Consider the following 72,089-nt stretch of genomic DNA (forward strand, 5'->3'; position numbering starts at 1 on the left):
TCAAAGTCATTCCATAGCAGTCTCTTCCACTGCCACATCACATGCAAAAGAAGCTTGCATGTCCCATTCACCATTGTCGTCATCCTCCTTGTCTTTGGATTTGATGACAACATACCCGTCATCGATCTCAATCTTTAACCGACAATTTCTTTGAATAGGACCCGGTTTACCTCATCGATAACAATAAAAACATGTTTTTCTTATGATTTTTCATTGTTATTAGCCCGATCACCTTTCCTATAGGCATCCTTCGGCTTCTTATTTTTCTGCCACTTCCGCTTACTATTCACCGCAAGCACTTCCTCACTTTCTTTCACAGAAAATCCGGCCATCTGCCTTGCCAACATCTCTTGATTAATCAAGAGATTCTCCAACTCTAGGAGAGACGGTTGCTTTGGCCTACCATGTATAACGGTGATAAATCTACTAAACTCGGGCCTCAAGCCACGGATAATCATTCTTCGCATCCGGCTTTCACTTATCTTAGAATCCTCATTTAATTGAGATATCTCAGTGCACAAGTTTTTAGCTTTCATAAAATAATCAGAGACGGATAAGTTACCTCGTGTTAATGAACCGATCTCGTTCTCCAAGAATTGCAACCGTGCATCGTTCGCTCGTGAAAAGAGAGATGAGAGTGCCTCCCACGCTTCTTTCGGAGATTTCGCATCTCTAATATCCTCAACTATCTCCCACGTAATTGGTATTGTTGAGCTTTCCAATCCCCGCCAACATACCAACATTTTCCGCCATCTCTTCTTCCAACCTCGATATCACCTCGAAGCAACCAATCACTTCGATATCCCCTCATAGCAAATCTAAGAACAACCAGCCGATTGAACACCTCGATTTGATACCAATTGTGAACCTCTTTGGTAATCTTTTGAAGAAAATACTATTGGATTTAATAAGAGAGTATGAAGAGAAGAATTGCTATATATAAAATAATGTGAAACAGCACTATTGCCTGAAGAAGAAAACGTTAAAACTTCACTCTACTTTTATTCCAAGTCCACTTCCTGTTTATATACACATCAAGCTGGATAACCACAACCACATTATTCTACCAATAAACTCTCTCTAGGTTTCCTAATACAAATATTCAAAGAAACTTTAGATAAAATCAAACTCATGCATCCTAAGCATATAGAAATCAAATCTTCTAGGTATCTTGCTAAAAGCTATCTCTTCTAGCCACAGTAGATGGACTCTAATAATTTTAACTATTCTAGAAAAAGCCAAACTCTTTCAACTAACCTATACACACGGTATTATGAAACCACAAAAGAAAGGACTCTAAAAAGATCTGCACTAGTATGTCGGTGATGACTTCACAAGTACTGCAGTACTCTCCAATACCTAAGTTGTTTATCCATTTGTTATGTAATTAACCATGTTTGTCATTTCATGCATGTTTTGACCAGGCTTCATTTATAGCAATGTAAAACGAATTATTCTTGGAGGTCTCTTGGCTAGCGCCTCACTCTCACGACTAGACCTCTCACTGTTTGCTGCTTATTATGATGATGATTGGGTTGGCTGTCCTAACAGTCGATGCAATTGTCGACTAGTGGGTTTTGTGTCTGTCTTGGATCCAATTTGCTCTCATGGATCTACAAAAAGCAGCCAACAATCTCTTGATCTAGTTCTAAAGCTAAATCTAAGACCCTCACAATCACTATTGTTAAGCGTGGCTTTCATACTTGTTGATCTTGGCATTCATGTTACTTATCGGTTCATCACAGTGCTAAGCAAATGGCTTATTGACTATTATTTTGTTTGTAATCTTAGGTACTACTTCGGCTGCGGCTTGTTGATGTTTTGATCAACTAGCCAATATCTTCACCAAGGACTACTTGGATGACAATATTTTGCTCAATTTTAGTCCAAATTGATGGCTTCAGCCTTGCCTCACTGTATGAATCTTGTTTCCTTGAGTTATTTCTATTCTCTGGTTGCTTTGCATTCCTAAAATCACTCCAACTCTCTTGTATAATGTAAATACAAACTACACACCGCATTGTGGGTGCAAACATTAAAGGAATTTTCTGAAAAAGTTTGAAGAGGACAAATATTTTAAAATTTACTGAACTTTTTTTTAACATAGGAAAAAAGATGGCTTTAACCATCCCTCTTCATAATATCCCTCTAAATTAACTATGATCATATCATTTACCTTCAAATCGTGAAAAGAAAAAAATTCAAAGAATTTTTTTTCCATCAGAAATGTTTTTTCTTGCAATCCAAGTACAGCCATAGACACTTGTGTTATCTAGTTCTTTCTCTAGTATTATGTGAACAATTTTTTCTTCAATTTTTACCGGAAAATATTAACTTTAATCAGAAATTATGGGGAATTCTTAATAACAGATTAGTAAAAACATTTGTTTAATGGGTTTATTCTTTTCTTTTGATTTTATTTTCTAAAAAGATAAAAGGTTCTGTTAGGCCTAAAATCGGTAACAGGTTATGGTAGGGCTGGGTGGTCCGAGCTAACAAGCCACGACTGAGGGGCTGGTTGAGTCCTGCGCTGCACAAGAGTACAGACAAGAAAGAAGAGGGTCAGAGGACCAACCCGGAGTGATACTCCGGACGGGCGCTTCGACACTCAAGTCAGTATGAGCAGGAGTGCAGAGCAATGTCAGAGCAAAAAGCTTAGAGTTTTGGTTCTCAGATTTTCAGGACCCTCACCTTAGCACAAGTGAAGGCTATTTATAGTGATTCTGAGCCACCTGTCTAGGACAGGTGGTAGTTCTGAGCCAGGTGGTGGCCTCTGTATGGACCAGGTTTCATACCTAAGGAGGGCAGGTGGAGGTCCCTGATTGGTCCAGGTGCCACACCTAGTGGAGACAGGTGTTGGCCTTCCAACGGTCCTTGTGAGGGCCACGTGCCAGCAGCTAATTGGATGCTGAATTCGGACCCCTCAGTGCTGAGTCTGGATTCCCTCAGTGCTGAGTCCGGATTCCCTCAGTGCTGAGTCCGGACCCTATCAGTTGCCCCCTGGTTCTTCAAGCCATGAAAGTGGCTAGAAGAAGCAAAGAGAAGATAAAGACAGCGTCGGGCCGGCCTTAAGACCTCCAGGCAGCTTAGGCCGGGCTCAGACTCAGCTAGGAGAAATAGTGGCCGGACAGGAGACTCCGGGCGCCCTGGCCTGGCCTCGGCGTTTGGCCTGAAGGAGTACGGCCGGGCAGAAGGCATTCGGCTATCCAGCACGGCTAAATTTTTGACCAGAGGTCTGGGCGGCCAGGCTTCCTGGACGTCCTTGGTTCAGGAGGTTATGTGGTCCTGTTCGGCTAAGGCTGTGAACGGCCAGCCGGGCAGGTCTTTGCTGGTAAAGCTTTTTGTCGCCTAGCGCTTTTGTCGTCTAGCGAACGCGTCATATCCTGTCCGGATAGCCGGACAGGTCTTTTGTCGCCTAGCGCTTTTGTCGTCTAGCGAACGCGCCATATCCTGTCCGGACAGCCGGACAGGTCTTTTGTCGTCTAGCGCTTTTGTCGTCTAGCGAACGCGCCATATCCTGTCCGGACAGCCGGACAGGTCTTTTGTCGCCTAGCGCTTTTGTCGTCTAGCGAACGCGCCATATCCTGTCCGGACAGCCGGACAGGTCTTTTGTCGTCTAGCGCTTTTGTCGTCTAGCGAACGCGCCATATCCTGTCCGGACAGCCGGACAGGTCTTCGTCTTCTGAATGCGCCATATCCTGTCCGGACAGCCGGACAGGTCTTTTGTCGTCTGAATGCACCATATCCTGTCCGGACAGCCGGACAGGTCTTTTGTCGCCTAGCGCTTTTGTCATCTAGCGAATGCGCCATATCCTGTCCGGACAGCCGGACAGGTCTTTTGTCGTCTGAATGCACCATATCCTGTCCGGACAGCCGGACAGGTCTTTTGTCGTCTAGCGCTTTTGTCGTCTAGCGAACGCGCCATATCCTGTCCGGACAGCCGGACAGGTCTTTTGTCGTCTAGCGCTTTTGTCGTCTAGCGAATGCGCCATATCCTGTCCGGACAGCCGGACAGGTCTTTTGTCGTCTGAATGCACCATATCCTGTCCGGACAGCCGGACAGGTCTTTTGTCGCCTAACGCTTTTGTCGTCTAGCGAACGCGCCATATCCTGTCCGGACAGCCGGACAGGTCTTTTGTCGTCTAGCGCTTTTGTCGTCTAGCGAACGCGCCATATCCTGTCCGGACAGCCGGACAGGTCTTCGTCTTCTGAATGCGCCATATCCTGTCCGGACAGCCGGACAGGTCTTTTGTCGTCTGAATGCACCATATCCTGTCCGGACAGCCGGACAGGTCTTTTGTCGCCTAGCGCTTTGGGACCTGTGCCTTATATTTAATGCAGGCGGCGCATTTAATGCGGTCGGCGCATTTAATGCGAACGGCGCGTTTAATGCGGAAGGCGACGTGGCGCACTCCGGCTGGCGGAAAGGGGCGGGATTTTTCCCGCTCTTCCCAGCCTCTCTATAAATACTGAAGTTTACTCTTCATTTCTTACCTTTCATCTTTTACTCTCCTCCTCCTCTGTTCGGCCATTCAAGTTTTCTGCCCGCTTCGGATCAGCGAGCCTGGAGGTCCTCGTCCAACACTTCAGTTCGGTAATCTTTTCTAGCTTTTCTTTTCTTCCCTTTTTTATGTCTAGCACTAGTTCGGAGACGGACTCCAGCTCAAAGGAGTCCGGTTCGACCAGTACCGCCACGGGGTCCGGGGCGTCGGAGAGGGCGGTGCCGGCCTCACCTATAGTGGAGGCCGGTATTGAGGGCGAAGAGCTAGTAATCGTAATAGACGAGGAGAGCGGTGAGGAAATGAGTGTGGATTTAGACACAATCCCGGCCTGTGGGGACGGACCGGACCGGGTAGAAACCAGCGACGATAATGAGGACGTCGAAGCGGCAGTTCCTCAATCGTCGCGCATGCCAGTCGAGGTGATAGCGGAGGCACAGATGGAAGCCAACCCACAGTATAACATCGGTGCCCTATACGAGGTGAACCATCTGTGGCCGAACAGGCTTCAGATCGTGAGGGACAAATACTGTATTCCTAGCCGGTACATTCTGAGGGCGGCTGTCGAAGGGGATCGGGCCAGCAACGATAGTGCAGACCTCTGCGTATATGAAGAGGCCTTACGGGCCGGGCTTAGGCTCCCCTTCCACCCCTTTTTTGCGGACGTACTGAATTATTACGGGCTGGCAGTTACACAGGTCGTCCCAAACTCTTGGAGAACGCTGATCGGCTTCTTGTACCTTCTTGAAGTCCGGCTCCGTAGGAACCCCACCGTGCCCGTCTTCAGGATGTGTGCGCACCTGAAGAGGCATAAGGACGGTGGCTGGATCTACATTAGCCAGAGGCCTGAAATGAAAATGATCACTGGGATACCTTCTTCCATTCACACATGGAAGAACAGGTTCTTCTATGTAAAGGACACCGTGCCGGGCTCGCACTGGCCGTTCTCATTACAATGGAGAACGCCGGACACACGCCGCCTTAGTAAGAAACCAGCCCTCGAGGACTATGACCATATGACCTTCGCTCTGATCAAAGAAGAGCTCAAGCGAGGTCCAATACACTGCTCAGAGTTTGAAGAAGAGGCCGAGCTGGTCGCACTCGGGGTCAGTCGTGCGACGCCGGCACGTACGTAGATCTTTTAGGATAACATTTTGTTTTTCTGAAGTGTTCTTCAATTTTCATATTTCTGACTGCGCTCCGTTCTCTTTTGCAGAAATGGTGAAGCAGATGTCCCTTTTGGACAGAATCAAGCAGACCTCGGGCGCGTCCCCAGCGCAGGAACAGCCCCAAACAAAGGGCAAGAAGAGGAAGGTGCCGGAGTCGACTCCGCCGATGGTCGCACTGGCTAAGCCTCTGAAAAGCAGCCGGGCGACGCATAAGCTTGCCCTATCGAGCCGGGCAGATACCACGGGTCAGAGCTCCAAGTCCGGAGCGGCGACAGGGCCAAAACACGGCGGGGCAGTACTGGGTATTCCGGCCGCCGCATCAGTTGGAGGCGACAACGTCTTCCGCCCGAACTGGGCCGTGCAGAAAACGGACACCGGTCTGGGGGATACCCGGGTGGCCACAGAGTTGATGTACAAGGGCGTCCTCCCACGCGACCGGTTAGAAGTCGAAAAAGAGGTGCCGGAGACCTGCGAAGCGGCAATCAGCTCCGCCCTCTATCAACTCCAGGTCTACTCAAGGGATATGGCTAAGAAGCGATATCTCTTCTCTGAGACGATCACAAGGATCGAGTCTGAAAAGGCCCAGCTCCAGAAGGAGAACGGCGAGCTCAATGAAGCCGTCCAGATCAAAGAGGCCGAACTCAACAGCTTACAGGACGAACTGCAGAGGGTCAAAAACCAGGCCGTGCAGGATCTCCTAAGTTCGGCAGAGAGGGCCGGAAGGAAGGAGAAGGCCGTGAAGGAAACCGAGGAGAGGAAGGAGGCCCAGCACTTCGACTTAGGCCTCCAGGCTTACAGGGCGGGTTTCCTTCTCTGCTCCGAGCAGGTGAAGAGGCTTCACCCCGGCATCTCCTTGGACGGGCTAACCGTCCCGTATGCACCTCCGGAGGAGGAGGAAGATGAGGAGGAAGACGAACCGGACTCCTCCCGGCCGATTGAGGTAGATGCGGAGGTGACTGTGGCCGCCGTCTCCTCTGCGGAGGGCGGCGAGCTTGCAGCCCTCACTCCCACAGAGGTCGTCACCGAGGTGGTGGCAGACGAGGAGGCCTGAGTAGAAGCCTTCTTTCTTTTTGGTGATATGTTTTTTTTTTGCACAGTTTGTAATGCCCATTCTTTGTAAGCCAGCTCGGCGAAGAGAGCAATTTTGTAATATGAATACTGAATACAAATACATTTTTGTTCAACTGTCTGTACAGCATTCTTATTTTTTGTACGCATTATTTCTGTGCTGCGTCGAGAACCGAGCTGGAAGCTTGGTACTCAAACACTTAGGAAATATTTGAAGGTGGTTTCCACTCGGGCGTCCTGGCTGGAACTGATCTCCAAGCCACTAGGATGAGCCGGAGTGCACCACTGCTGCTCGTCCTAAGTCTGCGAGAACCGAGCTGGAAGCTTGGTACTCAAACACTTAGGAAATATTTGAAGGTGGTTTCCACTGCGGGCGTCCTGGCTGGAACTGATCTCCAAGCCACTAGGATGAGCCGGAGTGCACCACTGCTCCTCGTCCTAAGTCTGCGAGAACCGAGCTGGAAGCTTGGTACTCAAACACTTAGGAAATATTTGAAGGTGGTTTCCACTGCGGGCGTCCTGGCTGGAACTGATCTCCAAGCCACCAGGATGAGCCGGAGTGCACCACTGCTGCTCGTCCTAAGTCTGCGAGAACCGAGCTGGAAGCTTGGTACTCAAACACTTAGGAAATATTTGAAGGTGGTTTCCACTGCGGGCGTCCTGGCTGGAACTGATCTCCAAGCCACTAGGATGAGCCGGAGTGCACCACTGCTGCTCGTCCTAAGTCTGCGAGAACCGAGCTGGAAGCTTGGTACTCAAACACTTAGGAAATATTTGAAGGTGGTTTCCACTGCGGGCGTCCTGGCTGGAACTGATCTCCAAGCCACTAGGATGAGCCGGAGTGCACCACTGCTGCTCGTCCTAAGTCTGCGAGAACCGAGCTGGAAGCTTGGTACTCAAACACTTAGGAAATATTTGAAGGTGGTTTCCACTGCGGGCGTCCTGGCTGGAACTGATCTCCAAGCCACTAGGATGAGCCGGAGTGCACCACTGCTGCTCGTCCTAAGTCTGCGAGAACCGAGCTGGAAGCTTGGTACTCAAACACTTAGGAAATATTTGAAGGTGGTTTCCACTGCGGGCGTCCTGGCTGGAACTGATCTCCAAGCCACTAGGATGAGCCGGAGTGCACCACTGCTGCTCGTCCTAAGTCTGCGAGAACCGAGCTGGAAGCTTGGTACTCAAACACTTAGGAAATATTTGAAGGTGGTTTCCACTGCGGGCGTCCTGGCTGGAACTGATCTCCAAGCCACTAGGATGAGCCGGAGTGCACCACTACTGTTATATGCTGATGTCTACATAAGTTACTCAAAGAGGGACAATTGTTCGGGAAACTTATTTTATTCACTCCAAAACTTGGATGATTACAGCAGTTCTTTACAAGCCTATGAAGGCAAACAAAATTACTGATAGTAGATCCGAAGATTTCTAGAATTCCAGGCGTGTGGTAGCGTCTGTTCGTCGAGGGACTCTAACCGATAGCTTCCTGGGCGGATGACTTCTTTGATTCGGTATGGTCCTTCCCAAGTCGGAGAGAGCTTGCCCACGCTTCTTGGCTGGGAAACGGAGGCTTTCCTCAGGACTAGGTGGCCGGCACGGAATTCACTTGGTCGGATCTTGACGTCATGATATCTGGATACTTTCTGCTTATAGGCCGCCGACCTGATCTGAGATTCCTCACGGACTTCTTCAAGCAAGTCAAGGTTGGCACGGAGTCCGTCCCCGTTGAGCTGCTCACTGAAATGGATGATCCTTGGGGAGGGGACGCCGATGTCAACCGGGATCACTGCTTCTGTTCCGAAGGAGAGATCGAAGGGCGACTCGCCTGTGGCCGTACGCGGAGTAGTCCGATACGCCCAGAGCACATGATACAGTTCGTCTGCCCAACGCCCGGCCTTGCCATCCAGTCTCTTCTTTATCCCCTGCAAGAGGGTCCTGTTCGTCACCTCTGTTTGCCCATTCGTCTGAGGATGTGCCACAGATGTGAATCTCTGCTCTATGTGTAGGTCAGAACAAAACTTTCGGAAGTTCCTCGAGTCGAACTGCTTGCCATTGTCCGTTATGAGGACCCGGGGGATTCCGAACCTGCACACCACTGATTTCCAGAAGAAGTTCTGTACATTCTGCTCTGTGATCTTGGCCAGAGGCTCTGCTTCTACCCATTTGGTGAAATAATCAATGGTGACAACGACGAACTCACGGCCTCCCGAGGCCGGCGGAAAGGGGCCCAGAATATCCATTCCCCATACTGCGAAGGGAAGAGGACTGATGATCGGGGCCATCGGAACGGGTGGCTGGTGGACGGTCGGAGAGAACTTCTGGCACTTCTCACACTTTTTCACAAGGCTCAGCGCGTCCTTCCTCAATGTAGGCCAGTACAGACCTCTCAGGAGGATTTTAATGGCCAGGGCCTTGCCCCCGAGGTGCTCTCCGCAGATTCCTTCATGGGTTTCCTGCAGGGCTAACAAGGCATCACTGGGGCGAAGACACTTCAGATACGGGAGGGTATACGACCTCTTGTATAGAGTCTCGCCATCCAGTGAAAACCTCGCTGCCCTCTGCGTGACCTTACGGGCCTCCTTTCTCTCTCCCGGGAGCTCTCCGCTGCGCAGATACCTGATTATCTCATCCATCCAGCACGGCTCGTCGTCAATCTGCATCACCATGACGGACTGGGCATCGATACTGGACCTCTTCAGAAACTCCATGCGAATTTCTCTGAGGGCGGTGTAACCTGATGCCGCAAGCTTTGATAACACATCTGCCTTTACATTCTCTGCTCGGGGGATTCTGACGACCTCAAAGCACTTGAAATGAACGGCCAGACTGCGGACCCTTCCCAAGTACTTGATCATTCGCTCTTCACGGGCTTCGTATACTCCCTGGATCTGACAGACGACCAGCTGTGAATCGCAGTACGCCCTTAACCTCTGAGCACGGGTCTGCACAGCGAGATTCATCCCGGCTATGAGCGCTTCATATTCTGCTTCGTTGTTGGACGCACGGAAACCAAACCTCAGGGCATAGTTCAGGACGAAGTCCTCTGGTCCAGTGAGAACTAGTCCTGCACCACACCCTGTCTTGTTCGATGACCCGTCCACATAAACTTCCCAGAGCGGCTCTTCATCAAAAGCTGGGTGCGCGATGGCGGACTCAGTCCCGGGGGGCGGTGATGCTCTGGAAACGACTCGAGGCTCCGATAGAGCCAGCTCTGCTTCTGGAGACGGAACTGCTACCAGCCCGGGGTCTGGGTCCGGAACTGTGCACTCGGCTATGAAGTCAGCGAGAATCTGAGCTTTGATCGCCGGCCTGGGTAGATACTTGATATCAAACTCACTGAGCTCCACGGCCCACTTGACAAGTCGGCCCGAAGTGTCTGGTCGGTGGAGGATCTGTCTGAGAGGCTGCCCTGTCAAGACCTTGATCGTGTGCGCCTGGAAGTACGGCCTTAGCTTCCGGGCCGCCATAATGAGGGCGCACACGAGCTTCTCTACTCGCTGATATCTGGTCTCTGCATCGTGGAGGACCTTGCTGACATAGTAGATCGGCTTTTGCTGGTTAGACTCTTCTTTGATCAGTACTGCTGCAACTGCCAAGGGTCCCGCTGAGAGGTACAGAATCAGCTCTTCTCCTGGCTCCGGCGTGGACAACAAGGGGGGGAGGATAAGTACTGCTTCAGCTCCTCGAACGCTGCTTGACATTCCGGAGTCCAGGGCGCGGTTTTTATACCTTTGATCGCATTGAAGAACGGGAGGCATCTCTCGGCGGATTTAGAAATAAACCGCCCCAGAGCTGCCACCAGTCCGGTCAGCCGCTGTACTTCTCTGATAGTGTTGGGAGGATTCAGCTCCATTACTGCCTTGATCTTCTCCGGATTCGCCTCTATTCCTCTCTGGCTTACCATGAAGCCCAGGAATTTGCCTGCTCCGACGCCAAACGTACATTTGGTCGGATTAAGCTTCATGTTGTGTTCCCTCAAGACTTGGAAGGCCTCTTCGAGGTCGGAGACGTGGTTGGAAGCACTTCTGCTCTTCACTAGCATATCATCAACGTAGACCTCCATGTTCCGACCGATCTGATTTCTGAACAGCTTGTTGACGAGACGCTGGTAAGTGGCTCCTACATTCTTCAGTCCGAAAGGCATCACCCGATAGCAATAAGTCCCCTAGTCGGTAACGAATGATGTCTTCGGGATGTCTGACTCGTACATTCTGATTTGATTGTATCCTGAGAAAGCATCCATGAAACTGAGCAGCTCGTGACCTGCTGTAGCGTCAATGAGCTGGTCTATTTTTGGGAGTGGGTAGCTGTCCTTTGGGCAGGCCTTGTTCAGGTCTGTGAAGTCTATACAGGTCCTCCACTTCCCGTTGGACTTTTTCACCATCACCACGTTCGCGGGCCAGTCCGGATACTGGATCTCACGGATGAAATCGGCCTTCAAAAGCCTCTCCACCTCTTCTCTGATGGCTCTTCGCCTTTCTGGTGCAAAGTGTCTCCACTTCTGCTTCACGGGCTTGCAGGTCTGATCGACACCGAGCTCGTGGGTGCTAATCGACGGGTCAATGCCGGGCATGTCTGAAGGAGTCCAGGCAAAGACATCTGCATTGGCTCTGAGGAACTGAGCGAGATCCTGCTGCGCGGCCTCTGGCAGGGCAGAGCCGATCTGGACAACCCTCTGCTCGTCACCGCTGTTCAATTGAATGGAGATGAGGTCCTCTGCGGGCTCGTTGACCGTGACCTGCGCTTCGTCTCTCAGATCGTACAGCTCGATTGGAAGAGACTCGGACGCATTCTTCCCTCTCAGCGCTGCCGCGTAGCATTGTCTTGATTGAGGCTGATCCCCTCTGACTTCACCTACGCCTCCTGGCGTAATGAACTTCATCTTCTGATGATAGGCGGAGGGAATGGCTCGGAGGAGGTTCTGGCCAGGGCGTCCTAGAATGGCATTATAGGCCGACTTGGCCTTAACCACCAGGAAGGTCACCATGGCAAAGGACTGGCGGGGCGGCTCCCCGATAAGAACTGGAAGCTCAATCTGCCCTTCGACCTTGACAACTTCTCCTGAGAACCCGAACAGATCTGAGTTGGCCGGTTTCAGACGGTCGGCTCCGATCATCATCTGTTCGAAGGCGTGATAGTAGAGGATGTCGGCGGAGCTCCCGTTGTCGACCAGGATCTTCTTCATTTCCCAGTTCGCCACTAGCATTGTGACGACCAGGGCATCATCGTGCGGGAGGATCAGACCGTCAAGATCTGCCTCCGAAAAGGATATCTCATTTTCTGGCTCGGCCCTCTTGCTGCAGGCATGGACGGCGTTGACCTGCCGGGCATAGGTTCTGCGGGCCGATGAAGAGGTCCCTCCCGCGGTCGGCCCTCCTGAAATGGTACCAATAACACCATGAGGTTGAAGTTGAGGTTGAGGTACCTGAGGAGGGAGAACGGCCGGGGCAGGAGCCTGGATGCGGTCGCCCAGGGGTTGGGCGTCTCGAGGGCTTCGGTCTCTGGGCCTCGGGTTGTCCTGGCGCTCCCTTCTGTTGTCATTATTTTTTAAGTACCTCCCAAGGTACCCTCTGCTTATCAGCTGCTCGATCTCCTCCTTGAGATGAATGCAGGCATTGGTGTCGTGGCCGTGGCTCTTATGGAACCGGCAATACCTGGACATATCTTGGGTGCCCGCCTCTGGCGTCTGCTTCTTCGGCCATCGGATGAAGTCTTCTTTCCGAATGGCTGCCAAAATTTGAGCCCTAGATGCGGTGAGCGGCGTGTAGCGCTCCCTCGTCGGGGGGCTCCTCTCCTTTCGAGGCCGGGGGGAGCTCCTTTCCTTACGGGACGGGCTGCTCTCCTTCCTCTGGGGTCTGTCATCCCTACGCTGCTTGGCGGGGTTCTTCTCCTCTGGTCTTCTCTTGCTGACGGAATCCAGGGCAGCGAGAGTTTCCTCGACGGAAATGTACTCTTCCGCCCCGGTCATCAGATCTGCCAAGGACTGCGGATTGCGTCGAGCGACTGCTCTTCTGAAGTCGGTGGACCGGGCTCCGGCCAAAAGAGCATTCGTTGCCGCGGAGGGGTCCAGGTTGGGTACCTGCAGGGCCTCCCTGTTGAACCGGCCAACGAACGCCTTTAAGGCCTCACCGTCTTCCTGCCTCAGGGCCATCAGTGAAGCCGTCGTCTTTCGAGGTCTTCTGCTGCTCATGAAATGCCGGGCCAGGTCGTCCCCGAAGTCGTCAAAATTGTCCACAGACTTGGGCTTCAGCCGTGAGTACCAGTCTCTCGCGGCTCCAGTTAATGTGGTGGGGAGTGCCCTGCAAAGGAACCCGTCCGACGCCCCGTGGAGAAGCATCGTGGTCCTGAAGGTCTGCAGATGATCCACGGGATCGGTGGTCCCATCGTACTGCGGGATCTGCGGCATCTTGAAGCCCAAGGGGACTGCCGCACCGAGTACCCTGTCTGTGAAAGGGGGATTGCTACTGAAGATCCTTGAAGCGGGGCGGCCATGATCTCTAGCCAGCTCTTCGATTCTATTATCGATCTTCTGGATCCTCAGTAACATCGGATCATCCCTCTGTTCGTCCAGACGGGCAGGTCTACTCCTTACGGCTGATGGGCTCCTTGCGGATCCGGACTGGCTGAGGGGACTCCTTCGCCGGTGCCGCGATCCCTCTCTGTGCATAGGGTCTCTCTTGCTGCCACGTTTCTGCACGGAGGGAGATCGTGACCGGTGATGGTGACGAGGCTCAGGGCGCACGTTCCTGTCCCGCGAGCGGTGGTCTCTTCTTGTGGAGTGACGAGTTTGGTCCCGGGGTGGAGACGCGCGTTCTCTGCGGGAGCTTTCTCCCCTCTGAACGGGTCGAGAAACCTCGACTGGGTGTTGCTGGAGTGCGGGGGCCGCATTCCTGAACTGCGCAACTACAGCAGTCATTTCTTGAAAAAGGGCCCGCATCTCCCTTGGTGTCGGGGTAGGGTCTGAACGGTCCGAGTGGGGCGAAGTCCGCTCCACGGCCGCCCCGACCTCCACCTGTGAGGCCAGCCGCTCACTTCGTCCTTCACGGGGGGCCGTAGCCCGGGTAGCCCGAGAAGTCGGAGGTGCTCGCTTGCCGGTCTGTCCTACCATTTTTATCTGGGTGAGATTTCGAACAGCTTTTTGTTGCGTAGTCCCACGGATGGCGCCAAATCTGTTAGGCCTAAAATCGGTAACAGGTTATGGTAGGGCTGGGTGGTCCGAGCTAACAAGCCACGACTGAGGGGCTGGTTGAGTCCTGCGCTGCACAAGAGTACAGACAAGAAAGAAGAGGGTCAGAGGACCAACCCGGAGTGATACTCCGGACGGGCGCTTCGACACTCAAGTCAGTATGAGCAGGAGTGCAGAGCAATGTCAGAGCAAAAAGCTTAGAGTTTTGGTTCTCAGATTTTCAGGACCCTCACCTTAGCACAAGTGAAGGCTATTTATAGTGATTCTGAGCCACCTGTCTAGGACAGGTGGTAGTTCTGAGCCAGGTGGTGGCCTCTGTATGGACCAGGTTTCATACCTAAGGAGGGCAGGTGGAGGTCCCTGATTGGTCCAGGTGCCACACCTAGTGGAGACAGGTGTTGGCCTTCCAACGGTCCTTGTGAGGGCCACGTGCCAGCAGCTAATTGGATGCTGAATTCGGACCCCTCAATGCTGAGTCCGGATTCCCTCAGTGCTGAGTCCGGATTCCCTCAGTGCTGAGTCCGGACCCTATCAGGTTCATTTGATTTGGTGATGCTGCTTTCAATCTTACAAAAACTTACAATATCTCTCTTTTGAATGACTTTTACATTCCACATCTCCTATTCAATGCTTTTTATGGGAAAGGCAAAAGGCATTAGCAAAAATCAAGTAGTTCATTTGGTTTTTCAAGAACGAATTTATATAACTTTACTAACTCACTTCACTTTGTGATCTTGCTTTTACGGTGCATACTTGAGCGTTTTCTTCTCTCTTTTGACCGCTCTGTACAACTCTACAATAGAGCGGATTGCAAGAGAGATTGTATTAGGATGCAGTTATTGAGAGAAATTATTGTAGGCTACTAATATTGGCACTACAATGTCTTGATAATTGCACTAACTAGCGTTGTCCTTTCTTTTTAAATTGACTTCTGAGAGCTTTTTGGGAATTGCATTTTCCCTTGACAGTAGCCTTATTGTATTATGTAAATTTAAAAATTCAGTACACTTCAAAATCACCTCATCATTAGAAGTTTTGTTATTCAAGATAGAGAAAAGTGTTCTTGTGCTGCAGCGGAGGGAGCTTAACTGCGCTTTAGTGGTTTATGAAGCCTCCCATTGGTTCGTACAGCGGGTCCCCCTTTGAAACGTATAGCCGGTCCACAAGAAAGGAACCAATGAGAGGCTTTATAAACCACTAAAGCGCAGTTAAGCTCCCTGCGCTGCAGCACAGGAACGCTTTTCTCTTCAAGATATTACAACTAATTACTAATTAGATTGATATACCAACCATATCTTCATATTAGTCTATTACTGTGAAAGATGATGTCCAATAAATTTGGACTTAATAAGGAGTTTTTATATTTATATGCTATGTGCGAAGTCAATTTTTTTTTTTAAAGTGGGGCCCACTTTATAAGATGATTGATCCCGTTCATTTATTGGACCATAATATAATTAGAATCTACCCGTAGATCATCTCCATAGGATGATCCTAACCCTTTGACCTCTATGTAGTCCTACAAAAGAACGAAAGAGTTAAAGAAAGAGACATTGTTATCCTCACTCCCCAAGGGAGAATGATATCCGCACTATTATATTTTGATAACGACACTACTCTTCATTTTATACCATTTCAACCGGCTGTCACAAAAAAAACTCTCACCAGCAAAGCTAAGTAGAAAAGTGAAAAACAAAATGAATAGTTTCATTATAAAAATATGGTAGTACGGATATCACTCCCCAAAGAAAAATCATAAAGAGAAAATAATTCATAGGGTTTATATGTTACACCTCCACTTTTGCTATCTTCCAGCCTTGACTTTCACTTTATAATTTCCCAACTAGCTAGCTTTCCCTGCTAACTAAGGAGTTCGATGATCAAACAAAAGTAAAATGTTGCAAAATAAATGAAGTGGTCTAAGGCCCTGTTTGTTTTGTATTTTGAGAATTGATTATGTGTCTAAAGTTGTTTATTGGACTGAAAATTACCTAGTTTTGGGTCCAATAATCAGTCTTTAACTCAAAAACAATTTTCATATCAATCACAAACAGGCCGGGCCTAAATTGGGGAGTTGTGGTGGAAGCTACAAGAACAAGGGCTGGAAAAATCAAAACCTTCACTCAATGTTTCCAAACCCTATACACGTTTTAATGCATGCAAAAGTTGGCACAAATTGTACAAGACTTACATGAGTACAAAGACCCCTTGGCCCATCAACACCCTTTTCTTCCTAATGCTTTCTTCTTTTTTCTTTCTACTTTCTTCATTTTCCAAAGTGTATTAAGACCCAACAAGGAAGTACTTGGGTCCCTTTCAACAAGCAAACTAACATTCAAACACCTAGTCCGTCACGACTAACCGAAAGGGGTTTCCACACGTCACCACTATACTTTTATATAAGCAAAGGGATATACCCTTAGAAATAAATTAACAAGCACATTCATGTAAAATTACTTCAAATAGCTTGAAGTGTCATTACCCTAATGCTAATCCTCATTAAGGAGCATCCTCATTCTATAACTGGGAAGTTATATATTTGCACATTTTTCTTTCCTGGGCCACCCACTTAGTATATTTATAACCATGGTTTTAAATTTCGGTTTCGGCACAAATTTCAGCCTTGGCCGAAACCAAAATTTCAGTAATTTCGGCCAAAATTCTGTAAAATAAAAAAATAAAAATTAATATTACCAAAATTTTCGGTTTCGGTGCATTTCGGTTTCGGTATTAACCAAAATCTGAAATTTCGGTCCAAAATTTCGGATTTCGGACAAAATTTAAAACTTGTTTTATAACTTCCCTTATCATTACCCTTTAATATAATGAGGGGCACTCACTTTTACAGCCTCATATTAATATATTTTTTCGAACATGTAATTAATTAATAACAGAGAACTTACATATACAGAAAGAAATTAGAAAAAGAAACTAAAAAGATTACGGTAATCTTTACACAAGATACTTTAAAATTATATAAAAAAATTCATCCGATTGTTTCCTTCCCACATGAACATTGTTTTAAGGCTATCTAGATCTTCATTGGCCAACAGATAATATCAATTGGACAATCAAAAGCCAGATGGCATTTGAATGTAGACAATCAAAAGCATGCATAGGAGGCGAGGATATTAATTAACGTGATTTTTAGACCATTGAAGATTCAATGTAGAGCCTATCAAACCGAACGTCTAGATCCAAATGTCATGTCCCATCGTTACAATGAGATTACTGCAACAATATTCCTTGTAAAAATAAGATATGTCAATGAATGAGAAATGATCTACTGTAATAAGGTATGTACTGAAACTTTGGTATATGAGAAATTAAGAACACCGGCACCATGTGTTCATCTAATCTGATTACATCGAAAATTAGGCATTTAAAAATAACAAAAAAAAATTATGTGGTAATCTATACCTAAATCATACTTTTGTGGGCCCATTTGTTTGATCTTAAAAGCATATGGTAAGGACTAAGGAACATGTTTCTGGAGTAGATGGTGTGTTATGACTTATGATGTCACTCCAAGGGAAAGAAACAAGTAAATTCAAAGGAACCCTTTAATGGGTACTCTTCAAGAATCTCCCTTCACTTGTCATGAAAATAAAGTGTAAGATCTTACCCTCACTTATATATATTCTTTGTAACTACTAACAAGCAAACCCTTTTGCTAAAACCAAGGTCCAAGTACATATATAAACAAATCAAAAGAAGAAATGATAAACCAACTTTTACAGTCTAATGTTCACACTAAACCTTCTTTTTTTCAACCCATTTGGTAAAAGACAAAGAGACTACCCCATGTAAGTCACCTTTTGAGCCTATAGATCTCTTTTGTTTTCTCATTATCCCTTTTGGGAGGAAGGAATGAGAGAGATTTTACACTCACCTGTTGGACAGATCAAGCTCGATTTGAGCCATGGATGATACAAAATCGAACAGTCGAGGAAGCAGCCGACATTTTATATGTTGAGGGGAATGAAGCCTGGTCCGAAATCCTTCACATGATAGTGCGCTTCCTATGAATGGTTTCGAACCAGACAACATTCCCCTCAACTGTTTATGAAGGGGAGAGAGAGAGAGAGAGAGAGAGAGAGAGAGAGAGAGAGAGAGAGAGAGAGATTTCACTTGTTTCATGCATTATCTTTTGTTGGGTTCTTGTTATATACGTGAGAAAGGGAGATTCTTTCGTGGGCCAATTGACAAATATGTCCACTTTCTATACCCCTCTTCACATGCATCTCACACTTATTTCTATTAAGTTTATATGGATGGACTAGGTTTAGAAAGAGAGTTGTAGAAAAATCCCCCAAAGGGAAATATATTAGGAAATATATCTGGCTAGCTGCCAAGATTTGCTACATCTTGGCAGCTGACAAGATCTTCCAATTTTCTTTCCACATATTGTACCAATAATGTTTCCTTTTATTTTGCATGTTTTCTTTTAATCTTTTCTATTTAAGGATTTTGAGATATCCCCTTCCTTTTATCACTCCATTTTGTATGTTCTAAAGATTGAGAGATCCTTGTAACTTAATTTACACTCCTTTACTATTGTAATGACTATGGAACAATTTTACAGCAATCTCTTTTTTATTGAGAGACAGAGTTACTCTACCAAAAATAGAGTAGATTCCATATGGTGGAGATACTTTTCAAGGATTAGTGGTTTTAATAACATCGATAGAAGGAGAGATTCTAGGGATTTGTCTATTGTTTTAGTCAATCTTCTAATTAGAGTTAAACTTTATGTATAATTAAAGGTAAAATTGGTAAAAAAAATTAAGTTAATTATGTGAAACAACCAATTCTTTGTAATTCTTTGACGAATTACAGAGAGAATCAAATCATGCTTGTATGGAGCACTTGCATGATGAATATAGAAAGAAGATTATGATAAACATGTAAAGAGATAATTGAGAATATAATGCTGTAATCTAACACAATTGCTAATTTAATCTAGCTGCCTAATCTAGCTATGTTACCTCATCTGAATCACTTGCCTAATCTACCACTAAAATATCCAACGGTTTATTTTGACCCGATCCAACAGTGAAGTCTCACATATTCTAACAATGGAAATGATATCAGCGCTCCAATGCTTTGATATTGGGAACTGTAATAACCTTTTGAGAGCCCTTTAAATACTAAAAGACAAGAAACACGTCAATATCAAAACATTGGAGTGATGATATCATTTGCCTTGACAACAGTACGGGTGATTAAGAAAATTTTATGGGGATTCTATTAGATAAGTTTTGATGCAGGGTGTTTTAAGTAGTTTTCCCAACAATAAATGCCATTTTAAGGTCAACCCATGAACTTTTATCATCTTAGCTTCCCTAGTTCTCACTAGCCTATGGTGGAACAATAGTTTAGAACAAGTCATGATACCCAGATGTATTATTCTGGGTTTATATGTAGTACATTGGTAGAGGATCAACAGATTAACAATGGTTTTAAAACTCACTAAAGGAAAGCTTGATCTCTGAGGGTCTGACTTATTTGAGGATCTTGACATTGAATTTATTCTCAAGTAAGGGATTTCTCTTTTGCTTTCCACTTAGAAAAAGAGAAGGTGGGGGGTGGAGAACTTTCATCAATGGAGCACAAGCAAGTAGTGATTCCAAGCTTAAATGGCAAGCGAATCAGGTTGCCATGTTAAAGCTTGTAAAGATAAGAAAAATATAGCCCAACATGGATAAAGAAGAAAGGGTAATGGACAGAGATGAGATTAAAGATCTCAAGCGATGCCTCTTAGAAAAATTAAACCTTTTTTTTTTTTTTTGAAATAGCATTAAACCTTTTGTTTTCAATTAACTTAACAATAAGTACGCAGAGTTTAACCACTTTATAGTCAATCTTGTTACTTGTGAGTGACCAAACTTGAAGCAGATTGGGCGGGGCCCCATACATGCCATCATGTCAAATGGGTCAGACCGGGGTGGGCCGGGCATGTACAGGCCACCATGTTAAGTGGGTCAGAGTCAGACCGGGTATTATGCGTAATGATGCAACAGTAGGCCTTGTCCCATTCATAATCTGGCAAAAAAAAAATCTAGGCCAAATATTGACTTGAATAGGGTCAGGCCCAATAGGTCGGTTGGGTCAGGCCCCATAATTTTGGAATTGATTATTCCACAATAACGTTGGAACATAATATTATCAGACACCTAGAGTCGACACAATGTTCTCTATCTTACCATCCTCTCTCTTCTGAGAAATTATATGGTCACCGCCCTTAACATATAAAGGGCGGATAGAGAAAATATCAACCTGCCCTTGTTGGTTGACGGTCGGCCAGCATATAAAAACTCCTCTCTTATATGCCCTAGCCATGCCATGTTGAACTAGGATGTCCTTCACCCTTATTTAACAAACAGTGAAGGTATCATTTATCATCAAAATTTTAATCTCAAACTTCACAATTGAACTTCCAAAAATCATTTCAGATTAACCCACAAGCTTTAGAAAGCTAAAATGTCAAATTTTAGTCTGAAAAGTCAATTGCCCCAGATCAGTCGCCCCTTCTCTAGGGCTTTTGCCTCTACTGTGATGGAAACCCCAGAAAATAAGAGCTAAAAGTTACTCCCTTCTCAAATCTGTCGATCTAAAGTACTCCAAATTGATTTCAAAACACCTTCCAAAATCATAGTAAAGTATTAAGTGATAGCCTTGTTACAGAAACTCTACCTCCAATGAGAATCCACCACCATCCACACTCTCTAACTCCGCCGTTCTTGCATGAATTAGATTGATCAAATAACTATGGTCCCAAATTTTGAGAAACAAAATTCGAAATACAATCTAAATGGTGCAAAATAATGAAGACAAACAACACAGGCACACAAGATCAAGGTTATGGAAATGATATCAGCACAACCATGTTTTGATATTTGCACCAACTCATATTGTCTTTTATTATTTCAAGAGCTGTTAAAGCTGATTTACATTGCCCAAAAAGCTCTCACAAGCCAATTAAAAAAGAAAAGACAAGCTGGGTTTGTGCGATTATTTAGACATGGATGTGCTTATATCATTTCCCCTCGAATATTCTTAGTATGTCCAGCATATTGGAGGGTGTGGGTATCGTTTGACACATAATAATGTTTAAAAACTATGTCAGTATATTGGAGAGTATTGTGTATCGTTATAACTCACATATTGACTAATATATGTTTAAAAATTACTATGTTCGTCCCAGTTCTGCTTACACTGAGATAACTAAGGCCTCAGAACAATCCCTCGCCGATCGTAATCCTCTCACAATAGAAAAACAAGCTTTTACTCTCTTACCATATAAAATCTCATTATCTTAAACAGTGGCCCAACAAATGAACGGTTTGGATCATCCTATGAAGTGGGCCCGATAGTACTGTTTGAAAAAAAAATTGGACTTCACACCTACACGAAGAATAGGAATTGGAATGAGATATTCTGATAAAGTTGGTATGAGAGAAGCCTATAAAGCATTTCTCAGTTTACTAGCCATCACCAATCTATGATCAAAGGAACACAAACTAATGGAACTTTTGATCCTGGTCATAAAGATCTCAATGTTTATACTAATCAATCATTAGAGTCTTAACAAAAACAAAGTACCTACACATAAAACTTTGCATTCTTGGAAAGATGCTCAGCCTTTATTTATTCATAAATATCTAGCTAAATTGATAGTGTTTACTCCATTTCACTAGACAAAATTCAGAGATGAAAATAGAGACTCATTCCTTCTCTATACTCGTAGCTTCAAACAATAGAGGGGATGCAGTCTCATTCAAGCCTGCGGTGAGGACATAAAGATTGTTGCAGAGTTGAGTTTTTATGTGTTCATTCCAATCTCATCCACCTCACAAAAAAAAAAGAAAAAAAAAACTGAAAGACGGGGATGAAGTTAGAATGTTTACTGGATAGAAATTCGCATACCATGTGAACAAAGCAGGATCCTTAGTTTGATTTACTTGGTTTCCCCTCTTGCTTCACTACCAAGGCAAAAACAATCATGAATCAGAGTCAAAACCATTCAACAGAAGGCCCTGTTCGTTTAAGATTATGACAACCATTGTGAGTCCAAAACCAATTTGAGCCCATTAATTGGTTTTGGACTCCCAATCGTTTGTCATAAACGAACACGGACACTGAGGCCCAGTTTGTTTTGGATTTTGAGAACCGATTGTTGAGTCCAAAACTGATTATTGGACAAATTTATTTAATTTTGAGTCCAATAATCAGCTTTTGACTCGCAATCGATTCTCAAAATCTAAAACAAACAGGGCCTTAGCTGCTTGGAACTCAAAACTGTAAATAGTGTTCAGTTAGTATTCTAACAGGATAAACAGAAGAATATTGGGCAAAATATAAGAACAAATTCAGCATTGCTGACAAACAGAACCAACATAAACATGCAAAACATTAGACAAACAATAGCAATAATGATGAACAAGAGCACACTAAATGAAAGTCTTCATGCCAGATTCAGGAATTTCATCAAATTTGGTGTTCATATCTACCAAATGCTCAGCATAAAGATTTATAAAAAAAAGGGCGGCCCAGTGCACGAGGCTCCCGCCATTGCGGGGTTTGGGGAGGGCTAGATGTATGCAGCCTTACCCCTGCTTTGTAGAGAGGCTGTTTCCATGTCAGCATAAAGATTCATCCTAGAACAAAATGCTGTTCCCTATGAATGTTCTGATTTTTAAAGCAGTTATACGTGATTGCTGAAATGAGAATAAAGTGACACCAAAGTTTGCAAAATGATCTGCCTCACAACTTGTTTGCCGATGAATGAGTTGTTTCAAGTGATGGTCTTCTTGATCCGATTTGTCATGACCATCACCCTACATTTTAGGTTGTGAGGAAATATGGCTTATCGAGTCCTAAAACCACAATGGGAGAACAATATAAACCGGTCTGATCAACGATGATAAGAAAACCCAAAATTGTATGCATCCAGCTTTAGGACTAGGAGAGATGAGCACCATCTCTCGTTATTGAAGTTTTGGTGCCATCCCTCGAAGGTTTTTCAACAGATTCCCACAGCCGGAGTTTCTTGTCTGTGAACTACTGGGCCGGGAGAACAGCTCTTTCTTTTCTTAGGGAACCGGAGGTCCTATGGTAGGTAACAATAGTGAGTTCAAAGCTTAATTATGTCCCTAACATGAGTTTATTATTCCGTGGTACCATTAGGATAGTCTTAAAGGTAAGTACAGCACCAGCTTGGGATGGCTACAAGAAACTTCTTGGTGCCTGTCACTCCCTCTATGGACTCAAGTCACAAGAGTCTCATGGGCGAGTTTTTAACACTGCCATGACAACTGAGTGATGGGAGACCATCCAAGATGACACTAACCCTTCCTAAAGACTTAAAGACTCGCTCCCACTTAAATTTTCATAATACATGTGTGGGGCCTATTTGAAATTTCCACCGAAACCGGGAAAAAATGGAGGGTTTGAAGGGAGATTGGCACTGCTTATCGTGTGCATATTGAAATTTCAAATGGTGGAGGCGTTGTCGCTGGTGTAAGCAGTATCAATTAAAGCATGATCGATATACAAAAAAGGAATTGGGGTCGGAAGAAATTGGGGAGAAGCCAGTCTGAAGATTGGGTGACTGGACTTGCTTATCTTGTGACTACTTAAACTTTAGATGGAGGAAGAAATGTCGATGGTGCCTTTCATTTCGAAAAAAAAAAAGAGAGAAAGGAAGACTCAAATCTTGTTGAGACCCTCAACAATCTAGTATCCTATAAGGAAGATGATCGATGGCCGGATTATGGGTCGATATCGTCAAGGTTTGAGGGAGGTACTCCGCTCTTATCTATCTCGGGCAAGGAAGTGGACATTAGGATGAAAGCTCTAAAATCCTGCCTGATAGGAAGAAGGAAGAACAACTCTGGGTCGCTTAACGACCTGTGGTTATGGGCAAAAAAAGTCTGGGACATCCCCTCCCTCCCTTGTCCATGTAACCTATCTAAAACAGAAGTTTGGTTCACGTTTAACTCAGATAAGGAGGCTGCAGCAGCATTGGCTCTTGGATCAAATCTTTGGGGAAATCAGCTAACCTCGTCGATCCCTTGGAATTGTAATCCCCAAGATATGGTAACCCACTGGGTTAATTTTTATGGTATCCCCCCTCCATGTCTGGGCCACCTCAACGGTGGAAGCCCTGGGAAGCTCAATTGGGCGAGTTCTGGCGGTGAAAATGGAAGGGAGCTATAACCATTGTATGTGCTTTGTCTCGGCCAAAATTGACATCCCTCAGTGGCAATCTGTACCTCCTGTCATCTTAGTTCGGTTCCGGGATCAAGATTTCTCAATTCGTATTGAAATCCAGAACCCCAATGTCTCGGGCCTTGATCCGGGCTGTTGTTTGGATTCTCCCCTCTCTCCGGAGAAGGATTCCTCGTTCCCGGAAGAGCATTTCCCGGTGGTGGGGCCGGTTTCTATGCTCCAGAAGGAACAAGATAGAAGATCCGTTGAATCATCGGGAATTGCCCCTTCGGATTTGAATTTGAATTCAAATTTCAAAATTGGTGGTGACCTAGCGGGTCCATTTTGTTCTGATTTGGGCCCCACTCTAAAGGGTCCCTATCCGTCAGTTAGGCCTTCTGGGAATGCTCCTTTGGCTAATCGTTTGAGCTGGAAGGACAGACTGGTGCTTCTGAGGAAAGCGCTAAAAGCTACTAATGGAACCAGTTCTCGAAACTTGACCTCTAAACCGACACAAAAGCTAAGTACTAAAGTGATCCCTGGCCATCACAAATTCCATTCTAAAGGTCTGATAAGTTCGAAGGAATTCATTGCGGCCTCCTTGGTCAGCCTTGGATGTATTCCCCAACCCTCTAGGCTGAAGACGGCCCTTGGATGAAGATCTCCCCGTTCCCCTTAGAACCGGATAGGGGGTTTGTGTTTAGGGCTAGTTTAGGAAATATTCCTTAGTGGTATTGTTTTGATAATTAATGACATAATGTATAGGGGGATTTGAAAAATTAGTAGATTTCATTAAATTCTCTCTGACTCACGCAGTCGCTCTGAAATTTTTTGGGAAGTCGAAAAGGTCTCCTAGGATGGGATGGAAAGTCAGAAGTAATAAGTAATTACAATTATGAAAGAGTATGGGTTGGGACACATGGGTACTAGTTAGTGGCGCCCTGATGGTGGTGAGATAAGGTATTTGTATGAATTGATGGGATTTCTCTGGGTGTCCAGGTTATCCTTCACTCAATGGAAGACCAATATCCAACACAACAGGAATCACTCTCTTGCCCAGGAAGGCGTAAAAGAAAACTGATCATAGAGATCATGGCGCTGGAAAATATTCTCCGTGAAATAAGAAAGGATGGTTTATGACGAAGAGAGAGCCTCCATCAATGATCCTACTCAGCAGGAGATTTCTGGAAAACTTCTAGAAAATCAGTGGAAATCCTTTAAACGGGAAGCTAAGGATCGTCCTCTTACGTTCTTCAATCTCTGTGAGGCTGTCGATGTGAAAGATACTCATTCACCCCTGCATAAGCATCCCTTTTTAACATAATCTTGATCGAGGAAAGGCGTAGGCGGAACAGACTATGGGAAATGTCGAGGGAGATTAGTATCTCTTATCTGGAGGAAGCAATTGAAGTCCGAAAAAACCCTGGCTTCTTGGAAAGGAATCCGAATGATGCATCCATGGGTTTGCCGATCAACCACCTTCAAAGCCTACTGGACGAGCTTCAAAATGTTCCTTCAAATTGAGCCCCGCGGGGTGGTGAAGGTAATGAGCTTCAGAGAAATCAAGGTTTCATATGATCTAATGAAGGGATGGGATTGTAAGGTTACTGGTTTTTTTTTTCTTGTTTCTTAGTTTGGACCTAGGATCTCCCGGGTCATCAGGAGGGTCTTTTTTGTAAGCAGGACGGGGTCCCTAATGCTAATTTACCATTAATGGAATTTGTCGCTTTTCAAAAAAAATTAACCGTAAAACAAAGAACTTATTTATTTTGATAGAAAAAGACTAATGCTCCCCTAAGACTTAAAAAGACTCAATTAAAAGGACTCGAGTCTTTAAGTGGGAGCAAGTCTTCACGGCTATTTCTTTCTTTGCTGTATTTCCGTTTCTTTTTTCCTCTATCCGATGTACTTGACCATCTGGGTCTTATTTTAATAGATTGGCTACCATTTTCAAATATAAAAAAAAGGAAAGGGGCAGTGTAATCCTTAGGATTTTTTATTTGTTTGATATAAATACTTTATGTTCTGTTTGTGAGCAAAAATACTAAGTTCATTTGCTATTTTGATATTGAGAGCTTCTTGGAGAAAAAGGCTTCATCTTCATCTTCTTTGGTGAGAAACAAGGAATTTTTGGTGAGATGTCAAAGAAACCCATTGTATGAAGCCTTGAGATAAGAAAATTACGTCTTATTACTTGTCATTGATAGTTTCTACTAATCTTCTCTCGTCTTATTTTTGTTTGTTTTTCATAAACTACATTCCTCTTTTTTTTTAAATAGCAGCAGGTTTTATTAAAACAAAGGGGAAGACTAAGAAAGTCCACCCACAGGTACATAGAAAATTATAAGAGAAAAAAAGAAAAAATACATTCAAATTGCCAGCAAGGGGGCAAGAAATCAAATTGTTCCAGCCCCTGACGATGCACACCATCCCTAGCTAGTTTGTCGGTGATCTTGTTTGCCGATCTCCTAACATGATTGAATGTAATTGAGGAACCTTCCATAAACTACATTCTTGAGAACCCCAAACCTCCATTAATCTCACTCAAAACCTCTCTTACATTATTTTTACCTATCTTACTAAACTCAACTAAGACTTTGTCCCAAACTAGTTGGGGTCGGCTAATGAATCCTTTAGAAAATTTTCATGAAGAAGGTGAAAGGATCTATCCCGCTCAAATTGACTAAGTCTAATCCGGACACTAGTTGGGTTCGTCTACATGGATCATTTTCTTTCATTCTATCCTATCCAAGGTCATGTTCTCTGTTATGTTCCTAGCCCTCAAGTCTTTACTCACTGTTTCTACCCAAGTTGTTTTCGGTCTGCCCCTACCTATTTTACTTCATGAACTTGGCACGAGTCACTTCTTCTTACTGGAACATCCAAAGGCCTACGTTGGATATGCCCAAACCATCTTAAGTGGTGCTCCCTCATCTTCTCCTCAATTGGTGCCACCCCCACCTTTTTACGGATGTCTTCATTTTTAAAATACCTATCTTCTACCTAAAATATCTAAAATACCCATTAAAAAAATTTCCAACCTTAAAACCGTCATTCAAACCCATCCATGTCCTAAATCCCTCACGTTTTGTCCCATAACTAATTTTAAACCTTCCCGACATCCTTTTGCAGCTCCCCGGCATATGCATGCGGCCCTCCAAAACCTATCATAAACTTAGTAGAAATCTAATCACCTATATTAGGACTTCAAACCCTTAATTTTCACACAATCTTCTCACCCCTAATGTACCTTCCAAAGATTTGTCCTACATCAGAAATCAGAGTGAAGTATTATTCTAACCTTCCTGCATTACTGAGCCACATCTCATAATCCATCTCCCCATCAAACAAAAGGTGGGTACTATAACTCACATTCGATTGGTAGGAATAGTTGATGAAACATCTCTAGCATCTCCACCGCCCACTGAAATGCCCCTTAAAGTGCCCCTTAAAGTCATTTCAACCACTTTTCACTTTTGCTTTACATTTTACCTACGGAAGTGATGTATCTGCCCCTTTTTTACTTGGGGACAGCCCCCTCTAATGTATTTATGAATTCACTTTTACACTATAGGAGGTTGTCCAAAGTAAAAATTGGGAGGGGCAGATATATCATTTCACTTTTACTTTACATTTTACACTATGGAAGTGATATATTCGCCCCCTTTTTACTCGGGACAACCCCCTCTAGTGTATTTATGAATTCTCTTACACACTATAGGGTGTTGTCCCAAGTAAAAATAGGGGGAGTGAAAATATCATTTCACTTTAGTGTATTTATCTTACACATGTGTAAGATAAAACAAGCCCTTGGTTCTACCATTTTCAGAGACCTTACAAGGATAAGAAAAGCTTATATATCATTTAAGATAGTTTGAAGCACTATAGAGACACTGAAAACTACTATTTAGACTCTATGAAGCACAATTAGACACTATAACCACTAATTAGACACTCCGAACCACTAGTGGTTCGGAGGGCCAATGGGGCCTAATTAGTGGTTCATAGTGGTTCAAAGGGTGTAATTAGTGGTTCATAATGGTTCAAAGGGTGTAATTAGTGGTTCATAATGCTTCAGAGGGTCAAATCAAGGTTACCTAGAACACGGTTCGTTCCGGTACGTGGTACGGGAATGGGTACGGGATACGATGGTAGCCCGGTATGCGGTACGATGAGGGTAGGCTAATTCAGTTCGCTATTTCGGCTCATGGGTCGAATTAGAGCGCAAATCTAGGTCGCTCTGGTACTATATATATTTATATATAATTTCTTATATATATTTTTACAAGAATATCATTCTATGGTCCATACTGCATACATTTAATAAACAAAACCTAAAGCCTCGTGTATGCCATTCATATATTTTCAAAATGAAAATTCCACTTCCAATCCAATCCATAATATATAAAATTTGAAATTTGAAGATCTCCAAATATTACTAAATTAAGTACCAACATATATTGCATTCTCAATCTTAAGTGAAAGCAAATAGAAAATAACTACCTATTTTGAAATAAAAACCTAAAAACATGAAAAAACTCAAACTATTGTGCGGCTCTCTTTCCCTAGTACACCGAGTGTTACCTCTCTCTTTACATCTCTCCCTTTCCTATGGATTGCTCGGGTCGCTAGTTTTGGCGATCCGGATCGCAAATGACCCATGTTTCGGGTCGGTGACCCCGGATAGCGGGTCGAAGGGTGCGGGGCGATCCCGGTAACATTGGGTCAAATAGTACTTCAGGGAGCCTAATTAGTGGTTCATAGTGGTTCAGAGGGTCAAATAGTGGTTCAGATGGTGTAATTAGTGGTTCATAATGGTTTAGAGGGTCCAATTAGAGGTTCATAGTGGTTTAGAGGGTAAAATAGTGGTTCAGAGGGTCTAATTAGTGGTTCATAGTGGTTCAGAGGGTCAAGTAGTGGTTCAGATGGTGTAATTAGTGGTTCAAAGTAGTTCAAAGGGTCAAATAGTGGACTAGAGGGTGTAATTACCAAGTTGCATCCCATTGGCCGAATCTCATGAACCCATACTTTGGATTCCTAAATTCAGTTTGACTCCATCCTTCGAAGTTGATTCCCAATTCAAACATCTCATTCCCAAATTTGAGCTTCCAATGCAAATTTCAAATTTTAACTCTCGATTTTCAATCTCACCCTTTCAACCCCAAACCCAAATCTCCCCGTGGAACTACGTATGGCTTGATCCCCACGACGGGGTACGTAGGCAACTTGGCAAAACTAAGTTCAGCCGCACCTTTCTCCATCCTTCTCGTTCTCCTACACCCTTCTTCATCCCTTCCATTCCCCTATTCACCCTTTTCTTTTCCTTAAACCCTTTTTGCATGTTAGATGTTTTCTTTTGCTTAGTTGCATGATTAGTTGCATGTTTAGATCTCTTTAATTGTTCTTATCGTAAGCTTAGAATCACATGCTAGTTGTTTTGCTTTTTAGTATGCTAGTTGCTTTCTTTGCATGATTAGTTGTGTTTGTTAAATTTGGAACTCAAAAGAATTCAAAAATCTTAAAGAATCTAAGAACTCATAGTCATCTAAGATGAAAAATCCCAATCTCCAAAACATAAAGTTTTAGGCTCTAAACTTAGAGATCACACTCTAGGTTTTCAAAATAGAATTCTTAGAATCCAAAGTTCACAAATATACTAAAAAAGTAACTTAGGTCCATTGCATTAAATCTAGGTTCATATAGCATAGGTCACTCCACCTCAAATCAATCAATCTAATTCAACTCAAACCGAATCGCAGTAATCTCATGAAATGTCTCATGAAATGTCAAAAACACTCACATAGGCACATAGGCATGTAGTTGCATGTAGGATGCACTCCTGGCCCGCATGAGTCTAAACTGTGAACGGCCAAATCATTAGTAATGTTTAGATTTCTAAAATAAAACTCGCATTCACCCCCTTAGTTAAACCTGAATAATTAAAGCTTTTAAAAAGTTAGGCAAGGTCGGTGCTGTACACTTCGTGCGGTACACCTTCTGACTTCGTAACCAGGTAACTTACCCAGAATTCAAAACGCAGACCAAATTAACAGAGTTAATCATGGGTCCTAGATCCCTAATCTAGGTGGCGACTCTGGTCAGTTGCTTCTTTCGTGAAGTTAGGACTTTTATCCTAAATTTATGAAAAAAAAGCAATCATATTCAAATCCAATGGACAAAGGCGCTATCATCATAAAAACACACACCCTCGTGGGACCACCCCCCCCTCGGGACGGGATCCACAACAGCACGCATGAAGGTAATCACACAGATGAGACAAAATTCTTCATGTATGAATATAAGTATATTATTTCCAAAAATGTAACACTATTGATTTCCAGATCCAAGAAATTTTGGTCATTAGATGACAGAATAAACTCAAATTGAACAATAAATATAAATAAAAATCAATAGAATCACCATCTCTTTATAATCTAGTAAAAATAGATTAACACTATCTCCTCCATCGAGGAATAAAACAATCAACATTTCCACACAAAGCTTAACATCATATAAAAAATGAACAGATTCTAAGTAGGAAATATTAGATCTATAATTTAGAACAAAGACCTACTGTAATAAAGACTCTTCGCTTAGATAATTGAAAAATATGATATGATGACGGTACTTACCTCTAGAATTTGAGCTATCTTATGAATTTCTCCACTCCCGCCTTGCAGATGACGAACACTCCTTCAGAATTTTTCCGAAAATTGAACCAAATGACAGAGAGTCATTGGATCGGCAATGACTTCGATCGGAAAAGACTAGATTCAAGGTTTTCACAGCTAGATCTAAAGGTTAGAAACCTAAATTAGAGTTTCAAGGTTAGGGAAAATAGATCTAAGGGTTTAAACATGAAAAAGGGTATAGATCTGAGATTTGAGGACTTAGGATAGCTAGATCTGATAATGAAGGAGACGGCTATGGTAGGAATGAGGTCTGGACACGTGAATTGAGGTAATAGACGAAGAAATAAAAGGAGAAGAAGAAGGTAAGGTCGAGCTCCGATGAGGCTTCCCGGAGAAGATGACCGGAAAAGGAAATCCCCTTTTCCAATCCCTCACTCCCTTTCTCTGGAATGAAAATGAGAATTCTCTCCCTCTCTACTTGGATCTGAGATCTCAGATCTGAGATCTCTTCTTTCACAGATAGATTTGAAGGCGAGAGAGATAGTGGTGAGAATGAAGGAAGGTAGAAGAAGAAGAAGAAGAAGAAAGAAATCGGAGGCTTACCGGAGTTAGATCGGAGAAGGATTTCCGGCCATATTCCGGCAAAAAATCGCTGGAAAAGAAGAATCTGCCGGAGAAGAAAATAAGAAAAAGGGGGTTAGGGTTACAAAAATGCTCTTCTCTCTCTCCCTTTTCTCTCTGCTTTGGATCGGAGAACGGATCTCCGACAAACGATCGGAGGAAGACGATCGGGGAAGGAGGAAAAAGGAAAGAAAATCCAAATTTCCCTCTGCTCTCGTTCTCTTTTTTCTCAGATTTGACGAGAAAATGAACAGTCCTCTTTTTCCTTTTTGATTTTTGATTTTTATATTAAAAATAAGGGTGTTGATATCTGCACCCCTACTTGATGAAGCGCACGGGAATTGATGAGGCGCGCCCGCCAGATTTGTCCTATTAGGTCTGGGCGCGCCCATCACAGGATAAATCGCCCCCCTTTATACATTCAAGCCCCACTTCTTTCCCGGCTCGTCCCATTTGACAAATTGAGTCGGATTTTGATGAAACTTGGCGGGGGTCTTGGTGAGACCCAAACCTAACCTAGGGTAGAAATTGGGGTCCTAACTCATTGATTGGGTAAGGCTTCACACAAATACCGCAAACACGGGTCGGTCAAAATGGGGTGTCTACAGATGCCCCTCTTTGGCAAAGCGTGTGTAACACGCGAATGGCAAAGCTGAACAGACGACACATTTTGACTGACCCGAAAGCAAAAACAAAGCAAATTTTTAGGGTTTTCAGTTTTAAAATGATATTCACAAAGGTAAGACTCTACTAACAATAGGGAGATAGCCTCTCACTGACTCTTAACTCGGTAACTAAGACATCTCAAAGAGATAGTCTCTCCCTAATACCCATGACTCAACTATCTAAACTAGTTAACAACGAGGAACGAGCAATTTTAAAAACACAAATATTTTTTTTATATTATATATCAGGCTAAGCCAAAGTAAACATATCAAATGCTCAAAGAGCACAAACCAAACAAACAAACCAATCACTTCAATTACTCAAAGAGCTTTCATTTTTTTTATATCATGCTGATAAATAGTGGTCCATAGTGTCTCCATAGTGGTTCAAACTATCTTAAATGGTATATAAGGTTTTCTTATCCTTGCAGGGTCTCCTAAAATGGTAGAACCAAGGGCTTGTTTTATCTTATGCACGTGTAAGATAAATACACTAAAGTGAAATGATACATTCACCCTCTATTTTTACTTGGGACAGCACCCTATACTGTATAAGAGAATTCATAAATACACTAGAGGGGGTTGTCCCAAGTAAAAAGGGGGCGAATATATCAATTCCACTATGTAAAACGTAAAGTAAAAGTGAAATGATATATCCGCCCCCTATTTTTACTTGGGAGAACCCCAATAATGTAAAAGTGAATTCATAAATACACTAGAGGGGGCTGTCCCAAGTAAAAAAGGGGGCATATACATCACTTCCCTGTGTAAAATGTAAAGTGAAAAGTGGTTGAAATGACTCAGGGGCATTTCTGTCCTCAGTGGAAAAAAGTAGTTAACTTTACCTTTCTTTGGTCATTTAGAAAACACCACGTCTGACATGATATTCCAGGGAAAAAGTCCTTTTTTTTTGTCATTTTCCCTAATTTATTTGAACACTTTGTTAAGAGATGGATGGTTTGTGGTTCAGTTTATATCTCCTTTTTTTATGTATTTATACTTCGATGGACTTCCATAAACTTCCATGTTTTTTTCAAGATTTTCATAGTCTTCAACAAAGTACTTCCACTTCCATGGGAGCTGAAGTCCATAACGAAACTGACCTTTGAAACCTTGCTTATGAGAGAAAAATATGATCTATTATGGAATGCTTCAGAAATACTTTCTTTTCTTCCTTTGTAACACATACAAGTACCAATTCAAACAACAACATAAGGAACTTAATCACTAACTTTAATGGTGTAAAACTACAGGGTCTCGGGGAGTGGGGGGGGGTGTAAAAACAAATCCCACTCCGCCAATGTGTAATTTTTTTTGAAATGTGTAATGCTACCTACTAGGATGCAAACAAGTCAGAATGGATGCAATTTGATTTTATAATAATCATATCTTCGGAAGGGAGGTATTCGTGTCCTGCTCTAGAACTACAGCAGCAGGTCTCAATACCCCTGCCCCCTCCCCACTCCCGGGAAAAAAAAAACAAAACCCACTCCGCAACGCCAATGTATAACACTACCTACTAGGATGCAAACAAGTCAGAATGGATGCAATTTGAAGATTTTTATAATAATCATATCTTCGGAAGGGAGGTATTCGTGTCCTGCTCTTCCAGCATTAACAAACTTAGGAAACATTACGCAGACAGAAAATCATTCACAAATACAAGTGATGATATAAGACAACATGGCCACTAAAATGATTATCAGATATGGCTCAACATGTTTATGGTATGGAGGAAAGCACACCAACATACAGAATGAAGTTCATTTTATGCATTAAAAGATAGCGAAAACTATCATCCAAATAATAGGCAACATTAATGGACCTAAGCCCTCTTAACATCCCTAAAAAGTAACAATATTACATGTTCAGGATAAAAATTTCAGAGGAGACATGTTGTTTCATAGAGTTTTCAAGAATGGTTTACCTTTCACACAAAAAAAAATCAAGCATGGTTTACCTTGAAGGGACTTCTCGAAGTCTTGCAGTTGTAACATAAAACCCTGATTCGGAGATATCTGTGGCCTTTTACTCCTAACAAGGTCCAACGCCTGAGAGAGACTCATTCGATGCTTTTTCATCAAATATGCAACAATAATAGTAACACTGCAAGGTGATTTTTAATTATTGTCAAGGAATATAAATAGGTATAACAACATATAATTTATTGATTCATTTGCCTGTTTCAAAACTTCAACTCCCATTTTTTTTGCTAATTAATGTTAAACTTCAAGAGGGATGTGATAAATATGCCCATTTTATACTAGGACCACCTCCTTATAGTAGTTTTGCAACTAAGGATAAAATCCACAAGCATAAAACCATTACAAGGAGTAGGGTTACAACTACCTGGCCCGCATCAACCCGACCCGAAAATAACCTGGGTCGGGTTTAGAAATCATGGGTCTTGGGTTGGGTCGGGTTTCTGTTCAAAAAACCCAACCCAATCTCGGGTCGGGTCGGGACGGGTTTTAAAAAAAAAAGAAACCAGACTCTTATAGGCATATTATAAAATTCTTAAATATTTGTTGAATAACATAACAAAATATTTTCCAAAATATTGATTAATTGTTTTCATTAAAGTGATTTTGTTTTATGAAAAATTAGTTTTCTTCTTAAATTTATGCACTTTCAACTCAACTCAACTCAACAAAGCCTTTGTCCCAAACTAGTTGGGGTTGGCTAAATGAATCCTTTAGAAAAATTTCACGAAGATTATGAAAGGAATATATGCACTTTAAAAAATTTATGCACTTTAAGACTTAAAATTAAGTCATTTAGGCCTCGTTTCTTTCGACGTAAATTGGGTGTAAAACAAATTTTACGCCTATTTTTCTACTTAAAAAATGGGCATAACTTTGGTATGCTCCCATTTTATGTCGAAAGAAACAGAGCCTTAGGGATTTTGTGTGAAAAATTGTTGTTTTCTACAATATTGAAAATTAGTGTAGGGTCGGTCGGGTTTATGGGTCACGGGGTTTCCCATAAAAAACTCGATCCAACCCAAACCCGAGATAATTTCTCGGGTAGGGTAGGATTCTGGAAAACCCGACCTGCCGGACCCGAGATGCAACCCTCACAAGGAAGTGTTAATGGTTTTAAGAAGGGGGGCACATTTATCATCACCCAATTCAAAAACCTATAGTCATGAACGAGGACCATTTGAATGGGCTAGGACAAAATTGTGAAGCATGATAATAAAGCATAAGTTAAAATATCATTAGATGTTAAATACTAAAATAAATATATACTAAAGTCTAAAGATTGATAATTCAATTAAATATCAATAAATAAAGAATGGAAGATTTAGATGTTGTGGAAACTAAAAACCAATACTGTAGTACAGTTACAACAGTTTGAGATCAATTTTAGTTTGTTGTACTTGTAACTTTGTATGCTAATGGTCCATTTCAGGAAAAAACAACTTTGTATGCTAATGGATCCAACACGAACTAGAAGTTAAATCAATGAACTAGAAGTTAAATCAACGTTAATGTTTGGGGCTAAATGAGTGTAATTTTTATTAAATGCAACAGACAATTAATTTAACTGGATTTATTTATCACTGAATTTGGAAATAACCTTGGAGATAGAGCTTCTTTGATGTAATTTAGTCTCAAGCATAGTGGAATAAAATGGTAATCTGACATTTTGTTTTTTGAGAAAAACGTAATTAATGATATTTTCAGAAGTAAAGCAGCTGATTTGTCCAGCTTCATCCATTTCATTGCATTTTCTCTTATAATCCTTCAGACGTTTCTCCAGTTCCCATGCATGCATCCTTTCTTCTTCCAAATTATAATTATATAAACACATCTGCCTTCTCATACTTGTCAAAAATGAATACATACATAAATAAATTATGTCTATTCAAAAAACAAGAATAAGAAACTTATCTTTTCCCTTACATGTCCCCTCTCCTAGAAAATCATTTTCATCATTTAGAGAGGAGTCTACATACACATAAAACAGAAGATGATTGTTCGTGATCACAAATGTCATGTACACAAAAGGATAACACAAGGCTCCGGTTATTCTTTTTGTGCGAGGAAAGATACATTGTTCTATATCTGTGAACCTTCTACTTTTCAAAAAAAAATTGGGAACCTTTTGTTCTTTAGCATATCTTTGTTTCAGTAGTTGATGCAAGAGTATGCCCTTTCATCACTGGGCAAGGTTCAAGGTTTGAAGAGAAAAGAAATGAAGAAGGACGAAGAGGAGTGAAGAAAAGAAAAAAAAAGGAGGGGTTTCTTCTGTTGTTATGGGTATCTTAGGATATACTAGTAGAAGTCTTAACTAGGGAGCACTTTAGGGAAGTAGGCCACATATGTATTCGCTTAAAGCTGTAATATGTTATAGGAATTTTTTTAAAAGACAAGTTGTAATATGTTTTAAAGATAAGACCCCACATATGTATTCACTTAAAGTTACTTAAGTGGGGTATTTTGGTCCATCTTGGGAGTTCTACTCATGCAAATTGAGAGTAGAAACCCAGACGAATTATGATCTCTTTTTATTTCTAAATTTCACAGGTTCATAAAATAGTCTATTTATGTAAAGAACTGAGTCTTTTAGGGCTATCCAAGGAATTAAGATTAGGATTAGACTGCTATTGCTGCAATATTGTAATTTTGAGAAATGAGGAAAAGATTCTCTTCTTACTTTCAGTGATTATGGAGTGGTTCAATAAGTTTTACATGGTGTGATGTCGTATAATTGGAATATGTGATATTGTTTTTTAACTTAGTCTATTCAGTTTTTTTGTGAATGGCTGCACAAATTTTAGTATCAAGGCAAGTTTCTTATACCAAGCCTTTACAAAGATCCCCATCAGACTTCACTAATTTGCATAGGAACTCTTCAAAATGAAGAATTCAAAGATTTTCAACAATCCTACAATATATTGAAGAGAAGTGGGTGCAATAGATGGTTGAAGACAGGAAAAGAATTTATTGTGTTTAGTTTAGATAAGATTTTTTTTTGAAAAATGACAATTTCATTGATACGAGAACAGCATTGGGGACCAGGAGTCCCGTCCTACAATATATTGACCAGACATACCCGGAACCAGAAAAGGTAGGCCTAACCAAAAGACCTTTAGTACCAAAATTTCCTTCACTATACATTCAGACCTGCTATGATTCAAAAGATTCTATTTCATTTCTCTAGGTAACTCCCTTAGAACCAAAGCCAGAAGTTCTTAACAGCAAAAATAAGAGCACCCCAAAAGCTCCTATATCTATAAGATCAACAGAGACATAATAGCATTTTCCTTACCCAGAGCACTTCTCCAAGTCTTCCAGAATGGCGTTGAATTCATAGTTTAGATAAGATTTAGATGCAACTTTACAAAAAAAGGGTACAAAATACCATAGTATCAAATGTCAGCCAAAACGAGTCTATCTTGGCTTACATATTTTCGTTTCGGCCCACACCAAGATGACATTCTGCAGAAATAACATCATTACAAATTTTCGACCAAAATTTTCATCTACTCAATGTTGAATCGATCATGTCGATTGAAAATCTACATCAATAGTATAAAAACATCATGATTTAAATCGAAATGTCAAAATTTCGACTGAAGTGCCTAAAAATATGGGGGCACTACTTTGTCAGATATGTGCTTACTTTGGGGGTTTTTTTCTTTTTCAATTGAGGTGCAAATACATCAACTAATTGCTGATTTGCTGTATTTGCATACTGATTAATCCATAAAATGTAATTTCTCATGATTTCATGGTTTTGAAAATTGGGGAAAATATATTTTCGAGAAAAAAAAAAACTTCTTATATACACATGTTAGCTTTTATTTTTTTGCATGTGAGTTATTCTTGCTCGATCAACTAACTGACGGAGTCATTTTTTTCATTTTGAAAATAATTATTTTATTCATTTTTGTTAAAAATACTATAAATTAGAAAAATATATATATTTACGAAAAAGAAACTCAACATACATGCATGTTGGCTTCTATCTTTATTTATATGTGAATTATTCATGCCCGATCTACTGAGACAGAGTCAGGATTTTTATGAAGAAAATTAATTAAATTCTTTTAAAAATGGGGGAATAATTAATTGTTGTATTAAATATTATAAAAAATAAGTAATTTTTAAAATCATTTTTTTGAACGGAATAATTTTTAAAATCATAAGAAAAGAATGGACAAAGAAATTATATATAGCACAATTACTACTAATGTATAGTTATATACTTAATTTGATAATATTATAACTAGTATTTTGTATTTTTGTTGTAGGATAATTAGTATTATTGTATTGTTTATGCTGTATTTTATAATATTATAGCTATATTTTGTAGTTTTATTGAAAATAAACAAATCTTTAAATATTCAAGAAAACTAACAAAATCCAGGCATGTGCAAATTTAGCAATGACACGTGTAGTTTCTCACTATTTTCTATATTTTAATTTACAATAAACTGTTAAAAGTAATAAAATAAAATAAAATTGTCATTTAGTGCATTATGTGTTTCCAATTACAATAGGACTACACCAAAGATCAGCTCTAAGCCTTTATCTTTTTACACTAGTTATGGAAGAAGTTACAGAGGGTATCCAGGACGAGGTGCCGTGGTGTATGTTATTTGCAGATGACATAGTATTAATTGACGAAACCAAAGCAAGAGTTAATGCTAAGTTAGAGTTATGGAGAAGTACTTTAGAATCCAAAGGTTTTAGAGTGAGCAAAACTAAGACAGAGTAAATGGAGTGCAACTTTAGTAATGTAAGGAGGCGGGGCAAGGACTTAGAAGCAGGACTCGTGCACATGGGTGCCGCTCCCATGTGAGAACCGCGATTCCGCGCTCCTCCCTAAGGAGCGACTAAGGATCGCGCCCCCAAATAGAGCTCGGAATAGAAAAAAAACAAAGAAAGAAAAAACCTAGAGATTATGAAAGTTTTTTCAAAAAAGAAATAGAGACAAAACTAAAAACAAAAGACTTGGGGAGATCGGTGAAGAATCTGACCTTGTGGAGCTCAAAAAATCTCTTATTTTTTTATGTACTGTAGAAGGCTATTGACTCTTCATCACAGATGGTGCTCCAAAATTCAGATTGCTCGAAGGAAGGCGATTGAATCCTCCCTGCTGCACACGAAAACCCCTTCGTCTCTTCCCAATGCCTCTCCTCTTCCCAATGGCGGTCATGTAGTTTATAGTTCTTTCAATTTTACATTTCCTAAAAAGCTACGGTTCTTACATTTTTACATTTCCTAAAATGGCAGGTACATGTATAACAATAACATATTACCATTCTCCAGAAATGAAAATAGAAATTTCTGGAAAAGGGTGTTTTCGGAAAGGCAATAAAGCCCCCTCGTTGAAGGTGGTGTTCTCGAATTCTTGTTTGGGAAATGATATTTTAGCCCCTTTGTTTACTTGGGACAGCCCTCTATAGTATATTTATGAGTACAATTTTGCACTAGAGGGGGCTGTCCCTAGTAAAAAAAGGGGATAATATGTCACTTACCTTCTTGATTTCCTAATCTCTTTCCTCTCTACTGTTCGAATAAAATATGAGTTCCATTTCTTCTCCTCCTTCTAGAGAGAGAAAAGGTTTAGTAATTTGAAATAAAAAGTTTTAAGAATGATATTTGGCATTCCCTTAATTTGATAAGGGCACTCATTATTTTTTTAAACATGCTTATTAATAATGTATCATAGGCATTTGGGAATTGAAAAATAAATTAATCACATTTATTATTATAATCTCAGCCATCCACTTTCGTGTGAATGACTAAGATTAGTCTAACTTAAAAACCAATTTTCCAATCTCAGCCATTCACGGCTTATTTTAAGGGTGGTGATAAGTTCACATAATCGGTACTCTCACTATCTCAACACAAAACCTTGATGGGGCCCAACAATTTTTTTTTTTGAAGCGGTAAAAGAATATATTAAGAACTGAGCTGGTTCGATCAAGCTACATAAAGAAACCAAAATACAATATCAAGGAGGTAAATAATCAAACTGTTCCAAGCTTGGGCGAAAGACACCACTCCTAGCGAGAGAGTCAGCCTCTGAATTAGCTGACCGTCTCACGTGCCTAAAGGATAAAGCCGAGAGAAGAGTTAAATCATTGAGTTCATCGAAAAGAGATAGAAACCGCCAAGGAGGAGAGACTTCCCCCCGAAGCCAGAGAATAACATTAGATGAGTCCCCTTCCACTATCACCTTATGAAAGACAGACGGATCCAACAGTTTGAGCCCACAATGGGCAGCTCTTACTTCCGCTTCTGACGAATCCGCCACTCCAATAGGGCCCGAGAAAGCCCAGAGAACATCCCCCTTGGAATTACGGCATAATCCCCCAATGCCTGCGACACCAGGATTACCAAGAGATGATCCATCAAAATTCAGCTTTATCCATCCATCAGGAGGAGGGAGCCAGCGTTGAGAAGTTTTAGGTTTGGAAACCCCCTCATTGCAAATAGACAGCCATCCTTCCCATAGAGCATACGGAGAGACGAAATGGAACAAAGGAAGGCTTCGGGCCCAGGAGATAACCGCGGAGATGATAGATATAAATACCGAAGAAGAGGATTTCGCGACGCCCTCAAACACTCGTGAGTTGCGTTCCTTCCAGATGAACCACCAAGAAGCCACCAAGCACAGTTTCCAGAGCAGCTTACCCTTTCTTTTCCAGGGGCACCATTCCCAACTTGTAATGAAATCATAAATAGAGAAGGGAAGAGCCCAAGATACCCCAAAACGAGAGAAAACAGAACCCCAGATATCTCGAGCAAACTGACAGTGAATCAATAGATGATTTATGGATTCACCCGCCGAGTAGCATAAAGGGCAGTGGTTGACCAAGATCATCCCTCTTGTCCTCAGGAAATCGATTGTCTGGATACGTCAACGACAAACAGACCACGCAAAGAAGGATATCCTTGGGGGGGAAGGAAACCGCCAGATCGATGCAAAAGGAGCCTCTACTTCACTTCGCACCAGCTGACGGTAAAACGATTGAACAGAGAAAATACCAGATGAGCATCCATGCCAAATACGGAAGTCAATCCCACTCTTCTTAATATAACATCCTTCGAGCAAGGCCATTAACTGAAGAACTGAGGGCAACTCTCTATCAAAAAAATGGCGACGGAACTGCGGTTTCCAAACCACATCTGAGTTGATCCTTTCAAAGCAATCCGCCACCCACCCCGCTTTTTGAGAGGAAACGCGATAGAGATCAGGGAACATTGAGATAAGGGGGGCTGCTGAACACCACGGGTCGGTCCAAAATCGAATTCTGTCCCCGACATGAACTTTATACCAAATTCCTTTGGAGAACTGAACCTCTACCTTCAATATATCCTGCCAGACAGTGAGACCTTTGAATCGAAAATTATCAGCAGTGCACCAATTTCCTTCCTTCATCCCATATTTACTCCCGACTACTGATACCCATAAAGCCGAGGGTTCGGACCCACACCGCCACAGCCACTTACCCATTAACGCCGAGTTAAACTCTCTGATTCTCCGAATCCCTAAACCTCCATTTTTCAAGGGGAGGCACACAGAGCTCCAATTAACCAGGGGAATTCCACCAGAGGTACGAGAGCCTCCCCACAAAAACTGTCTTTGAATTTGTTCAATTCGGAGAGCGACACTTACAGGGCATTTGAATAGGGAAAGAAAATAAATTGGAATATTCGATAATACTGCTTTGATGAGCACTACTCTCCCACCTTTCGAAATCAAATTTCGTTTCCAGGAGTCCAGTCGCCGCTCCACTCTATGGATGATTGGGTTCCAGAAAAGCTTATTCGGTCTGCCCACCCCCAAGGGAAGGCCCAGATAGGAAGTAGGCAGAGATTGAAGAGGGCACCCCAGGATCCTTGCAAAAACTGCGGCTTCAGATGCGACAACATTGATTACATATAAACCAGATTTAGAAAAGTTTGATCTTTGGCCCGATATCAGCTCATAGCACCTCAATATAGCTTTGAGATTCAATATCTGAAATGCAACTGGGGCGCAGAATAGCAACGTGTCATCGGCGAACTGAAGGAGCGACACCTCCACTTTACGACTCCCTATCAAGAACCCTTCAAAAAGACTCAACTTCCTACCTTTGCGCATAAGCCGGGATAGAGACTCCGCTACAATGACAAAGAGAAATGGAGATAGAGGATCCCCTTGCCTGAGCCCCCTGGATGACTTAAAAAAACCTTTGGGAGAGCCATTGATGAGAACTGAGAACTAAGCGGAGGAGACACAAGATCTAATCCATCCTCTCCACCTTGACCCAAAACCCATTTTTCCGAGACTATAATCCAGAGCCTCCCACTCGACCCGATCATAAGCCTTTTCCATGTCAAGTTTACACACAACTCCACCTTGACCACTACGCCTGTATGCATCGATAGCTTCATTGGCTATAAGGGAGCAATCCAGAATTTGTCTTTTGTGAACAAAAGCACTTTGACTATCGGAGATTATGGAGGGAAGGACTGATTTGAGCCGATCTGCCAGTACCTTTGCCAACACTTTGTATAGACACCCAACGAGACTTATCGGGTGAAAATCCGAGACCTTGGATGCCCCCTCGACTTTTGGAATTAGAGTAATGAAGGTTGACCCAGTTCCTTTGTCTAAAGCAAGCCCGTCAAAAAATTCTTGGAAAAAACACATAAGATCCGATTTCACCACTTCCCAACAAACTTGGAAAAAGGCCAGACAAAAACCGTCCGGACCAGGAGCTTTATCTTTACCCAAGGAGAATAAGCCTCTCTTCACTTCCGACTCAGAAAAAGGCACTTCCAAGGAAGCAGCATCCCCCAAAGTCAGCCCGGCAAACTCCACCTCTTGCGGAATAGGGCGAAGGATACCATCTGAAGAGTACAGAGCCTGGAAAAAGTTAAGAATTTCTGCTGAAATCTTCTCCTTATCAGAGACACTCTCCCCGGCCACAACCAGAGATTCAATTCGGTTCCTACGCCTATGTGCACTAGCCATAGCATGGAAGTAGGCAGTGTTTTTATCTCCCTCTGCAATCCACTTGACGCAAGATTTTTGACGCCACGTAATTTCTTCCTGAAGCAGTAAGCGATTATGCTCAATGCTCACCCTTCCCAGTTCCACCCAGTCCTGGTCCGAAGCAAGACCGCTCTCCCCCAATGCGTTTAATTCTAGCATTCGATTCTCCAACCAGCGTTTACGCCCATGATCAAGCAGCTTTCTTTCTTTGACCCACTCCTTCAATTTTGCCTTGACTTGTCGCAATTTGTGACCAATAACTATATCCGTTGGGCCTACCACATGACAAGCAGACCACCATCCCCGCAATTTCTCCGCCATCTGTGGGAATTCCAACCAAGCAATTTCAAATCGAAAAGGGGAAGGCCCCCACGATTCCATTCTGGGATCTAATAGGAGGGTACAGTGATCGGACACCATGTGGGGAAGCGCTCTCTGGAATACCTCTGGAACAAGTTCCAACCACTGTCCCGAAATCAAGAATCTATCCAGTCTACTTCTGTGTGGCCCTCTAGCCCAAGAGAAGGAAGCACCGCTCAAGGGGAGATCAACTAGTTCATTGTCTGCAATAAAGTCGGAGAAAGCCTCCATGTTTTTAGTGACTCGCGTACAGCCTACCCGCTCCCCAATTGCTGTAATTTCATTGAAATCACCCCCAATACACCAGGGATGGGAACACCATTCTCTAACCATGGCCAATTCTGCCCAAAACAGGCTTTTATCGACAGCTGTCAGCGGACCATAAACTCCAGAGAAAAGCCAGTCAGATTTATCCACAACCTTTTGAAGAGAAACTGATAAGGAGAAGACTCCAGGCCACACCCCCTGTCGTGACCAGGAGCCGCTATCCCAAGCTAACAGCAAACCTCCCGATGCCCCTTTAGATGCTAAAAACACAAAATCCCATTCTTTTTTAAAACCCAAACTCCTAATATCCAGTCTGCTAATGGATTCCAATTTAGTTTCCTGGATGCAAACTACCTCTGGCTTCCATACATTTAACAATTCTTTGATTTGTAATCTTTTCTCCTGGGACCCTAGACCATTAACATTCCAAGATAGAATCTTCATAATAACACTTAACTAGGATGCGGCTTCCCCAATCCACCACCAGAGAATCGGCCTTTCTTCTTCGAGCGAAAGCGCTTCCCACTAGAACCCGAATCATAGTTGATAGTAGATTTTAATCGAAGTAATTCCCTATCCGTGCGGCTCGCACTAGATACATCAGACCCATGAGAGCAAGAAATCCTACTACCATCTCTTTCTTCCGCTACCTTAATTGCATCTCGATATTGATCCTCTGAACCTGCGAAGACCAAGCCCAGTTGAGTACTTATGGACAAGGTATGGTCTACCGAAAGTTGAGACAGATCATTGCGAATGCTCAGCTCAGAGAAAAACCCGAGATTACCACCAAGCTGCGAAGAGTTCATCGTCAGAGATGAAGAGTCTAACCGGCGAGCAACGAGAGAAGTGGGATCATGGATGGCATCTACCTCAGAAAACATGATTAAGAGACGAAAAGGATACTCCCTAGGAGGTCTGAAAAGATAGTTTAACAGAATACCCCTCCCACCAAATTGAAAGATAAGATGTCCGATGCCACATGGCCCGTGGAACCAAAGGCCGCCCTTAGGAGTCAAATTTCCGGAACACTGTTCACCGTCGAAACCATAAGATCCTTCTGGCGAAGCCCAGAAGCCCAAAGATGCACCCGAGGATACTTCAGCACTCTCGGCCGCCCACCCCTCGACTTGCTGCGGATCAAAATCCAAGCGGTCACTTAGCCCGATCGCAAGGATGTTACCGAGAAAACTGGCCGGAGACTGAGATGACCAGAGAAGGGACAAGGAGATGGAAGCGAGGATATCACGACCTATGAGAGTAATCTGGGAGTGGACCCCAGGGTAGCAAAAAGAGATATTTTTCTCAAAACCGGAAAGGCCACAGTTTTGGATGAGTCGTACAGCATTAGAAGCCACGGGAGATTGACCATCAGGGCCCATAACAGCAATCGAAAAATCCCCACCGCAAGGCCCAAGAGAATAGTCTGGATAAGACAAAACATATGGATACGAAGCAGGCCCACTGGCTTGGGCTTTATCAGATGAGGATGTCTCGAATTGCAAGACCGAAGGAGCATTGGGAAGGACCATCTGATGGCTTTGAGGAGGAGAAAGGACAGCAAGAATATCTGCATAGCTATTGATTGAACAGGAGGTGGGCCCCACACTACCATAGGAACTGACAGCACCACTCGAGCTTCTCCATCTGTATCCAGCAGAGAACCCCACAGTTTGAATTTCAAAAAGACCGCCACCTGTCTCTGTGCTATCGTGCGCATGGGGAGGCTCACCATAGATCAATCGGCTAACGTGCTCCTCCTCCACCGCCCCAACCACCCCATCAGAGGCGCCTGGCACAGCTTCCAAGGTCGGATTTTCTGTGGTTGGAGAAGAGGCATTGAAAGCAGTAGGTGAGGCATTTAGTGGGATTAATGGGTGAGCAACCACTCCTTCTTCATAAGATGCGAGATTTCTGCCTGGATCGGAACAACCATCCACGAAGACCCTCGCAACTGTGGAAGACTCTCGAACATCTTCTTCCTCCTCACACATATCCCCTGCTACGCCACCCGCCTCTTGGGAAGCAAGGATCCATCGGATGGAACCATCAAGAGAGGCTTGAATCGAGATCTCCAATCCTGGTACCCCAGACGCAATCACCAGGAGACGCCCTTTATCATATCCGTTCCCAGCAAAGCAAGAAGAATCTATTTCTACTCTTTTACCAATTTTCTCCCCTATTCTCCTAAAATTATTCTCGCACCAAGCTTCCGGCGGGACACCGACGATACTCCACCAAGAGGGATTGGTTTCTTTAGGAAATTTGTCTAGCCACAGCTGAAGATCAACAAATGGAGAGTTTACGGCGGATTTCGAGCACGATATAAGATTTGATCGGACTATTCCGCTTGGAATGGAAATCTGAACTTCCAGTTTTGCGATATGATAGACTACCACCCCCTCCGGCATATTGCTCTTCCGAGACAGCCACGACTCCAAAGCTGGCAAATCCCTAGACCAACCCTCACAAAGCTTGCCCCATAATCCCATATCCGCATTACTGATCGATTGAAGAGGAACCGCCTCAATATTAAAGGCCATTCCTTCAAACGTGGAGGGATAAATTTTCTCCACACAAAGAACAGGTGCAGGTTTTTGCAGGACACCACCCCGTAGCATCTCTTTCGGCTTGCCTACTGGATGGGAAGAGATATTATAATCCTTGCCTGACCAGAACTTGTTACAGTTCCAGCATTGCACCCTTTTGCTGAAATTTCTAAATCCACATTTGCAACATCTCCAGTCCCCCCATTGTCCAAGCTTTCGTCTCCTGAGGACACTTTCGACTCGTTTAGCATATTTACTTGAAACAGTAGACCACCCTGAATTGGACCCATGAGGTGAAACTCCCATCCGATAGCCTCTAACAGTTCCCAAAGGTACCAGATTAGCTCCCGACGCCACGGAGTTTCCAAGAACATAACCACCTTTAGACACCGCCTTCCCCCTCCACATTCTAAAATTCCAGGTGAATCCCCCTCCTCATTACTGTGATTGTGATTATACTGGTATTTTCTAACATGGGGCCCAACAATTGAATGGTTTAGATCTATGAACAAGGCAACCATTGGTTGGGCCTCGACAAAAATAGGCCTTGCCCATAAAATCTTCTCCATAGGACAATCCTAACGATCCGATCTGTAGACAAACAATGACACCATATATATAAACCTCTACAAATCGAAGGGTTAGGATCCTCTTATAGAGATTATTTTTGGGGAAATGCTTATTTACATCAAGACCCGATAAATGAACGGTTTGGATCTTTGAACAACATGAGCCCTAATGAATTTTTTAATAAATACTTTTTATATGGTGTCTGTATGTATGTGCACGTAGTCTTTTTTAGTAGGGCCTACCTTGCTCAAAGTTCTAACCATCAGTTGTTGAGGCCCAACATAAATATTACATAGGCGCTCCCAACCCTAGACTTTTCTAGACCCCACACTTCCCAGCTCCCACCCCCACCCCCGCCCCCGCCCCCGCCCCCGCTTCGTGCTTCTAAGGGCGAAGATGTAGTAAATATGACTGGATAGGAGATACCTAAGAGGGATATCTTTCGCTATCTTGGTTCAATCCAACATAAAGGAGGAGAGATTGGAGAGGATGTTAACCACAGAATAAGAGTGTAGGTTGGATGAAGTGGAAGAATGCTTCAGGGGTTCTGTGCGACCGTAAAATACCTACCAAGTTGAAGGGAAAGTTTTATAAGACAATTGTGAGGCTAGCCATGCTATACGTCTCATAATGTTGGGCCACCAAGAAGCAGCATGTGCATAAGATGAGTGTAGGGGCAGACCGAAAACAACTTGGGTAGAAACAGTGAGGAAAGACTTGATGGCTAGGAGCATAACAGAGAACATGACCTTGGATAAGAGAGAATGGAAGAAAATGATCCATGTAGGCGAATCCAACTAGTGTTAGGATTAGACTTAGTCCATTTGAGCGAGGTAGATCCTTCACCTTCTTCATGTAAATTTTCTAAAGGATTCATTAGCCGACCCCAACTAGTTTGTGACAAAGGATTAGTTGAGTTGAGTTGAGTTAGTGCATTATGTGTTATACTATAGGCATGTTTTACATAATTATATTTATATGAACTATATGTGAAATGTAGTGTGTATGTACTATTAATAGTGGGTTTAAGTGTTATATGTTATTTATGTGGTGTTTGTGTTCTTTATAATAAACCTTATTGTTCCAAACATCCGCAACAAGGTGTTCAACGTTGATAAACTACTATGGATAGTTGTTTTGCTTAAGTGATGGTTTCTAAGTGTGCATTTGTGCTTATTCTAGCATTTTTTTGAAATTTCATCTTAAAGTCTCTCATTATCTGCATGTATTTCTATAAACTTACGTGATTTTATAGCAATTCCACCAAAATTTCAAACTGAAACTAGCTGTTTCCATTTTTGTGGCGACCGACATGCATAATGAAACTGTTATTTAAAACCTTGAAAAATAGTCGAAAAGAATTTCCTTGTAAGTATGCTCGAGATACTCCTAACTTTGATGAATTATACAAGGGAAAAGCCCTGCATGTGCCAAGATACATATTGATATGTATCAATATGTGAAAAACTTTAATAATTATTTGTATGTGATCCTATCTAAAAATTAGAGCAAAAAAAATAATTCTCAACATGAAAGTGACAAATGGAACTTCTCATATAATTTTCAAGATCTAGAAGGGGAAATTTTCAGTTAAGGGCATGTTTGGCTGCCATGAATTTGTTTTAGCCACATCTCAGGAGACTAGTTTCCTGGATTTTGTTTCCGGATTTTTAGCAACTTCACCTCATCTCCACTTGAAGAAACCGATATATCCTGATAACAAATTTGTGGTAGCCAAACATGCCCTAATGGAATCATTAATACTACTTGTGAACGGAACTTACCCTCCAATGCCCAATTTGGATGCCATGCACATAAAAATAAGAAAGATGGACTGCAAGAAACATTTTAATTGAAACCATGAAACTCCAAGAAAGATGGTAATCCTATGTGTTACAGAGTAACATTTTTATGCATTTTATGCCTATAAAGACCAATATAAGATTACTGCCTAAGAGATACCACGGTAAACATTAAAGAGAATCACCTTCTAGACCTTCCCGCAAAACAATGAACCAACACGCCACCACCATTCTGTTTACCTTCTTCAATGAAATTGAAGCACTCGTCAAAATGCTGCTTTAGATTTGTATCTGGGGTGTCAAACACTAGCTCATCCAAGTAGAAGGCACACAATGAGATTTTTAAAAAGTTCATGTAATTCATGACAACTCAGATGAGAAAGTAGCTCATAAAAGAAACAAACTTTATTAAACGAAAAAAATTTGTCAATGTTATCCACATAAGCAAAAGCATATCAATGGTTTTGGAGTTCGACAAAGTTAAATCCCAATTACATGGCATCCAATGCCTCTCTGAAGGTCAATGTTCACTATGAAAAACAATTTAACTTATTCCAATATATCAGATTAGCCGAGAGTGGAATCCTCCAATTTTTCTAAATTTTGATTTAGTAAAACATCGGCTTTTACTTTCATCGTCTAGTATTGCACGCGAGAAGTGGCCCACAAATCTCTTTATACATTTCTATCAGAATTAAGGAATTAAAAGGAATCTGATTATAAAATTAGTTCTGATGGCATGCTCAGAAACCTAAATAGTCATATCATTAATAAATTTTTCAATGCCTTTACATTTACCTTTAAAAATTCTAGAGTTCCTCTCATTCTAAATTGACCGGCCACGGGGAATAGTATGCTCCACAAATATTTCATTCTTTTATTTACATAGGGGCGTCTCCACCACTACAGGTTCCACAAATATTTCATTCTTTTAGTTACAAAGGGATGCCTCCACCACTTCAATAAGTCATTAATATTAGCAAATATCAAGTATGTTACTATCTACATTCAATGATTGAAGGAAGAATGTCCAATTTTGGATGGACTAGGGGCACTGAATGAGAATATGAACCTTGGTTTCCTCTGGATACCCAAAGGAGGTGCAATTTCAAGAATTGATAATTATTTTTTTTTAATTGATAACTCTTTGTTCAATGGACAAATTGATAATTCTTCTAGTTTTAAGTTGGTCCCCAGTTGGGATCTTACCTTGGATTGTGATCCATATGAGAGAACTACTCTAAGGGAAGGGATATCCTTATGTAAATATATGTATCCAGTGTAGTTTTTGTTGGTGAGATGCGACGATTCATGCCATTTTTAGGATTGTTGGGTCTTTCCGGTGCATATTGATGAGTTGATTGGCCCTTGGGCCTTTGCACTGTGGACACAACAGGTAGGTGTCTCTGGCTCTTACCTATGATAGTGACTGTTTGTCTAGTGTGGATGGTGAGAAACAAGAGGGCATTTGAGGGGAAATTGAGGCTGGCTCATGGCTCATGCCTTTAGTCATACTATCTTCTCCACCATGGAAAGATGAGCAGTGGGGCTAAAGAAGTTTAGTGGTGTTTTGGAGTCTTCTCTTTGATCTTCCTGGGATGTGATACATGTGAGTTATTTGTCTCTAGATTATCAGACCCCCAAGTGGTCTCCTTCTCTAGGTTTCCTTAAGCTCAACTTTGATGGGTCGGGCATTGGTAATCCCATCCCGTCAGGATTAATTGCTTATTTGTGAACATGATAGCTTGGCAAGATAGTTTTTCCCTGGGTCCATTAGTGTCGTTGATTCTAATATGGCGGAGGCTATGGCGCTTAGGGAGAGTATTTTGTGTGCCAACTGAGCCCACCCATTACTTGATTGTGGAAGGGGATTCACTTAATGTTATCCGGTGGGTCTCACAGAGGGATGGTTATCCGTGGAAATTTGCAGATACGGTCGAGGAGATTATAGATCATAGGAGAAAATGGTTCTTGACTTCCAACATAATTATAGGTCGACAAACGGAAAGGGCAGTGATCTGACCATGTTGGTGTTTTTAGGGGGAGTTCGTGGTAGGAGACGATCTCAATTAATGATCCTATTAATGATCCATTTCGAAACCTCTTTGTTCCCATGATTTTTTTAGTTTTTAGTTTTGACGATCTCAATCGATTGTGCGTTATATTTCATTTTGTTAATAAAGCTTCCTGAACATTCATTATAAAACAATTGGGGAAGGATCAAAGTCCAATATAAACAAGATACCCATCTCTATTCTACTCTGGCAAGTGAGGAAGAGAAAAACAATTTTCCTAAGAAAATTTTACAGCTATTAGGAGACAAATGACCTCATCTTGGATATCAAAAGGAGGAATACAGACCAATTGGATTGTTGTAAAAAGATTCAAGAATTAGTTAGATGCATGGATAGAGAAGCCATTGTAATAATTGGGCGAGATCACTACAGTCCGTGTAATCCATGACCAAGGATCAAGGGTTTAAATAGTTTTAGAAAAGAACAGGAAAACCCTCAACCAAAGTGGCATCCCTGCACTGTTTATCCTCATAAACAGGACCTTGGAAATGATTTTATACACTCCCCCATCAAGGTTGATAGGTCTGTATTCCTTAATATTTAACACCATTTCTCGCCTTGTCGATAAGAGAATTAAAAGCCTCGGCCAAGTGATGGCAGTAATAAAATTCTTCCATGAACTAAATAATGTTGAAGTCAATCACATCCCAGAATCTTAAAAGAAAGCAAGTGATAATCCATCAGGACTGAGGCCCTTATCCTTGTCAACACCAAAAAAAATTTTGGGAACTCCTCCTTTGAGAAAGGACATTCAAGATTATCCATGTATAGACTAAGAACGGGAAGGACATCCCACATATCCACAGGCAACGCTCCTGGTTAGAAGAGAAAAGAGAGGAAAATAGCTAATAGTGACCTCCTCCAGCCCTTTCCTAGCATCGATGGAGACCTTGTATTCATATAGTCAAGAGCTTAAAACTTATGGCACTTCCAGCATTTGCGGAAGGACCAGAGACATTTGAGTGGGTTGACACCGTTAAAGATGACATAATTGCAACGAGAAAGGATAGTTTAGAATATAATTAAGATGGGGAATAACCATGGTTTTAAATTTCGGACCGAAATCATAAATTATGTCATCTTTCACAGTGTCAATCCACTATCCAAAAGTATATTCTAAACTAACTTATCTCTTTGTAATTATGCATAAAATTGTCATATTTCAGTGTCAATCACAATCCACTCAAATGTCTTTGGTCCATTCAAGGAGAAAAGCTAGTTTAGAATATACTTAAGATAGTAGATTGACACTGTGAAAGATTCATGAATGGACCAAAGACATTTGAGTGGATTGCAATTGACACTGAAATATGACAATTTTATGCATAATTACAAAGAGATAAGTTAGTTTAGAATATACTTTAGGATAGTGGATTGACGCTTTATGCATAATTGCAACGAGAAAGGATAGTTTAGAATATAATTAAGATGGGGACCGAAATCCGAAATTTCGGTCCGAAATCCGAAATTTCGGTCCGAAATTTTGGGTTTCAGTGGAGACCGAAAGCGAAATCCATAATACCGAAACGTTACTTTATTTCGACCGAAATTTCAAAATTTTGGTCGAAATTTTGGTCCGAAATTTAAGGAATATCACCAAAAAATCTGGATTATATTCATTATTTAATATTTTCCTGAAATTTCAGTAATTTCGGCCTAAATATTGTAAGATAAAAGATTTGTTTATTTGATTCCGTTGGATTTCGTCCGAAATTTCGGTTTCCGTGAGGACCGAAACGCATTCCGAAACCGAAATTTGAAACCATGGGCATAACAGATATGATGTCTTAGTTAGCTAGAGAAGACTGCAAATCTGCACTAGCCACCTTGAGGAAGAGCAATAGAAGAAACCATGGGCAGTTGACCTAAAAAAATTATCTTGCATTATTTCTTTAGTCCTTTTAGTTGATTATGGGATTTGATACTTCTTGAGTTTTTCCTTAATTTAATTTTAATTAGCTTGGAACTACTATAAGATGATGAGCAACTTTAGGATGTGTTAACTTGAAAAATTCAAAAAAAAATAAATACAAATCCCCATGCTAAATAGAGGCTGCACAAAAAAAGAAAAAAACAAACACTGATCTTGTTTAAGAAAACAATTTTTTTTTTTGTAGTACATCTTTAAGAAAAATAATCTTAATGTGAAATTTCCCATGGCTAAAATTAATGATTTGCAGAAGGGTTGCAATTTTTGCTAAATGAATATGCTCAATCATATGTAAAACTGAATATGGGTATCAACAATATGAAAGAAAATGTAATGAGAAATATAAGAGAAACCAGGTTAGATTCTGTACAATTTTGATCAAGGAATTTTGTGCCTGGTTGTTCTAACCAATCCCACATATAATATGAGATATTGGTCCATAAAAAAGAAGAATGAACATGTAAGTATAAAGCAAACATAAAAGGAACTTTTCTTACCTTCAATTTTCTTATATATGAAATCATTTGGATATGCAGGATCCAATGATTTAGCCACCGTTAAGATGTGAGTGACATTTAAACTTTTCAATGCGACCTTGTTACATGCAACACCAACAGAGCCCAAGAAGAGTCCCTAATACATTACAAGATGAAATTAAGTAGTTTTCTGCAACCAAACCAGGTTATTACAATAAGTCACCATACTTCTGCATAATGACATAAAAGGACAAGTCAATGCACCCTATGCTCACTGTATCTGATATGAGCACTATCATTTCAACAGATTGGATTATGATTTTAAGATAAACCATCAAGAAGGTTTTGTGCCAATGAAGCACAAAATTACACAAAAGAAAATCTCTCAAATAACATTCTAATTTCTTACACTAAAAGTAAATTACGGCGACTGCGGATAAGAAAGAATGATCCCAATTATAACTTTTAAATTGTTAAGGTCAACTAAGTTTACCTTCTATAACTTGGACTGAATAAATTATAATGCCTTTGTTTTAAGTTCAACCAAATTAAACGCAAGGGCATATAGTTAGCAGTAGAAAATGTTGGTAGGTAATTTTGAAAACCATATAGAGCTTCCATTTAAATCCTCACAATAGTTTATAACTTCTAAAAAGCTTATTACTATATACTGCGTAAGATTCATAACAAGGAATCATTACAGATTTAGACAGAAGGGCATAAAGTTAAAAGTAGAAAATGTTGGGAATTTTGAAAACCTTATAGAGCTTCCATTTAAGCCATTTCTCACTTCTATAAAGCTTAATATTATATACTATGTAAGATTCATAACAAGGAATCATCTCCGACTACGATCTGTAACCAAGAGGAGACTCAGAAACCAGCTTTAGTTTATTCGAGGTCTCCAATATGTAACAATAATAATGAAGTGGTGGTGATGATGTCGTAACAAGAAATGAAATAGAGAAACAGGGCAAAATAAAAGAAAGTTTGATGCAGTTTTGGGTACCTCTTCGATTTGGCATGGAACATTGTCCTCCTTCGCATATTTTGTGGCATAAACTGCTCGCAAAATTGATGTTATTCTGTTGTTGTAGATCTCATCAATTTGAGCCATTACAAGGAACGAGAAAATTACTTTTTCACAGAAGTAACAGATCCGTTGGCAATCGCATCTTCTAACTATGTTTGCAAACTTTCATTGATATTTCCGCCAATACCAAGTTTACTAAAACAGAGCACAATCAACCAGCCGAAAATCTAAAAGAACAGATACCTAACACAATAAAAAGATGACAAACATAGTGATTGGTCCTTCCAAATTTCATATCATGCTGATTATAATTCTCTATATCAACTTCAAGAAAGAATGCAGTTGTTTATGGTTTTACACTTTAATTGATTGGAAAGCAGTGGAAAAAGAAACTTGTCATCTTTTGGAATGGCTCTCTTGAAAAAAATTGGAATGAAAGAATTCTGGCAAAATAAATCATTTAAAAAAAAAAAAAAATCAGGCAACGAATTAGCAATCTGCGATAGTCAAACTCCTAAAATTGAATCAGATAAAATGAGGTCGCTCCTGACAATGGTCAAGCAAGAAAGAGAACAAACATCTTTATGGTCAGGTGAGATGAAGGGCTATGGATATCAGATATGCTGATTCGCATTGGCCAATATACATAGGCAGAGATGAAATCAGAAGGAATGTCGTTGTGCCAAGATGTTATGGCCTCCAATGGGGCCATAAGTCATGACTAAGGCAGTAATACAGTGCACTAAGTTAGCCCTCATTTTTTTCACTTAGTAAGATATAAATGTTACCACAATGAGGCTTTAATCAACACCATAAGGTCACCCAGCGTTGGATTGTGATCCAATGGTTTGAAGTGTTATGTTTTCATGAGTTTTAGGTCTGGCGTGTGCTCCTTTTCATGTGATGCTAGGTGGAGGACTGTAGGGTTGGTAACCGGTAGTGTATCGGTCTCTTTGATGTTGTTGATCCAATGTGACTTTAATGATTTACACCATGTAGCACATGTTATGCTTCCTCATGTAACATAACAACATGCATGGTTTTAAATTTCGGCCGAAATACTGAAATTTCGGATTTCAGCTGGGATCGACACTGAAAGGACATTGAATCGGTGTTGGCCCAGATTTGATTTTAAAAAAACACCAAATTACCAAAAAATTGGAAAAAAGATGGACATTTTTTTAAAAACCCGAAATGTGTTTTTTTACTTAATTTCATGCGAAATTTCAGCCGAAAGTGAAAATTTTCGATTTCTGTTGTGGCCGAAACTGACATTTAAAACCTTAACATGTTACCGCCATTTTGTGCAAATTTTCATGTACTAGGGGGCAGTATTTACTGGCTCAAGAATGTCACTATTATAATTCACTGCATAAAGGGTTGAATGACCCAAATTGGGTATTTCAATTTTATCAACCCAAAAGACCAACCAGTGTTATTTTGTGAAGTTCATTTCTGTGAGAAGTGTTATAGGACCACGAATTCTAGGTGATGTAGGATAGGGAAGAGAAATAGAAGAAAGGGGAGAAAGAGAAGAAGTAGAAGAGAAGTAGAAGAATAAGAGAAGAAGTAGAGACGAAATTAGGGAGAAGTAGAAGAAGAAGAGGAGAAGAGGAGAAGAGAGGGAAGAATAGGAGAAGGGAAGTAGAAAAAGAGAGGGAAAAATAGAAATCTGATTTTCTACACAAGAAAAAGGGATTTTCGTTGGCTGGTTTGGGTTTGATTTTTAGAGTTTAGGGAAAGATGGCAAAGGGTTTAAGGGCTGAGATTGAAAATAGGGATGGTGTTTGGCTATGGGAGGTGGATGATAAAGGGTACTGGTATGAATTTGGGTGATTTGTTAAAGACAAGAGGAAAGGGTGGTTGGGTTGAGAAAAGCAAGTGCAAAATCTGCACTCTTGGGGCTGCAAGGGGGTGGCTGATCGGATGGATGAAATTTTAGTGATTGTCGGTGGTGGTTTAGGGTGGCAGATTTTGAGAATTTCAAGGTGCTTTACAGCTTTATTGAAAACTTTGATGATTAATTGAATTGATTGAGAGCTTCTCCCCAGATTTCTTCTTCTATTCTCTTCTTCCCCTATTCCTCTTCTCTTCTATTCCTCTTCTTCTCTTCTTCTTCCCCTATTCTTCTTCTATTCTTCTCTTCTTTTCTCATATATTCTCTTCTTCTTCTCTTCTATCCCCTTTCTTCTATTTCTCTTTCCTATCCTACATCACTAGGTTTAATATGAAAGTTTTCAACCATTCATAATATTTATATATATATATATATATATATATATATATATATATATATATATAGAGAGAGAGAGAGAGAGGAAATGGTTTGTGTGCAGCTGCACAGATAAGCTTATATGTGCATGGCTCACAAACCATAGGGGGTGGCCACATTTTTTGGGGGATCCAAAGCATTCATTTGGAAGGCCCTTGCATGGATAGGGTGTGTACCAAAAATCAGCCCTATAGGATCATCCTAACCCTGCCATTTGTGGAGGGAAAAAATGGGCAGAAACAGTGTCTGTCCATTTTCCCCTCCACCTTTGATTGGGTTAGGATGATCCTGTAGGGCTGATTTTCAGTACACACTCTATCCATGGAAGGACCTTCCAAATGAATGCTTTGGATCCCGCAAAAATGTGGCCCCCCCTATGGTTTGTGAGCCATGCAAGTTTTCATGTGATGCGAGTGCAGGTTCAGTATCACATGTAGGGTGGGTTTGGATTGCCTGGATCAGGCGCGGGACCTTGCATCCTATTCCGATGTTGCCTGATTCCATTGTTTGTTTCAGAAAAAAATGAATTGAATCAAGGGGTAGAAATGATACCGTAGCGGACTGCAAGGGGAAGATGCAAGAATCTGTTTCCCAACCCAGGGTATTCTGATTTTCCCCCGGTTGGAATGAAATTTTAAATCGAATTTTTTAATGGAATTTTTTTCCATTCTGTTTAGAGGGAGACTGAAATAGAATAAAAACCATATCATTCTCCTTTCTTGTCCTCCTTGAAGAAGAACCCATGTCTATTTCCTTGTTTTCTATTTCTGGGTTTTGTTGGGAGTGCTAATTTATAGAGCAACTACATGTGAATTCAAGAAAAAAAAATAAAGAACAGATGGAATAAAAACCCTATCATTCTCCTTTTTTTTTCCTCCTTTAAGAAGACCCAAGTCTATATCCTTGTTTTCTATTTCTGGGTTTTGTTGCGCAGTGCCAATTTATAGAGCAAATTCATGTGAATTCAAGAAAAGAATCAAGAACAGATGGAAAAAAAAAAAAGAAGAATACTAACCCTAATCCATTGATTTTGTATAACCCAGATAGCCAATACGATGATGATTACCTTAGATTCACCCAAGAAGAGAGAAAGAAAAATCACGTATATCCAAGAATTAGAATCGTTGTAGATTTCCTTTATTATCAACAGAATTTTGGGGCTCTCCTCTCTCTGGTGACCATATTTATTTGAGAAAGAGTGGAGTGAATTATCTTTATCCGAATTTTGCGGAATTTTAGAACGAAGAATGCGGATTCATTTTCTTTTGAATCCCGTTTGGCTGGGATTCCTGGAAAGTTTGGGAAGTTGGGTTTTTGGATTGCATGAAAAACATTTCTGACGGAAAATGTTTTCTTGGAAAAATATTTCTTGACACCATATGGAAGGAAATGGTTTGATTATGGTTAATTTATACAGATGTCATCCTAAATTGTAGGCCCATCTACATAAAAATTGAATAAGTTTGGTTCAAGTTATCTTTTTCGTGTGTAAAAAACAAAGTACATTTTTTACATATATTTTTCCTTTCCAAACTTTTCTAATAAATTTTTGGATTAACAAATATTTTTCCTTTCCGAACTATTCTAATAAATTCTTGGAATCCAAACAGGCCACGAGCCCTAAATTCACGTGATAGACGGTTACGGATGATCGTGGAGTGATGGGCCCAGATTAGGGGGCGACAAGCTGTAGAGAGCAAAGATTGTGGGGCCCACATTATTTGAGTGTGTGTGCGTGTTTTACGTGTGAGGCCCATGCGGTTGTAGCATTATAGGGAAGGATTACTGCTTATATGTGGCTATAAATATGTGAGAAATTATATGATGCCCGACCATCAAAATAACGGGCGGAGAGAGAGAGAGAGACAAAACCTCTCTCCCTTGATTTTTAATCCAAGGGAAAGCACCATTTTTTACTTTTCCTTTTCAAAAACCAAGGCTGCAGGTTTTGTCTCCTTCCGCCATTTACATTTTGACGGTCGGACATCATATAATTTTCTAAATATGCATAGTTACATAAGTTTTATGGTTTCCTCTTAAACCATGATTTGTGTATGGGTAATTCTAGTTGCACTAGGATTGAAAGAAGGATGAGATAGGTATTATCTCGAATATGACAATCATTGTTAGCGTAGAAAGAGAGTCAACTTTGAAAAGTTGTCAACAAGTAGAAGTCCGCCGTATTTGGGTGATACTTGTTTTTGCTAGTGTACATAGAACAAACCATTGGCTGCTTATTTACACTAGATAGACCGAATGGTTAGGAACATTTTCGCGGAAGGACTTTCGAGGTTTGAGGCAAAACATATCCCCTTTGTAGTATTGCAAATACTATATGCACAAGACATTTGGGATTTCTCTCTCTAGAGAGAGAGACAGACACATGGGGTCGATTTAAGATATTTGGGAGTCGATTTATCACTCCCTACCTCGAGATTGTGTTTTTCAATGATAAACAGCTGTTCTCTTTTGAATATAATGAAGTATAAGTTGAATACAGTAAATTGTTTTTAAAAATTAGCTTGTTTTATAGTGTTAGGATCAACCTATGGAAATGATTTTTGAGGCACAACTTATTTAGGCTGTGGCCCATCTAATGGACGGTCTGGATCATCCTATGGTGCGGGCCATACCGTACTTTTAATAAAGTGAGGCGTGCGATCATCAAAATACATTTCCCATTAGGTTTCATCATAAATTATCTAGCTAGTGCACAGGTTATTTGAAAGGTGCTAGCTAGTGCACAGGTTATTTCCGCAGATTGATATGTCATTTGACATGCTTAGCCGTTGGACGACACATGATTTTTCTAGTGCCAATTTTTTCTTTTTTCTTCCTTCTTTTTTTTTATTAGTTTTATATAAGGGAGAACAGGAATATGATGTCTGGATATACCTCTCAAAACTCTTTTTGTGGGGAGAGATTCTGATAGACTGGTTACATGAGGTTCCATTTTATATAGTTTCCACTTTCCAGGGAGTGCTAAGCAAGGAAGGGGAAAGAGAGGGAAATCAAATAATCAATCTAATAAAAATTCCATTCCGATCAGGGTGGAATCAGAATACCACTTCTTGGACAGGAAATAGATTCATGCATTTCCCCTCTCCAATTCTGCATCAGTGTCAATTTTGCCTCCTTGATTCCATCATTTTTTTTAAACGAACACCAAAATTAGTCCCCTAGATTCCATCATTTTTTTTTTTAACAAACACCAAAATTAGGCTGAATGGAATCAGAGTCTGACTCCAATGCTTGATTCCGGCAATCCAAACGCACCACAGGCTGCATTTAGATTGCCGGAATCAGGAATCGAAATCGAGACCATATTCCAATTCCTATTCCGATACTTCCTAAAATGGAATGAGAAAATATTAATATAAAGAATTAATTCAAAAAGATTGAAATAAGGATTCCATTCCAACTGGGCAAAATTAGAATACCAATTACCATCCCTTGGGGCGAGAAACAGACTCCAGCATTCCCCTCCTCTAAATCTGCCAGTGTCAGCGCACCAAGCACCGTAATGTGGCAGAATTGGAATCATGATCTGATTCCAACGTCCGATTCCACCAATCCTATGTTGCAAAAACACGGGCGGGCTCAGACTTGTGAGCCCAAAATAAATGAAGCGGTCCCGGATCAAATGGGTTTATCGTCTCGTCCCAAATCTAAATTATTCTTTACCAAATTTGGATTAGTTGGTAACACCACGTATGAATCAAGGGGTTAACAACAATTGATTCAACCTTCGTTTTCAGATCTCGTCGAGAGTTGGTCATCAGTTCCTTGGACAAGAAAGGAAAAATTCTATGGAATGTTTCTCTCTTATCAATGGTGTGGGTGCTATGGAAGGAGAGAGACACTAGAGTATTTGTTTGAAGGTGTTGCAAAGTCCCTTTCTGTTCATAAAAAGAATTGCACTCACAATTTCAAGCGTGAGGATCCTTCCTTCCTTTAGGTTTGTGTCCACCTTAGACCTTTGGGATGGATGGAGGGAGATATGCAATACTGGGGAGCATCGCCCAGTAAGTGCTCAAGAATGGGAGCAACCATTTCAAGGTCTACTAAAGGTAAACTTTAATGGATCCAGCATGTGTAACCCTGGACCAGCGGCCGGCCGGCGGGTATTGGAAGTGTTTAAGAGACTCAAGCGGTGATGTTATATGTGCTTTCGCATGGCCTATTGGGTTGCAGCCGCTTGTGAAGCAGAGGTCCGTGGAGTGCATCAGGGGATAAAATACCTAGAAAAATATTGCTTAAATAGGGTGATAGTGGAAGGAGACTCCCTCAATGTGATTTGCTGCCGCAAAGGATCTATTGTCCCCCCTTGGAGATATGCTCAATTCTTCAACGAGATCCAAGATAGAGTGGAAGGATCATCGATGGAAGGATCATCGATCATATTCAAACACATCAGGAGATCCGCCAATAGCATGGCGGATGAAGTAGCAAGGGATGGTGTAGTCAAGCTGGGATTGGAGATGTTTAATTTCCTCCCCACATGATCAGTTCTTGTATTTCTTATTATGTCTAATTTTTTCCATGACATCTTATCCTTTGAATTTCTAGCCTTGACCATCTAGGTCGAGCTTCTCCTTCTTTAATGAAATTCCACTACCACTCATGAAAAACATAACAACAACAATGGACTCAACCTGCGATTGGCGGTTCGATCAACAGATTTGTGCACATCTAAAAATTGGATGTTAGGTAGGAGCCTAACAGTGCCAGCAAATTTATGGTTTATGTGGCGTCACACTTTGTCCAGCACACTTTTCTTTCCATTCCCTCTTTGAAATCAACTACGAAGCACTCAAAATCCATAGTCCTAAATTCACATTAATTCGAAATCCCAACTTTTAGAATAGAAGGCCTTGTATGATTGCAAGCTTTGTGGAATTCTTTTTTTTTTTCCTTGAATGACTCTGTGGAATTCTTCAATTTATTAATTTCCCTTGTGATAGCAATTGCATTAGATCTCCTAAGCCATTAATGATCCCATTAATTATTCCTTCAGCTCTATTATAAATGCACTATGTCCCCATTAATGATCTCTGTTACTTTTGCTCATTCCCTTGGGGAAAAAAGGAATTGTTACACCATGTATGCACATAACTACAAGCAAAATCAAGGGCATGAGGGTTAAATGAAAGATGAATAATGACTAAGAACAGAGGGATTAAACAAGTAGACATTACCAGTATATATACCAACATTCTGTAAGATGTCAATTCTTCAGATATGTATATGAGTCACAACAAATTTACAGTTCAGATATCACACAGAACACTGCATCAAGTTCTTACAAGGAAGACGAGAAATTTCAGAACAACACACAAAACTAAAGAGAGGTAAAAACTTCTAATTAACTCACGAGTCAAGAGAGCACGGGGATATCCACGTTTGTCTGCACTGTAATCTTAAGAGGAAGGGACTTGGCACTTTCCCTCACAGATTTAGACCCGTTTTTATCTTTGCCACTCCTAACATTGCTTGGATCCTTATTATGGTTATCTTCTTTGGAAATAATACCCAGACTGTGGCGGTTCACCCGGCCACAGGTTGACCTGTTGTTATCTCCTTGAGGTGGATTGATCGCATCATTGCAGCTCTTTCTCCGACCCAGCTTTGGGGATTTCGCACGAGTTGGTGGTGGCTGAAGAAGATAACAAAGTTAAGACTACTTCCTTTAAAAAATAAAAAGATTCTGAATATCAATGTCTGATTGAAATTACCAATTTTTGCAGTGGCATGAGATTTGAGAAAGATAACCATTTCTAACAAAACTTAATAGGTAATTTGATGGATAACATCCACCAGCTAATTTTGGAAAATTGAAGCAATTGGTTTTAATTTTCATTTGCAGCATTATTTGGTCTCAAAAAAATTTCCTGGTATTTTGAAAGTCTCAACAATACAACAAACATCTCGGAACTCTCAGTTCTACTGGATTTCATACAGATTCAAGAGAAAGTGAGCAGAATACCTTTTTAAGCTCAACCTTAGGAGGTGGTCCTTCATGGTAGAAGCTCGGTATTGCTTTTGCTTTAAACGTTAAGCTCCTCCTAAGCTGCTTTATAGCTGCATCTCGCTCTTCCTGACAAGGAAAGATTGGTTAAAAAAGAACGTAAATGGTTGAAATGTGTTATGCCAAGATCTTTCACACCCAATGCCTGGGGAAGAGAAATAATATTGAGAGAGAGAGAGAGGGAAGAAACAAAATATGAAATTGTGATGTAGCCGAGTACCTTGGTCCTAGTTTCACACTGGTTTTTCTCTGCCGCCAAAGCTTGGTGCTTCTCCTCTAACTTTGAATAAAACTAAAAAGGCCAAAACATCAACAATGAAGCTTTTGAGGCACTAATGTACTATATAGAACTTCATATATTGTTGCCAGCGAAAGAAGGTACCTCCTTCCGCTTCTCTGCACGCTCATTGCATCTAAAAGTAGGGGCAGACGCCACAGTATACCTAGCTTTTAATGTTCGTACTGATGCAGCAGTTCTATGTTAGTTGAGGAAAATGATAAACTTCTGAACATAAAAGAAAGGAAATAATTATTTGAATTTAGCCTCGTAGGACGGTAACAAAGGATACGAAGAAGCAATAGAGCAAGCATCTTCTTCGCCCGGATGCTTTGTATTATCAGGTTGCAGTGGCTTCCTTGATATGAGAGCTGAGTTTGGCTGCAAGAGGTTGCAAATATACAAACATAGCTTGTCAACCCGTGTCTCGACTCGTGACTCTTAAGAGTTTTTTACATGAACAAAAATTTAGTTGAAAAAAATATAATTATATATCAAAAGATGAAGCATGTAAAAAATATAAGCCAATAGCACATAGATAAAGCATTAAGCCAAAAATATAAATAACTATGCTTGTAACTTGCATGCACAAAAATATTAAGTTTTAAGTTCCAACTTCCAAATTTTAAACCATCATAACAAGAAAGCCCAGGCCCAGCAACTCGACTCTACTCGTAACAGTCTTATTTTTTCAAGTCGACTCCAAGCGACTTGTTCGTGTCACTAGACGACACGTAAGAGTCTTCAATGGAGGCGAGTTACCCATGCAATTCGCCTCGAAAGCCCACCGACTCGACTCGACTCGGGAGTTGACTCATACGAGTCATAAGAGTTTGACAACTATATATGCAAACATCATGGAAAACTAACTCCGCAAACAGATTTAATTTTTTGGAAAGAAAAGATACTACTGCACTTTTCCTGTCCTGATGGTGAATAGCAGATGAGCTAAGATGAAGATGGGGCAATGATCACGAGCCCCGCGCTCTAGCCCAATTTCCAATCCCCGAAATCACACAAAATCAGCTTGAAAGGCTCATGGAACCCTCTCTCGGTTTAAATTTCTCCATTACATAGAAAATCCTTCTAGGTTATTCGAAAGCATGTGAATTTTTTTTATCTATTTCTTGATTGTTTCCTGTAATTATGTATCTGTTTGGCATATTTATTATGTCTTCTTTATTTGTAGAAATTGAGATTTGATTTTGTTTATAATTGGCCAGTTTCTGTTTTTTGGTGTCTAAATCGTGCCTGGCAACATCTTAAGCTACGGGATTAATTGACAATGGAGGTTTCTCGTTTTGACGGTTGGGTTGGGAGTTATATAATTGCAAGACAGGTGGTTATCAGTCAGTTTTATCCTTTCTCTATGTTTTATGTCACTTGGATGCAGTTTGTGAGTGGTGGATGGCATATCATGCCCAGTTCAAAAATAAGTTTGACTCTTTTATCACCCACTATCTGAAATGCAAATTCTTTATGTTTATTTTTCGTTCATAGATTTTCTACTGCTAACAACAAACAAACGGATGGAATGGCACCTTTTGCATATCTGAAATATCTGAGTCATAGCTTTTCCACTTTCCTTTGTTTACCATGACTTTGTGTTGATCGAATGCTAGGATTGGATTGTTTTAATCTATTCTTGAATTTTATTTTTGTTTTGGTTTTGGTTTTTATTTTTGTTTTCGTTTTTGTTTTTTTCAGTCTTGATAACATAAGATAGATAACATAATCAACCCAAGTGATTATGTGTACAAACCCACCCACAAAAATACATACAGACAATTACTTCAGTACTCTTCCTCAGCTTCGAAATTGCATCAATTCTTGATTTTTTTTCCCGTTTTCTTTCAGCCATAAGAGTTATGGAGATGTAGTTACGCGTTGACCTGTCACTGTACTCTGTGTCCACTGTCCAGATTTCAAAGGTCTATTACTTTTGTTAGAGCTGTAATTCCTTACCACTTAAAGAATCCCCTTTCATGGGCCTTTCAACCTAAGATAACTTCCAGCACATGCAACTTTTCTGCTTTTTCAATCTAAAATAACTTCCAAACCATGCATCAAAGCCGGCCCCACTAGTGTGTGTGTGTGTGTGTGTGTGTGCGCGTGCAAACTGCTCACAGCCACCGTGTTAAAGCTCTACATGTCAATTGTTGACTCGCCCAGATCTACTTGGTGTTGCCCTTACTGGGTCAATGAAAAACTTCTATGACTCACCTGAGTCCAAAAAATGCTGCAACAATCATTGACTCGTCCGAGTTGAATCAGTTTAACCTTAACAGAGTTTTTTGGCTGAGTACAAGATTTTAAACCCTGCTGATAGATTCTGTAAATATTTCTAATTTCCAATAATCTGCACTTGAGAGTGTAATAGAAGGCCATTTCCAAAACTCATTGAAAGACAAACTTCTTTTGGATTTTAATGGCCAAAAATTTTCAAGGAACCTTCCTCTGCAACTCTTAAGGAGGTAATTGCACTGCTGAAATGTTCCTATAATTCTGGGACCGAGCTCCTTAGGTTCCATAGGAAAGAACATATGAAAGCTATTACTAAATATAAGCTATATTATAAGGTCACAGATGAAACATGTTAATTACAGTGCCCTAAAAAGAATATAAGAAGTAATATTATTTCATTTATTTTTCCTTGATGAAGGACACAAATCGGTTTCTATAACCACAGAGCTTTATGTAATATGATAAATAAGACATTATATATTTTAAACCATGACTATTAAAGTCTTTTTTTTTTAAATGGTTATTAAAGTCTTAAGCAATAAAATATTACACAATCAGGACCATTCAAAAAAATATTACACAATCAGGATAATAAAACAAAAAACCCATTGTGTGATCATTGCACAACCACTACTAGATCCTCTCACAGTTGTCATCTGACAAAATTATAGTGCTAGCAATAATACAAAATGCATAAGAGACGTGAATTACGAAAGAAAACTTTGAAAAATATTACCTGAATCTTCTTCATATTATGGGATTGCAAATTTGGAGCATTAGCAGGTTTGTTGTCACAGCCTGCAGCAATTTCAGCTCCAGTAGGTCGAGTGCCACATGAGGCACGCTTTTCAGTGGCCAGAGCAAATGGCTTTGGAACAGTGTAGTTAGATCTAGCATTTCCAACATTCGCAGATCTTGCTGCCAACTTTGCTGGAGAGTTTAACTTCTTGTCATTGTTTGATTTCTCAGTTTCACATTTCATGATTGTCTCCTTAGGAACATCAGTGTCGTAATTGTTTTTCAAAGAAACTACATCTTGCCCCTTATCATAGTTTTCGTCTTGACAGATATTGGCAATCTCAACTGAATTGTCTGTGTTGCATTCTTTCACTTCATAATCCTTTGCTTCAGTGTTTTCTGCCAGAGTTTGAAGGTCTGAATCCCCCTTGATATGCTCTTCTGGCCCTGCAAGTGCGCACAGTGTAGGAGCAATTTCATTGAGTGGCTCAACGGTATCAACATTTGAGTAAATTACACCATGATCCTGGTCCATACAAATGTCTGTAACTTCCCTCCCCATCACACTGCAAGAAATAATAAGCAAGTACCATATTACATCACACAGTAAGAAATAAAAAACAAATATCATATTATAATTGCAGTCAGTCAACAATGAATTGTATTAGGAATTGATCTTAGATGAATACTCTCCCATGGTACAGATAAAAAATATCAAGTCTACAGTTATTTGTGATAGATTATGAGAAAAACTTATGTTGCTAGTGATTTTCTGAGTAAATGTACAGCCTTGTGTTCTTAGCAACCTCAACTACAGGATTCAATTATTCAAGATCAAAGTATTTGTTTCTTCTAATCTAGTAAAAAGACTTGCAATTTAGAATGTAGCAAAAATTAAAAATCCCCAAAATAACAAGTAGAGCAAGGACCCTATGATCCATAATCGCAACTGCATCAAAACTCCCATTCAAATTACGGAAGTTTTTCCCATGCTGCCATCCTCTAATTATTACAGATTTGGAGTCTAGTATTTGATCTTAGAATTTGTTACAATTTATCATTTTAAACTGACAGCACTGCTCCCAGTCTTTTCTACTTCTAATTTATCCATGAGATACCTAGGAAGTCCAGGTTCAATTAATTGAGAAATAAATCAAATCTAACTTATGATACTTCCTTGGCCACTTATCAATAAACAAACAACGACTAGAAAACAGACACAAATACTTTTTCAATCAAATAGATAAGTAAGGATTCAAAAAAAAAAAAATTAACATGGAGTACCTCAGACCTATTACTTAAAATAGGTCTCAAAACCAAAGTCCTTTGCTCATCAAAATAGGAAAAAAGACAAAGATAAGGGAAAGGGGCCAAACCGTTCCATTTCAAGAGAAATTATATGATTAATGGCCAGACAAACTCATATTTGTGGTACAACGAAAGTAGCACCCTTGATATTTGATCCAACAGAAGCATCTTAAAAAAGCAAAATCCCCAAAATAACAAGTAGAACAACGACTCTATGATCCATAATCACAACTGCATCAAAACTCCCATTCAAATTACAGAAGTTTTTCCCATGTTCTCATCATCAATCAATTATTACAGATTTGGAGTCCAGTATTTGATCTAAGAATTTGTTATCATTCATCACTTTGAAGTGACAGCACTGCTTCCAGTCTTTTCTACTTCTAATTTTTCCATGAGAGACCCAGGGAGTCCAAGTTCAATTAATTAAGAAATAAATCAAATCTAACTTATGATACTTGCTAGACCACTTATCAATAAACAAACGACAACTAGAAAACAGAGAGAAATACTTTTTCAATCAAATAGATAAGTCCATTAATAGGACAAGAAAAATAAACTTCATGAGGATTCAAAAAGAAATCAACATGGAGTCCCTCAGTCCATATAATTTCATTTTGGGAAATAATTGACATTGGAATTCAATGGGCTTCGAGTAAACATCACATCATGCTTACTTAAAATAGGTCTTGAAACCAATGTCCTTTCCTCATCAAAATAGAAAAAGAAACATAGATAAGGGAAAGGTATCAAACCGTTCCTTTTCAAGAGAAATTATACAATGAAGAGGTGGACAAACTCATATTTGCCATATGACAGAAGTACCGCCCCTGATATTTGATCCAACAGCAGCATCTTAAAAAGTGTGGTGCTGTTGGATAAAATATAAAGCGTGAGATGATGACTACGAGTTTGTCTGCCCATTCATCATATAATTTCTCCCATTTTAAAGCTTTATCTAAAACAGAAAGAAGCAATATTAGCATGTCTAAAACGGCCAAGATCTGCTAAGGCTTCAATTCATACCTAGAACTTGTACAGTTACATGTAGCTCAACATTAGAAACTACATTTTATTAAACACCATTTAAAAGATGAAAGGAAGTGAAAAAATGAGGGATAAAAGCCTAAAGGTTCACATTTCACAATATTACAGACTGAAGCTTATCTAACGCTCACAGAACCTTTTAAGTGTTATCCACGGATTATTAATTCATAAATGCTCTAACAAGAGCATTAGCATATTAAAGAAAATAAGTCATGATCCATTGAACATCTAATTTGTACAATAAAGTAAAAATGCAGCATCTTCTATCTCAAACAGATATAAGACTATACACAAATGTAAAGCAATCAAACTAGAAAAATGATTTAATAAAGACAGATCACGGGCATAATGTTTGAATGCATTAGACGTAATAAAGGGATGTTTAATGTAGAGTAGATTCACAGCGAAGCATATACAGCAGATTCACAGAGAAGGTGACATAAAAAGAGTAAAATATGATCAAAATTGCAAGTTTTCCTGTTAATTTTCGAGATAAGAAATATTTGAAAAAGCACAAATTAAAGCAAAACCCAGTCAAGTTTTCCTGTTAATTTTCGAGATAAGAAAAAAAAACATAAATTAAAGCAAAACCCAGTCATATTATGAAAAAAAAAAAAAAAAAAAACTAAATTGGAGAACCTGATATGCAAAATCCTCATTATTTCCTGTTAAAAAGACAGAAACATAGTAAAAATGAGATCAAACAAGGAAAAGGTCACTCAAATTCGAGTAGGGCTTTACAAAAGCAAAGAAAATGCAGGAGAAAAAAGCAGTAATCCCTGTTTGAAAACCGAATTTGTAAACCCACACAGACACACACTATAAAGAAATGTCATGCATAAAATGCAAGAGAAAAACCACACATCTTCATTTAATTCATAGGAAAGAAGAAGAAATAAAACCTAAACACTCAATCTACGCTCTCTAATGCACGAAAACAGAAAGTAAATCAAAATGCAGGCAAAAACTAGCATTCGAAAATCCCCCATTTCCATATGATTCAAACAAAAAACATCAAAATGAAAGCATCGATTCACAAAAACAACCAAACTGATCGAGAAACGGCTCATTCATCATCAAATCGGATATACATTATCTAGATCGTGAAAAATAAATAGATAATAACGGAGAAAATGTCGAAATTTTCTTACATTTTTTTTTCCCCCGATCTACCAAAAGAGAAAATCAGAGCGAGAAATTAAAAAAAAAACCTCGCTCTCATTTATAAGCGCTTTTCACGGCACCGATCTGAGTTATTTACAGCCGTCCGTCTCTAACGCCGTTAGTTGAGGGGCGTTATTTGAAAAAAACCCTAGGTAAGTTCTATTGGGAGATAATAAATTCGCACCCCCTTTATGATGATTCGCTCCCCTTTAACATTAATTGATGTTAGAAATCCTCAAAAAGCGTCATACTTGGGATGCGAATTTTTATTTTCTCACCCGGTCGTAGGTTCGAATCTTGTGTAACAGCCAAACTGAATTTTTATTACATCACCACTGTTTTCAGAATTTCTTTTGCTGTCATAAAACTACGTGAAATGACTAAAATACCCTTGTATACTGAAATTCAAATAAAAGTTCCCTCAAAGTTCACATAGGCCCCCAAATTGGAAATCCACCCTCTCTTTGGCTACAGCCTACGGGCATGGTTTCAAATTTCAGTTTCGGAATGCCTTTCGGTCCATACGGAAACTGAATTTCGGGAAAATATTAAATAATGAACAAAATCAAGATTTTTGGTTGAAATTTCGGTCAAAATTTAAAACCATGAATGCAAGTCTTGACTCTTGTAGTTTCGTGGTATGAGTAGTCAATAAGGAGGAGGAAATTTTTTTTATTTACCTGTAATTTACATCTTCGAATAGTGGTATTTAGTGTTTGGTTGCCAACCTAATAGAATAGCGGGAGAGGGTGTCATTACCAATATAGAAAGAAAAGTGAGAGGTAAAGCGAGAAAGCGAGAAAGAGAGAAAAACATCATTCTCCAAGCTAGTTCCACCTTTCTTAAGAAATTTGGCTTGGAGGGTATAATAAGGAGACATGGACGCCATGTCAGAAGACATGGACGCCATGTCAGAAGACATGCAATAGTTACCTATGAAACTTGTCTAGTAGTCTCACGGATTTCGATTCGACATTGGCAACCAAACAAGAGATTCTGTTGACATAGCACCCAGGTGCAATGTAAAACTCCTAAATTATCTTGGCTTTTGTGCAATCAAACATAGGAATACACTAGAGGGGTGGCGTGGTCAAGAAAAGGGGGTGAATATATCAGTTCCCCTCGAAAATCATGTCATTCACCGGCCCCACATCACTCTTAAATTCTTAATGTTGAAAAGTGACTAAGCAAACACTAAAGGTAGGATCGCACGCACATGTGATCGTGACCATTGATCCTCACCTATTCCTAAACCCGTGCCACATATACATCCTATGGTCATATTTCTTTAGGAATTTTTTTATTTACACAATCCAAAGGAAAATGATAAATTTTGGGGATGTCATTATAAATTAGAGCAATGACAGATACAAGGGCACCCTTTCATAAAGAGCAGGAAAAGGGCCTTGATTGGTTCCACGTCATTAAGTGTAGCCGAATTTACTTTTTCAAATGATTTTAAACTGTTACACATAATGACGTGGAACCAATCAGGGGCCCTTTTCCGGCTCTTTACGCAAGAGTGCCCTCGGCTCTATCATCACTCTATAAATTAGAGGTCCCTTAAATAAAACTTGAAATGTGGTGGTTCAAGTCACTTTTTTCACGTGTAATCAACAATGGAAAACCACAAAATTTTGGGAAAAAATTCGTGCAATCCAAACAGAAGGACTACAAAAAATAAAGATTTACAATTTTTCTATTCACTTAACAGTTAACAACAATTCTAGTCTTTTCTCCTGTCTTATTTAGAAAAATATGTATACTTATATTATACATGAATAAATAGGAAAATAAATGCATCTTTATAAAACATTTCTCTAACTTTTCCATGCATTTCTCCTTTCTTTTCAAACAATTGTCTAGCCAAATTATTCTTGAATCCGAACTTTGTAAAAAAATGAAAAATATATGAAATGATTTTTTCTTTCCCTCGCAAAAATCGGCCTTCAATTTTTTTTTCAAGGAGAAAATTTTAGGTTCACTCACTCAATGAGCCAAACTATTTATTTCCCGGGTCATAATGAGCCAAACTATTTATTTCCCAGGTCATAGAGTAATATCCACGCCATCGGTGGATTCTAACACTCTAATTTGTACATGTTTTCTTGATGAAACAAACATCATCTGCATTTTTATTATTTTCCCACTATTCATTTAGGTCATATTTGGCTACCATGATTTTTTCTTCATGATAAATTGGTTCTCCAAGTGGAGATGAGGGTGCAGTCGCTAAAAATCAATAACAAAATCCAAGAAACTAGTGTCTCCGGTGATGAGATGTGGCTAAAAATTAGGAAACAAAAAATTCTACTCAAAATCGGACTGACCTTTTTCCTGATTTTTAGCGCCTTCTCATTACCGGAGACACTAGTTTCTTAGATTTTGTTTCCTGATCTTTAGCATTTTCACGCTCATCTCCACCTGGAGATGCCAATTTATCATGAAATAAAATTCTCCGCAGCTAGAGTTGGCCTTTAGAGGTATTTGGATCTAGAAAAAATTAATGAAAAAAATTCTATGGAAAATGACATTTCATGAAAAAGATTTTCAGACTAGTAGTTTTGTAATCTTCTTTGAAAAGAGAAAAGAAAATGATTTTGAAAAAAAAAATCATAGAAAATGAGTTTTTCATGGTAGCCAAGGTGGCCGCACTAATATTCCATTGAATAAATTTTCATGTATTCCATTGAATATTTTTTTCATGGTAGCCAAACGTGCGTACTTTTTCGGCTGATATTTTCTTAGGCTCTGTTCACTTGCCTTCTTGAGAAAGGAAAGGAGAAGAAAGTAAGCCACATTTTCCCGTGATTGGACATGATTTGACATTTTTCGCTGTTCACTTGTTTTCTCGGAAAAACATAATTACACAGGTGGAAAATATAAATAATGACGT

At 40.7% G+C, this 72,089-nt stretch overlaps 2 protein-coding genes across 9 annotated transcripts; both read right to left on the reverse strand.

Annotated features, from left to right (window-relative positions):
- Nucleotides 1–21,443: 21,443 nt before the first annotated feature.
- Nucleotides 21,444–57,631, reverse strand: LOC143887798 (dual specificity protein phosphatase 1-like). 6 transcript variants are annotated; one of them, XM_077391985.1, is made up of 7 exons: nt 57,454–57,631; nt 54,092–54,358; nt 53,104–53,239; nt 48,787–48,907; nt 34,010–34,155; nt 21,849–21,904; nt 21,444–21,770 (listed from the first exon to the last, which is right to left on the reverse strand). In XM_077391985.1, exons 2-6 carry the CDS (start codon nt 54,197–54,199, stop codon nt 21,870–21,872), a joined length of 546 nt encoding a protein of 181 aa, XP_077248100.1. In that variant the 5' UTR covers nt 54,200–54,358; nt 57,454–57,631; the 3' UTR covers nt 21,444–21,770; nt 21,849–21,869. The 6 variants fall into 6 exon arrangements, with proteins under 6 accessions (XP_077248100.1, XP_077248098.1, XP_077248097.1 ...); XM_077391983.1 differs by having other exon boundaries at nt 21,444–21,705; nt 57,403–57,631; XM_077391982.1 differs by having other exon boundaries at nt 21,444–21,797; nt 57,403–57,631.
- Nucleotides 57,632–61,566: 3,935 nt separating this feature from the next.
- LOC143887800 (protein WVD2-like 3) lies at nt 61,567–69,367 on the reverse strand. 3 transcript variants are annotated; one of them, XM_077391988.1, is made up of 7 exons: nt 69,241–69,367; nt 65,673–66,240; nt 62,985–63,073; nt 62,798–62,891; nt 62,636–62,707; nt 62,374–62,484; nt 61,567–62,043 (listed from the first exon to the last, which is right to left on the reverse strand). In XM_077391988.1, the coding sequence occupies exons 1-7, from the start codon at nt 69,249–69,251 to the stop codon at nt 61,765–61,767; spliced, it is 1,224 nt and encodes a 407-aa protein (XP_077248103.1). In that variant the 5' UTR covers nt 69,252–69,367; the 3' UTR covers nt 61,567–61,764. The 3 variants fall into 3 exon arrangements, with proteins under 3 accessions (XP_077248103.1, XP_077248104.1, XP_077248102.1); XM_077391989.1 differs by having other exon boundaries at nt 69,181–69,321; XM_077391987.1 differs by lacking the exon at nt 69,241–69,367 and adding an exon at nt 68,669–68,703.
- Between the last annotated feature and the right edge of the window lie 2,722 nt (nt 69,368–72,089).

Source organism: Tasmannia lanceolata, unplaced genomic scaffold, assembly GCF_043159265.1.
Source record: "Tasmannia lanceolata isolate RefF3 unplaced genomic scaffold, GAP_Taslan_0.1 ptg000012l, whole genome shotgun sequence".
NCBI lineage: Eukaryota > Viridiplantae > Streptophyta > Magnoliopsida > Canellales > Winteraceae > Tasmannia > Tasmannia lanceolata.

Bases quoted from the DNA above. Each gene is read 5' to 3' on its own strand.
- LOC143887800 (XM_077391987.1), bottom strand. From the start codon at position 68,688: ATGAGGATTTTGCATATCAG. The intron at 62,708-62,797 runs GTACCTTCTTTC...TGGCCTTTTTAG, and splicing joins GTGCAGAGAAGCGGAAGGAG to TTTTATTCAAAGTTAGAGGA. The intron at 62,044-62,373 runs GTATTCTGCTCA...TATCTTCTTCAG, and splicing joins CTAAGGTTGAGCTTAAAAAG to CCACCACCAACTCGTGCGAA.
- LOC143887798 (XM_077391985.1), bottom strand. From the start codon at position 54,199: ATGGCTCAAATTGATGAGATCTACAACAACAGAATAACATCAATTTTG. The intron at 34,156-48,786 runs GTGATTCTCTTT...ATCACCTTGCAG, and splicing joins TTTGCGGGAAGGTCTAGAAG to TGTTACTATTATTGTTGCAT. The intron at 21,905-34,009 runs GTAAACCATGCT...TTGCCTTGGTAG, and splicing joins CTTCGAGAAGTCCCTTCAAG to TGAAGCAAGAGGGGAAACCA.